The sequence below is a fragment of the Miniopterus natalensis genome, chromosome X (assembly GCF_054644295.1).
Source record: "Miniopterus natalensis isolate mMinNat1 chromosome X, mMinNat1.hap1, whole genome shotgun sequence".
NCBI lineage: Eukaryota > Metazoa > Chordata > Mammalia > Chiroptera > Miniopteridae > Miniopterus > Miniopterus natalensis.
The window spans coordinates 16,142,024-16,193,955 of NC_142103.1; the positions used below are offsets into that span (position 1 = coordinate 16,142,024).

Below are 51,932 nucleotides of genomic sequence, written 5' to 3' on the forward strand. Positions count from 1 at the left end.
TGCCTCCTTTGTCAAATATTAACTGACCATAATGGCGTGGGTGTATTTCTGGGGACTCTGTTCTGTTCCATTGATCTATAAGCCTGTTGTTGTACCAATACCAGGCCGTTTTGATTACAGTGGCTTTGTAATACAGTTTGAAATCCCGTAATGTGATCCCTCCCACTCCGTCCTTTTTTCTCAAGATGGCTGCAGCTATTCGGGGTCTTTTTTAGTTCCATATAAATTTTTGAAACGTTTGTTCTAGGTCTGTGAAATATGCTGTTGGTATTTTCATAGGAATTGCATTAAATTTATAAATTGCTTTGGGTAGTATAGACTTTTTTTTTTCTTTAAACACACATATCTTTATTGATTTCAGAGAGAGGAAAGGAGAGGGAGAGGAAGAGATAGAAACATCAATGATGAGAGAGTCATTGATCGGTTGCCTCCTGCACGCCCCCGACTGGGGATGGAGCCCACAACCCGGGCATGTGTCCTGACCGGGAATCGAACCCTGATTGCCTAGATCCTAGGTTGACGCTCAACCACTGAGCCACGCCCAGCCGGGCGGATAGTATAGACATTTTAATGATATTAATTCTTCCAATCCATGAGCATGGTATCTTCTTCCACTTGTTTAAATCTTCCTGTATTTTACATCCTTGGTTAAGTTTATTCCTAGGTATCTTATTTTTTTAGTTGCAGTGGTAAATGGTATTGCTTTTTTAGTTTCTCTGAAATTCATTGTTGGTGTATAAGAATGCACTGCTGGTGGGAATGCAGGCTGGTGCAACCACTATGGAAAACAGTATGCAGGTTCCTCAAAAAATTAAAAATGGAGCTGCCGTTTGACCCAGTGATTCCACTCCTAGGAATGTATCCTAAGAATCCTGAAACATTCATCAGAAAGGATATATGTACCCCGATGTTCATAGCAGCACAGTTTACAATAGCTAAGACCTGGAAACAGACCAAGTGCCCATCAGTAGATGAGTGGATTAAAAAGCTGTGGGACATTTACATCATGGAATACTACGCAGCTGTAAAGAAGAAGAATCTCGTACCCTTTGGGACAGTATGGATGGTCCTGGAGAATATTATGCTAAGTGAAATAAGCCAGGCAGCGAAAGAAAAATATCACATGATCTCACTTATAAATGGAATCTAAAGAACTTAATAAACTGCCCGGCCGGGCGTGGCTCAGCGGTTAAGCGTCGACCTAGGATCCAGGTGATCAGGGTTCGATTCCCGGTCAGGGCACAGGCCCGGGTTGCAAGCTGCAGCCGATCAATGACTCTCTCATCATTGATGTTTCTATCTCTCTCTCTCGCTCCTTTCCTCTCTCTAAAATCAATAAAGATATATTTAAAAAAAAAAAAAGAACTTAATAAGCTGATGAGCAGAATAGATTCAATGACATGGAAGCATAGTTGAGACTGACGAAAGTCAGAGGGATGGAGGGGGGTGGGGGCCTGGAGGGGGAGAGAGTAACCAAAGAATTTATATGCAGATATGCACAGCCCAAGGACACGGACAGTGGTGGGGAGAGTGACCGGGGGGGGGGGGGGACAGGTCTTTGGGGAGAAAAAGGGACATCTGTAATACTTTAAACAAAAATAAAAATTTAAAAAAAAAAATAAAAATAAAAAAATATCTCAGAGGGAAAGAGGGTTGGGGGTGGGGTGGAGGATGGTAGGAAGAGATTAACCAAAGAACTTAGATGCATATATGCATAACCAGTGGACACAGACAAGGGGGTGATGAAGGCCTGGGAGGTGGGTGGGGCAGGATGGAGAGGGTCAATGGGGAGAAAAAGGGGAATATCTGTCACACTTTCAACAATAAAGATAAATTTTAAAAAAAAATTTAAATAAATAAAATCAATTTTAAAAATAAGTATATCCTTTGGTGAAGATTTTTTAAAAAAGAATAAACTCTGCCACCATTTAACAAAAATAAATAAATAAAAGGAAGCTTCAGGAAAGACTGTCCATTCTCCATTTCAGTGTGGTCCAGTAGAAATATAATGTGAGCCATGTGTGTAGTCTGAAATTTTCTGGTAGCCACATTAGAAGAGTGAAAAGGCAATTGGCCAGTGCTGCTCAGTGGTTAGAGCGTTGGCCCTCACACTGAAGGGTCGTGGGTTCAATTCTGGTCAAGGGCACATACCTGGGTTACAGGTTCATCCCCGCCCCGGTCTGGGCACATGTGGAAGACAACCAATGGATGTGTCTCTCTCACATCGATGATTCTCTCTCCTCTGTTTGTCTCTCCCTCCTTCCTTCCCTCCCACTCTCTGAAAAAGCAATGAAAAAAGTATCCTCGGGTGAGGATTAACAACAAAATAGTAAAAAGGCAGTGGTGAAATTACTTTTAGCATTATATTTTATTTAACCCAATACATCCAAAATATTGTCGTTTCAACATGTAATCAACGGGGGAAAAATATAGTTTACATTCTTTTATTGTTTTTGAAATCCAGTATGTATTTTACAGTTACAGCACAGGTCCAAACAATGCCATAAGCCCTGGGCGGGTAGCTCAGTTGGTTAGGGTGTTGTCCCGATACACCAAGGTTGCAGGTTCGATCCCCAGTCAGGGCACATATAATAAGCAACCAATGAATCCTCTCTCTCCTCTCCTCTCTCTCTATAAAGAAATCAATGAAAAAAAAAAAATCCATAATTGCAAGGACCCTACCCCCACCCCCAGGGGATGATATGTGAGTGGAGAAAACTTGGTTTCTTCCCTTTTTTTTTAACTGAATTTATTGGGAAACTTGGTTTCTTCTAAAAGTCCTGTTTATTTTTCTGGCTGTCTTAAATGCTATGGAATTTACAATGTGACTTTTAGTAGGCCCCAGGCCATCTCCTTGCATGAGTACAATCGCTGGATCTTCTTTATCAAAATTAAATCATTGGATCCTTTTTCTCAAAATTAAATCATTGGATCTGGAGCAAAATATAGATTAGACCCTTCAGCTTTTTTCCTTAAACTATAACTGAACCAAACTGCTCCTGTCATTAATTTTAATACTCACCAATCCTTCTCCCCATCTGTCTTTTGGACATATTGACTGTCACAAAGCAGCTGCTAGTCCTGCCTTTGCATATTACACTCTACACTGTAATCTTCTCCACTTCTTCACTAACCCTTCCCCTTGTATCCTTGTCTAAAAAGATCCGGCCATAGCTTCTGAATGGCATAACCTTTAAAAAGTCACAGATCACCTGGCATGAAGGTGACTAATAACAAAAAAGGTTCAGACCTCAGGACTGAGTCCCATTTCAAAAGTTATACCCTGCTGATGTAGAGGAAAACAGACAATCCCCCAAAAGCACAAAGACACTGTATAAGCAACCCACACTCATGCAATCACATCCCACCCATATTTCCCACATTGGAACAGAGGTTTGGCGACTTATCTCTCTCTCCGGTAACCCATAAACAAAAATGGTGATGCAACTGGGCCAAGGTTAACATTTTATGAAAAATGAGGGGAGACTGTCTGCAAAACAGGCGTTGCAGTCAGGCAGACCTAGGTTCAGATCCTAACTCTGCCATTTATTAGCTGTGTATCGTTATCTAAAGTTATATAACCTCTCTGGTGCCTTAGTTTCTTCTTCTTCTTTTTTTTTTTTTTTTTTAGTGTCTTTATTGATTTCAGAGACAGGAAGGGAGAAACATCAATGATGAGAGAGTCATTGATCGGCTGCCTCCTGCTCGCCCCCCAATGGGGATCGAGCCCACAACCCAGGCATGTGCCCAGAGCAGGAATTGACCTGTGATCTCCTGGATCATAGGTTGATGCTCAACTGCTGAGCCATGCTGGCCAGGCTCTGCCTTAGTTTCTTCATTTGTAAAATGAGAATTAAAAATCTACCTCATGGAATCATTATAAAAATTAAGCAAGACCTGGAAGTAGAACTTGTGCACATAGTGGGCACGCAGGGAATGTTACTTCCCATTCCCTCTTACAAGTTTAACTAGCACTTTACAAAGTTAAATATGTACCAATCCTTTTTATTAAATATCTTGATGGTAAAATATTAAAATATTGATGTTAATAACAGCTGGTATTGAATATTCAATACCTTAATAGTTTAAGATAACATCTGTACATTTAATCTGTGCCATGTAATCAAATAGCTCTTCCTCAAATATCTATTTTAGTAAAGTAAATATTTTTAAGCAGAAATTCAGAAGTTGCTTTTAAGAATATTAACTTAGAACATGTTCCCCTTTCACAACAAATTAGACATCATTGAAGCCAAAACTGCCCAGATAGGTATGGTTTCTATCTCCTCACACTTTAATCAAGATGTTTCTCTTTATATTGGCAAAAAACAAAACAAAACAAAACCCTGGTTAAGTGAGACTCCTGAATCCCTAGTAAATATATCTGGGCATTTAGTACTTGAGATAGCATTGGGTTTGACAACACCGAGAAGCTAACGAGGCCATGTGCCTTCTCTCAGACCTCTGCACTTGAAAGCCAGAAAGTGGAATTACTTTTTGGACTCCTTTTAAAACATCTTACAAAACAAAATTTTACCTTGTAAAACACAACATAAGTACAGTATAAGTGTCCATGTTTTTACTACATTTTAGCCCCGACTATTTTTAAAACAGAACAAAGCATTGCCGGGAAAAATATTTTCTAGTCGTGTGCTGTTTGAAAGCTATTTAAGAGATAGGTGATATTAAATTGATGTGTTTGAGATTGCTGTTATCCCACTAAATGAAGTTGTTTCTACCTACCTCTATATTCGAATACATTTTAGGTTGAATTTTCTTAAATATAAAATGCTTACACAAGCAAACCTTAGAATGATCTTAGTCATACAAAACATACTTTTTCCTAATCTTGGACAACTGAACTCTAAGAAAGCTGCCCAGCGCCTACAGGGCAGATAGGACTCCCACTCCCAACCCCATCCTCCTCACCTTGCCCAATCCACTTCATATGTTTAAGTGAATTTTGTTTTTAAAACTGAATTTTGAATGGGGCAACATTAGAACTGATGAAAACAGTATCTAGACTAAGAAGCATATATGAAATCAACTCAGAAAAAATTGTTAAAATGTCAATATGCAGAAATAAAAGTTTCAAGCACTGTTGATAGGGAAGCAAAACTAGAAGAAAGTGTATGCTGCTGCTTTTAGAAGTTGTCTCAAGCCCGGCCAGCATGGCTCAGGAGGTCACGGTTTGATTCCTGGTCAGGGCACATGCTCAAGTTGGGGGCTCAATCCCTAGTAGGGGGTGTGCGGGAGGCAGCTGATCAATGACTCTCATCACTGACATTTCTAGCTCTCTCTCCCTCTCCCTCTCTCTGAAATCAATAAAAACATATTTTTAAAAAGTCTCAAATTTAAGCTCATTCAAGGACTACTAATAGTGTAAATCTAACATGCAGTTTCATCACAATATCATCTTATTGGTTTGCAAGTTTCCAAGCCTCAGGGCTTCATCATGCATCAGCATGGAAGGACAATACCAGCATTTAGGAACAAAGACAGAAAGTGTCCCCTTTTGAAACAGAAGTTGGTAAGAATAAAAATAGATTGCCCAACCTTGAAAGTTTCCCCAATATGGTTTCCCCAAGGGAACTGAATTTGATTTATTTTCAAGGCGGATGTTTGGAGAAATGGCACTTTCTCCAAGCAAGTGCTTAGTTAAAAACAAATGTTTATTGCTTAAAATCCAGTCTTTTGCTTTTATGCTTGTGAAAATCAGAAATTACTTATTTCACCACAGGTTAAAGTTAATAGCTATAATTGATAATCAAGTCTTGAGATAAAAAAATAAAATAAAATTAGAAGGAAAGAAAAGTAAATCTTTGTATCTTTTAAATGTATGGGTATGGTAGAGTTCTGAGATCACTTACAATGAACTTGAAAGGAGTAGGGTAAATGATTATGCCTTAAAAGTCACATATTTGGGGAATGAAACAAGAAAAGCAATAAAATTATGATGTGGAAATCATAATTTGTTTTACTTTTAAAATATAATTTTTTCCCTGGCCGGTTTGGCTCAGTGGTTAGAGCATCAGCCCTTGGACCAAAGGGTTATGGGTTCAATTCCCAGTCAAGGGCATGTACTTCAGTTGGTTTTTTGGGGTTTTTTGGTTTTGTTTTTATATCTTTATTGATTTCAGAGAGAGAAAGGGAGAGGGAGAGAGAGATATAGAAACATTAATGATGAGTCATTGATCGGCTGCCTCCTGTATGCCCCCAACCAGGAATCGAGCCCACAACCTCGGGCACATGCCCTCACCAGGAATTGAACTGCAACCTCCTGGATCCTAGGTCGATGCTCAACTGCTGAGACACGCCCAGCCAGGCTCGGTTGCAGTTTTGATCCCTTACCCCAGTGTGGGAGGCAACCATTCAATGTGTCTCTCTCACATCAATGTTTCTCTCCCCCTCTCTTCCCCTCCTCCCTTCCACTCTCTCTAAAAATCAATGGAAAAAATATCCTTGGGTGAGGATTAAAAAAAGAAAAAAGAACCCAGCCAGGCATGGCTCAGTGGTTGAGCATCGACCTAGGATCCAGGTGATCCAGGTTCGATTCCTAGTCAGGGCACGTGCCCAGGTTGCAGGCTCGATCCCCAGTCGGGGGCGTGCAGGAGGCAGCCAATCAACGACTCTCTCATCATTGATATTTCTCTCTCTCTCTCTCCCTCTCCTTTCCTCTTTCTGAAATCAATAAAGATATATTTTAAACAAATAAAATGTGATTTTTTTAAGTGTATAAGACAACCCACTTAATTAACATTGCACAATGGTGAGGCATGTCATTTTCTGTAACAACTAAAGTTTTAAGTAGAAATTATTTCACTAATTGATCTTTTATTTTCAAAGTGTTTAAAGATAAAATGTGATGTGCTTTAATTTTTCACTAACTTAAATTGAACTAATTTAATAGTACTAATTAGTTTATATGTTTTTATCAATTTTTCCTCCCTGTTCTAATGAACATATTAGGAGAAATTCTAGTCAGTCATCTCCTATATCTTTTTCCATACATAAATTATATTCCAAGAGGCCAGCCTTTACAACCAGCAACCTGCCAAGTAGTCTCAACAGATTTAAACGCTGGTTCTCAATCACTACTGTTCTCGTAGAGTTATAGTCCTTCACAAGTACTTAATTACTTTAAATACAAAAGCAAACAAAACAGTGTTATAGTTCATTGTATCTATTCACTCTTTTACCTGCTATAAAAAGTATAATATACATACAAAGGGTAAAAACATAATACAAAATATACATTTACATGAGTCAGTCTCCATGTTGACAGGCATGATTTCATAAGGAACTATTGCTGAGAGACTCTATTAAGAATACAATTTATTTAGACTAATTTTTACAGCCTTAATACAATTAATAACAAACTAAACATGTGTTCTGAAGGACTTTCAAAATATATTTTAATGGCCTAATTCTTACAAGTTACTGAATAACTTGAATAAGTTTCTGAATGCTTGAGACCTCAGAAGTGATGGTTATATTAATATAGGATGCATATATTTTTATTATTTTCTTTTCATTATAAATCAGTTTTAGTGGATACTCCTTTAGGAGTTGGAACATTTAATCCTCAATCCTTAGCAAACCAGATCCAACAATACATTTAAAAGATCATACACCATGATCAAGTGAGATTTATTCTGGGGATGAAAGGTTGATACAATACCCACAAATCAATTAATGTAATACACCACAGAAACAAAATGAAAATTTAAAACTACATGATCATATCAATATATGCAGAAACAGCATTTGAAAAAATCCAGCAACCATTTATGATAAAAACTCTCAGCAAAGTGGGAATAGAGGGAACATACCTCAATGCAATAAAGGCCATATATGACAAACTCACAGCCAGCATCACACTCAATGGGCAAAAACTAAAAATGTTTCCCTTAAGATCAGGAACAAGAAAGGGATATCTGCTTTCACCACGCTTATTCAACATACTAATGGAAGTCCTAGCCACAGCAATCAGACAGGAAGAAATAAAAGGCATCCAAATTGGAAAGGAGGAAGTAAAACTGTCATTATTTGCAGATGACATGACATTGTATATAGAGAACCCTAAAGATTCCACTAAAAGTACTAGAACTGATCAATGAATTCAGTAAAGGAGCAGGATACAAAATAAATGTCCAGAAATCAGTTGCATTTTTTAAAATATTTATTGGTTTTGGAGAGAGGAAGGGAGAGGGAAAGAAAGAGAGAAACATCAATGATGAGAGAGTCATTGATCAGCTGCCTCCTGCATGCCCCCTGCTGGGGATCAAGCCTGCAACCCAAAATGGAACCAAGATCTCCTGGATCATAGGTTGATGATCAACCACTGGGCCACACCGGCCAGGCAATCAGTTGCATTTTTATACACCCATAAGGAACTATCAGAAAGGGAAACTAAGAAAACAATCCCATTCACAACTGCTTCAAAAAGAATAAAATATGTAGGAATAAATTTTTTAAAAATATATCTTTATTGATTTCAGAGAGAGGAAGGGAGAGGGGGAGAGAGAGAGAGAAACATCAATGATGAGATAGTCATTGATTGGCTGCCTCCTACTGGGGATTGAGCCCGCAACCCGGGCATGTGCCCTGACCAGGAAATCGAACCATGACCTCCTGGATCATAGTTCAAAGCTCAACCACTGAGCCACACTGGCTGGGCCATAGGAATAAATTTAATCAGGGATGTAAAAGACCTGTAGTTGAAAAATTATAAGACATTGAAGAAAGAAACTGAAGAAGATACAAATAAGTGGAAGCATATACCGTGTTCATGAATAGCAAGAATTAACATCATTAAAATGTCCATACTACCCAAAACAATCTATGGAGTCAACACAGTTCCTACAAAGATACCAATGGTTGCCCTGGCTGGTATTGCTCAGTGGTTAGAGCATTGGCCCAAGCACCAAGGGTTGCCGGTTCAATTCCCGGTCAAGGGAACATACCTGGGTTGCAGGTTCAATGCTGGTCAGGGTGCGCGTGGGAGGTAACCAATTGATGTGTCTCTCGTATCGATGTTTCTCTCTCTCTTTCTCTCTCTCACTCCCTCCCTCACTTCCACTCTCTCTAAAAATCAATGGAAAAAGTATCCTCAGTATGCTTCATAGAACTAGAACAGATATTCCAAAACTTTATATGGAACCACAAAAGACCCCGAGTAGCCACAGCAATCTTGAGAAAAAATAACAAAGTTGGAGGAATCACACTACTTGATATCAAACTATACAGTAAGGCTATAGTAATCAAAACAGCATGGTACTGGCATAAAAACAGACATATAGATCAATGCAACACAATAGAGAGCCCAAAAATCAACCCATGCCATTACAGTCAATTAATATCTGACAAAGGAGGCAAGAACATACAAGGGGGAAAGACAGTCTATTCAATAAATGATGTTGGGAAAATTGGACAGATAAATGCAAGAAAATAAAATAAAATTAGACCACCTTTTTACACCATACACAAGAATAAACTCAAAATGGACTAAAGACTTAAGTGTTAGACTCTAAACCATAAAAGTCCTAGAAGAGAACACGGGCAGTAAAATCTTGGACATTTCTCATAGCAAATTTTTTTTTTCCTGATATATCACTCAGGTAAGGGAAATAAAAGAAAAAATAAACAAATGGGACTACATCAAACAAAAAAGTTTTTGCACAGCAAAGGAAACCATAAACAAAATAAAAAAACAACCCACTGAATGGGAGAACATATTTACCAATGACACATCTGATAAGGGGTTAATATCCAAAATTTATAAAGAACTTAAACTCAACACCCCCAAAAATTGAATTAAAAAATGAACAGAAGACCTAAATACTGTAGACACTTCTCCAAAGATGGCCAATAGATATATGAAAAGATGCTCATTATCAGATAATCATCAAAGAAATACAAATTAAAAGCACAATGAGATATCACCTCACACCTGTCAGAATGTTTATCATCAGTAAATCAATAAATAGCACATGCTGGCAAGAATGTAGAGAAAAGGGAATCCTAGTACACTACTGGTGGGAATGTAGATTGATGCAACCACTATGGAAAACAGTATGGAGTTACCTCAAAAAATTAAAAATGAAACTGCCTTATGGCCCAGCAATTCCATTTCTGGAAATTTATCCTAAGAAACCTGAAACACTAATTTGAAAGAATATATGCACCCCTGTGTTCTATGCAGCATTATTTGCAATAATTCAGATTTGGAAGCAGCCCAAGTGCCCATCAGTAGATGACTGGATAAAGAAGCAGTGGTACATTTACACAATGGAATACTATTCAGCCGTAAAAAAAAAAAAGAAAGAAAATCTTACCCTTTGAGACAGCATGGATGGACCTGGAGAGTATTATGCTAAGTGAAATAAGCCAGTCAGAGAAAGACAAGTACCATATGATTTCACTCATATGTGCAATGTAATAAACAAAATGAACTAACAAGCAAAATAAAAACACTCATAGAGAGCAGGCTGACAGCTGTTGGGGGTGGGGGGCACCCAGGCTGGGGGCTGTGGGGTAGAGGGATTAAGCAAAAAAGATAAAAAGAAGAGAAAAAACTCATGAACACAGACAACAGTGTGGTGATTACCGGAAGAGGGACGTTGAGGGAAGTGGAAGAGGGTAAAGGGGGGATAAATGGTGATGGAAGGAGATTTGACTTGAGGTGGTAAACACAAAATAGTGTACAGATGATGTGTTATGGAATCGTGTACCTGAAACCTGTATAATTTTGTTAATTAGCATCACCCTAATAAATTCAATATAAAGGCAAAAATAGAAATTGCTATATTTTGAGTTTCCTGAAAAGCCTTGAGAGAGATATTCTCAAAATTAAAGAACCTAGATAAAGTTAATTTACATTTTGTTTGCACATACATTCATTTCCTATTCCATTAATATTTTCATGAACAACAAAAAAGTAAAATATTTATTATAATTAAATACCTCTGCAAATTTAGTTATTTGACAGTCTTATATAGTTTTCTAAAGTACTATGCTTAGAAATACTGTACCCTCAGTATACAGAGAGGGAACTTGGCTGGATAGTATTTTTATTTGACAAATGCCATATGACCTCCTGTTTGGAGACTATCAAATACGTTGAACTGAAATGTTCATGACTACCCCTGGGATAAATCCAGCTGCTTGTTTTGGATCCAGAACATTTAAAAAAAAAAAAAAAAGGAAAAATGTAGCTGCCAACAGAATACCACCAAACCACTATAATAGTCCACTAGAAAAGGGTTGATCAGGCCCTTATATTACTGCACAATGGGACAATCATCTGAGTTGCAATGCAGAACTGTTGAACCTCCAACAGTTCTGCAACAGTTAAAAACATCTGGATTTTTTTAACCTTCTCACACTGGATACAATCCAGGGAATATTTTCACATTTGGTTCATGTATAATTTGCAAATTTTGATGGCTAAAACTGGAAAAGTATTAGTAACTTCCTACTGGCTTTATAAATTGATATTGGGCTGCCATCATTAGTCAACTTTTTTAAAATGTAAATTTACTCACTAGACTGGAAGCCCCTTAAGGGCAAGGGCTACTTTTATATCATTCCACTTTGTGCCACATCACCTACAACCTAGGAGATATTCAATATGTCCATTGAGCTGAACTGACCTTGCCTGAGTAAATGTGTGTCAGATATACAGAAATGACGAGATTGTAGGCTGACTGGACACAAAATTAGTTTTGAAACTAAAAATGAACTGAAGACACATTGCCTGAGAGAAAACAGGCTCTCCCTGTATTCATACTCTCAGGAATGTGGGTAAACTAGGTTACCTTTAAGCATAGTGCCTAAAGAGGCTGATATGTCTGTTAGTTTAACCTCTGTGAGTTGGGTTCCCTGCATGACCTAATGTTTAGAAACTGATAAGGCTCCCCTGATTAACACCAATGACCTGAGGCCTCAGACCCAGGAGAAGCAGGAAACAATACATATTTAGTGCACATCACCAAGGCAACGCAGTCAATGTACCTCAGCATAGTAGAAAAACAAGCACAGATGCTGATGTTGAATATTTAAAAAGTGTTCTCTACACCCACCGTAACAGTGGTTAGAAACAAGGGTAAATTATTTCAGAAACCAAGGCAATAAAAGGTTTTAATTTCTCTAATATATGTGTGTGCTTTGCTTTTCATTACTCATACTCCATAGTCAATCTTGGTCAATTAACATCATCTTAGCACCAAAAATAAAGGTTCAAAGTTTAGCATTGTTTTTTGTTTGTTTACTGCTTTCCAAAAAGAAGGAAAAAAGTATGCGTACTTTTCCATTTCAAAGTTTAGTTTTGACTAATGACTCAGATATTCTCTATTTAATAATACTATAAGGAGCTATAGGCCTCAAATAGGGTCCCTCCTCCCCCAAATGGGGAGATATCTGAATTTGAAACTGGTAAATTAGCATAAAATGAGACTATCTTTTGAAGAAACTACCCTGAAAGATGATTTATAAATGTGTTACTAATGACATTATTTACACTTTTACACAAAGAATAAAATATAACAATATGGTAGGCTGTAGAATATAGCTGTCATAAGGAAAATATTCTACATAGAACTTAAAAAGGATACAGGAAATAAAATATCAAGGTGCCTCTAAGGCCAGAAAACAAAGATTATGGCAGACATAAGAATTCTAATTAATGATGAGCTGGAAAACCTCTCCAAGCCTTGCCCCAGCCCAGATGAAATATTCCCCCAAATTATCAACCTTCCTTTGCTCTTAGCCATTTTCACCAAGAAACTTCCAGTTTACTAATTAATTTACCCTAAGCAGACTTACCACTATAAATTAATACATCTACATTCTAACATGGGAATCTCCAAGTCTTGCAAGTTTCATTAGTGGGAAATTGTTTCTCAATCTGAGGGTCAAACCCTGGATCTATTACCTTCACCTATGTTATATTCTGAGAGGCCCAGCTGCAACAGCCAGCCAAATGGTCTCTCTCTTTTTACTGTCCCTCACCTTTCTCACCAACTTCTAACTGTAACACAGGCCACCACAATCTTATAAATATCTGTATCCATCTGAAAAGTAAAACACGTCACATATTTGTAAACAACCAAATAAAGATGGCTGAGACATTAGAATAACAGCAAGGTTATTAGGAAGAAAGGCCTATTATTACTATATAAGTTTGTAACAGCTTATGTAACTCCCAAAACTGCTTACAAATCTTACTTAAGTAGGTCCACAGTTTTTATATGCCACTTATGATAGGAGATGCACATTCTTTGAGGAATATAGTAGGGACCCAAATCTGGAAGTTCTGGGCATCTATGTAGTTTCAGGAGAGCGGACTAAGTAAATGGAACCTGAATCAAATTAAGCTTATCTGTTTATAGGCTAGACAGGAGGCATAAAAACAAATTAAATTACTTTACAGCAATATAATCAACAAAATCCAGAATGTGGGAGGAAACTCTATAAGACAAAGCAACTAAATTTCTTAAATAAAGAAGAAAAGGAGGGGGAACTTATAGATTAAAAGAGATTTCAATAAAAAAACAACCAAATGCAATAAATGAACCTTGTCTGGTATCTCTTTCAAGCAAACCAATAATCAAAGAAATTAAAAAGAGACAGTCAAGTCCATTTGTCACATATTTGGACACTGTCAAGTTAAATTTTTTAGGTGTGATAATGATATCGGGGTTATGCTTTTTAAAAGAAAACCACTTATCTTTTAAAGATACATATTAAAGTAATTATGGATAAAATGATATATCTGAAATTTGCTTCAAAATAATCAGGGAGCAGGGTGGGAAGGAATAAGTGAGATATAGATGAAATAAGACTGGTCATGAATTGAAGCTAGGTGACGGATATAGAAAAGGTCCATTACATTATACTATTCTCCCCATACTTTTGTGTATGTCTGGAATTTTCCATAGTGAAAAGTTTAAAAACAACAACAAACAACGCACAAAAAGAGAAGGGGCACTTCTAGGTGCCTGGGATAACGGGATAAAATTACCAATCTAGCTTCCAGCCCCATGAAGTTTGCAGATTCTCTGGGGGGTCAGCCGTATACTGGCAAGTTCATTTACCAAGTCCTGCCCTGCATCTTACATCATTAGCCTAAGAAAGGACATGAAGTAGTCTGAGTTTGGTTCCTTACCAGATACCTTTTAATATCCAAGTTTATTAGTACCCAATTTTAACTTGAGTTTAAGAAAAACGAAAATAATTTTTGAAGCTAACAGAATTTTAGCATCTGTTGAATTTATTCAGCATAACCACAGAGGTATTGTCTTCATGCTGTCACACACAGACACAAACACAGATACAGCACAATATCCATATTTAGCCTAAGTGCATTCCTTCTGAGGCTCATTTATATGTCTTCATATGCCACAGCCCATCATTTAAATAATGGATATTTTCAATGCCAATTCCTTTGTTGACTTTCTCACTGTAGAAGGAAAAAAACACATAAACATACTGTTAGCAATTTTTATAGGCTTAGTCATGGTAAATGTAATTCAAAGTCCATTGCTATTTTGCAATTATTGAGCTACATGTAGGAATTTATTTGTATTATACCCACATTACTGTCTACATTAAACTACATTACTCTGGGGAAGTTCATGTCTTCAAGTGATTCTAGTGATCTAACTAGTGGGTCTATAGAAACAGAGTAATGTGTTATCATATCAGGAGAAAATCAAAGTGTTACAATTAACCCTGAAACAAAATTCATAGGAATATTGTGGTCTTCAAATGTGTTGCAAAGTTCTTAAATATCTTGACTACAGTTTGATAATATATCTTTAATATTTCCTTCATATTCTATACCACCAGGTCAAAATATAAGATAAATACTGTATGGTGCCCAACTACGGCAGAGTTTTTTAAAATTAGTAGCAAAACATCTTTCCTTCCACTGAGTTTAAATCATACTAAATGAAAAATTCCTAAAATACACACACACACATATATACATACATACATACATACATATAAAACAGCTATACTGGCACATGGGTTCTTTTCAGTGTTTAAAAAAGAATGCAATCCTGGAGACAAAACAGGTTTCACTGGCTTTCTAAGTGTTAGGAAAAATCAGAAATGAGGCTTCTGTGCTTACATGTTTGCAAGATGTGGTATGAATGAGAGCAAAGTTCACCTGTAATTCTGATGCTTCCTGTATAGATTACCCATATCTCAAAAACTAAAGGGGCCTAAGGTGAGACTTACATATCTTCTGCAGACATCTTCATGACTCCAACACACAGGGCATGCTGTTTTCCTTCTGCCATGATGGCCTGAAAACACACAGCTAAGAACTATTTATCAAAATGCCTTGGAGAAGGAGTGTCAAATGATCACATTACTAGGTAAGCCACTTTGAACCCATCTTTTTCTTATATTGATTTGAATACTTTTTAAAAAAATATGTTTTTATTTCTTTTTTTAGAGAGAGAGGAAGGGAGAGGGATAGAGAGATAGAAACATTGATGAGAGAGAAACATTGAATGGCTGCCTCTTGCATGCCCCCTACTGAGGATGAGCCCATAACCCGGGCATGTGCCCTGACCTGGAAATGAACCAGTGACCTCTTGGTTCATAGGTCAACACTCAACCACTGAGCCACACCAGCTGGGTTGAACCCATCTTATATCCTTGCCTACACCATTAACTCCTTGAGGGCAAGGACCTATCAGAGTCTATGGGCACGCTGTTAATGAATACTCAATAAATGCTAAATTAATGGATCTAATAATCATTCTTGGTTTTTAAGTCGAATGTTAATACTATAACCCAATGCCAACAAAACCAGAATAAGAGATGCAAAAAAGGAAATAAAATCTCTTGCAAATAAATATTAAAAATTGTGACATAAATAAATATCAATTGTTCTAGTGTTTTAATCACTGAATGGTGGTCTTATATAAAGGACACATCAAAACAATAATTATATCTCACATCTGTCTTTAAGAGCTCAATATAAGTGTCAACCTTTCTAGAACAGAACATTCTTGGTTATCACTTGAAAGCATCTAGAATGTTAAACGCTGCAGTACATATTTTTAAAAGTAAAGGTTCAAGGATGCACAGTACCCTTCTGTACTAGCTTTGCAACTTTCTAAAAGTCTACAATTATTTCAAAATAAAACTTATTTTAAAAATAAAGTCTAGGCACTAGGAAAATTTTCCATTTAAAGGAACTCTAGAACTATAAACTTATAACACTTAGAAAAATCATAAACACAAAAAGGTAACCTATCCTTACAGAATAAGAAATGATTTTCCATTCCGTCAACATCCCACAAATATTTAAGCACCTATTGTGTGACCAGTATCTATGTCAATACAAACTGTTCCTAAGATATAAACATACAACTTATACTACCCCTTAGATACAACTGCCACAACAAGAAAACTGCCTCCTTTTGAGCACAGGACACATTCTTAAACCCATTCCAATGGCCTTCCCACTCCACAGTGACTTCCCCATTCCCACCAAGTATGGTTCTTTTTCTCAACTTGAAGCAAATGGCCACTTTATCTATGACAAAGAAAATGCTCTATCCAGACTTGTTGGCAAAAACCTATTTAATCTAGAATATAGCTGAAACAGCACCATTAGAAATGGAAATAATGCAGAATTGTTCAGCTGTATATCATGAGTTGAACAGATCCTTAAGGACTATCTGGGACTTTAACATTTCTCTTTGAGAAATCATGTTCTGAGGCCCAAACAACCAACTTAAAATGAAATTTAAAATAAAAGTTGGGAATTGCCAATATTTTCCACTACCCACTTCTAACATTCTACCTGGTACCTAAGTTCTTTTCCCTTTTGAGTGTTTTTACTTCAATGTCAAACATAAAAGTAGCAAGCTGATGTCCAAAGAAGTGATCCAATCATATCAGATATATCCTCTCTGTTAATACTCAAAAGTTTTATACTGTGTCCTGAATCTGATAACATTTGGGCCCTAATTGGGCTGAAATGCAGCTGGGATTCTTTACTACTTGTTCTCATTTAATTTCTAAAGTGGGTCACAATTTAATCTAAAGAAATAATGTTACTGCCCACATTTTCAAATGTACCAGAAAGGCATGAGATAATAACAGTGACCTCCAAAACTGTACATCTGTTCCCTTGGAAGATAGATCTTTCAGTAATGACATTTTTTCAACAGGTACAGCCTGAGAAGGATACAACAATCGTATCTACTGCAGCAGGGTAAAGTTTAGCTCCAGGAGAAGTTAAGCCTGGACACATGATATTTGCTCCACTGAGTACAAATTTGATGGCTCCTTTATCAACCTGCTGGTGTGGCAGGATAAAAGGATCTAGAAGAAAAGAAATACATTACATAAATTAATAAGACTAATGACTCATCTGAAAAAAAGGCAAAAGGACATGAACAAGTATTTCCCAAAATTACAGTACTCTGACAGATGCAAAATAAAACTCAAATACCACCCTTCACTTATCAAATTAGTAAATATTTTTAAGAAAACTAATTTCCAATGCTAGCAAGTGTAGGAAAACTAGCATTCCCATATACTGCTAGAAGGCTTAAAAATGGATATAACCTTTCTTTAGGACTGCTTGGCAACGTGTATCAACAGCCTTGAAAAGGTTCAAACTCTCTGACTCAGTAATTCTATTTCTAAGACTTTATCCTAAGAAAATATGAGAGATTTAAAATATATTTAGTTAGAAAGATATTCAGTGCAGCACTAATATTTATAATAGAAATAAGCTGGAATCAGCTTAAATGTCCAACAATAAACTAAGAGATAAATGACTTAAGGTGTATCCACAAAGTCTATATAATAGAGCCATGTTTTTGAAAAATACATAATTCCCTGGGAAGTGTTCATAATATAATGTTAAGAGGGAAAAGCAGAATGAAAAACTACCAAAAATATCAGTGGTTGCTAGGTGTTAGTGGGGAGAGGGAGGAGGGAGGGATGAATAGGTGGAGCGTAGAGGATGTTTAGGGAAGTGAAACTATTCCGTACACTTTAACAGTGACCATATACATTTGACAAAACCCACAGAATGTACAACACAAAAAATGAACCCTAATGTAAACTGTGGATTTTGGTTATTAATAATGTATCAATATTGGTTCAGCAATTGTAACAAATGTATCACATCAATGCACGATATTAATAACAAGAGAAGGGTGAGGAGGAAGTACATGGGAACTCCCTACTTTCTGCTTAGGTTTTCTGTAAACCTAAAACTTCTCTAAAACATGTCTATTAATTTTTAAAAACTATATATCAGAGAGCCCAATTTAAAAAGGAAAAATATAGCCCGGCCGGGCGTGGCTCAGTGGTTGAGCATCGACCTAGGATCCAGGCGATGGGGGTTCGCTTCCTGGTCAGGGCACATGCCCGGGTTGTGGGCTCGATCCCCAGTAGGGGGCGTGCAGGAGGCAGCGATCAACGATGGCTCTCTCATCATTGATGTTTCTATCTCTCTCTCTCCCTCTCCCTTCCTCTTTCTGAAATCAATAAAGATATATTTTTTTTTAAATAAAGAAAAATATATACATTTACACATACACACAAACACATATACGATATAGGAAATAACTGGATAGATGTACACCGATATATTAACAATGGTTATCTCTAGGTTATGGGAATACAGGTGATTTTACTTCTGTATTTTCAAAATCTCTAAAATGAACACATACTCGTTTTATAATCTTAAAAAAATATTTCTGTATGTGTATGTGTGTCTACAAATAATTCATAACCCAACAATTAAAGGATCCCTGGAGGATTTAAAACAATGCCTGGGGGGAAACCTTTTAGGCCTCTCAAGGATCTGTAGGAGTAATACCAACAATAATTGGTAAAATGTATTCACTTTAATGTTTTACTACTAGCCATCCCACTTACAAGATGACAAATAAGTCTTTTTCCTACCAAGACTCCAAATTACTTTAAACAACTTACTGATAAAAAGGAACCTGAATGAATACATTTACTATTCACAAGCCATAACTTGCTTTCTAGATCTCCATTCTCATTAATAGATGCCTTTTAATGATAATGATGGTGATGATTAGTACTAGTGGACACTGTTTAAACAATTACTACATAACTATAAATGCTATCATATATTTAGCATTTACTATGTTCTAGATATTGTGTTAGGAATATTACATGCATTATCTCATTTAATACTCACAACCCTTGGAGATGTAACATGCAACTATGTCCATTTTAAAAGACAAAGAAACAAGGGTTAACCAGGTTGAGTGAACTGACAAAACTGACATGCACTGGGAATTGAACCCAGGTCTGCCTAACTCCGAGCTCATGCTTTTAACCACCATATTATCCTGCTTCTTGCACAAGAATAACTTTAAAATGCTCTAAAAGGTTGGTTCCCTGAAAAAAAACTTCTAAATAGGAACATCTTTTTCTTCCAACTTATTAAGAAAATGCTTAACATATGGAAAAACTGGAAGAACAGTTCAATGATCACCTGGACACTATCCACTTAGATTCAACAATTGTTCATTTACACTTTGCTGTATTTGCTTTATCTCTTTCTATTTAAACACACATATTTTTTCCTCTACTATTTTAAATTTCAGACATTCTCCACCATAATGAGCACACACCACCTAAGAATAAAGTCATTCTCCTACATAACCATAACACTATTATCATACCTAAAAATTTAACAACAGTTCTGCAGTATCATCTTATAAACAAACCATATGCAAATTTCCCCCAATAGTCCCAAGAAAGTCTTTTATATCTTTTTGAGAGGGAGGAGAAGGACTTGAATTTACTTTGTTTTTCAAACCAGGATCCAATCTAGATTCATGTAATATATTTGATTATTTTCTCTGTTCTCTTTTAGTCAAGTAGGAATGTCATTAAAATGTCTTAATGTCACCAAAATATTTTTATTAAACTTTTTCCCATTGCATCAGGACTCAAATTCTGTCAATCATAGTTTTTTAACTCGATGCAATCAATACTTAATCAAATAATTGTAAATATTCCTTTATAAATATTAAAAGGCTTCACCTCCAACCAATGAATGCATGGATGCGTGGAACAACAAATCATTGTTTCTCCCCCCTCTTTCAATAAAAATAAATAAGTAAATAAATAAAATGCTTCACCTCTTTTAAAGACTTGCCTAACAACTTTACGGCTCTGGACCTCTGCTTCACCAAGTAATTAAAAAACTTATCTCCTAAAGGGGAACCCCGGTACACTGCTGGTGGGAATGCAGACTGGTGCAGCCACTATGGAAAACAGTATGGAGGTTCCTCAAAAAATAAAAAATGGAACTGCCATTTGACCCAGAGATCCCACTACTAGGAATATATCCTAAGAATCCTGAAACACTAATCAGAAAGGATATATGCACCCCTATGTTCATAGCAGCACAATTTACAATAGCTAAGATCTGGAAACAGCCCAAGTGCCCATCAGTAGATGAGTGGATAAAAAAAGCTGTGGGGCACTTAGACCATGGAATACTATGCAGCTGTAAAAAAGAAGAATATCTTACCCTTTGGGACAGCATTGATGGACCTGTAGAATATTATGCTAAGTGAAATAAGACAGTCAGAGAAAGACAAATATCACATGATCTCACTTATATGTGGAATCTAAAGAACAAAATAAATTGACATACAAGATAGGACCACAGACATGGAAACATGAAACAGACTGACAGATCTCAGAGGGAAGGCGGGAAGGAGGGCAGGAAGAGATTAACCCAAGAACTTATAAGAATATATTAACAGCCCATGGACACAGACAATAGACAGGTGAAGGCCTGGGGAGGGGTGGGAGATAGGTGGAGGGGAGCAAAGGGGGGGAAATGGGGGACATCTGTAATACTCTCAACAATAAAATAAAATTTTAAAAAATTATCTCCTCTTACAAAAAATCAAACTCATTCATTAAGTCACCAATACCACCTACAGAATCCTCCAGTCGCTCCCTTCCTTTCTGCTTCTTGGCTAGAAGCCCAGGTGTGCATACTGGTTTGAAAAGCAGAAATTTTACTTCACAGTTAAACTTCCAGGGCACTGGGATTGTAGCTTCCTTTTGATTTTCTTTTTTTGTGTGTGTGTGTGTGGGGGGGGTAATGTACTCAATCTAAGAATGTGCAAAAGTGGGTACATAAACATTATTTTGTTTCATAACACCTGAACTTGGCACTCAACTAACAATAACTGAGTCCAACAATTAGACAATGTTTTCCCTTATATAGAATTCTCTATGAGGCAAATCTAGCTATAAATTTAAAATAAAATGCTCACAGCACTTATCAAGTTTGTGAATATATACTTGTGTAATTATGTAATTGTTGTCTATTCTCCCAACTAGACTGTTAGTCTCATAGGCACAGGGACCATGTCTGTCTTTGCTTCCCATCATATTCTCAGTACCTAGCTCAGTGCTTGGCACATAGTAACTTCAATAAATATTTGTTGAATGAATGAATGTTCTTTCTTGGGTCTTCTAGAATGCACGAGAGAATTGCATTTTTCAGATTTACCAAAAGATGGGAATTCATTGTACTTTTATATTCCATATTACCTTGTACTAATAAATAAGTTAACAACCAGAAGTCACTTTCAGCTTCTTTTGTGTCTTTCCATTATCAACAAATACGTATTTTCTAAGAAGACTTACACTTGTGAAGTAATCTTAGGGTTGGATAAAAAGGCCCTTCTCTTTGTCTAAAAAACAGTAACTCTCCATTTACTGTAAGGATTTCTATATGTTCATGGCTGTAAGACAAATGTCACAAAGTACCACGTTAGATATTTTCTTTCAAAACCGAATATGCCAAATAGTCTCTAAATAATGTATAATATGAACCATGCATATATGGAGATACAGTAAGCTCTTTTAAAATTTCAATAAAGATGCCCATAGAGGCCAAAAAAAACTTATTTAAACTGTTTTACCTATCACACCAGTCCAGTAGAGGAAAAAAGAAAACATATGAGCTGCTACACTCAGTTTTGTTTCACATATTATTATTTTAATTTCATCCTTAAATAATTCAATAAAACAAATTTCTAAAGTACAAACTGAAGTAAATACAACTGTAAATCAAAACATTTAACTCTGATAAAACAATCAGTACATAAAGCTACATTTTTCATGTAAAAAAAACACTTGAAAATGTAAATATTGCTTAGAGTTCTTCTATTTATCTATTCCCATAATCTATCAATAATGTGAAAATAACTCCATTTATTATGAGTGCAATCTAATTATACAATATTCAGCTACTTACTGAGTTTTACATAGAGAAAAATAGACTTACCATCGCACAATTTTGACAGGATCTTTCTTAGGCATGATTTGATTAAGCCATGGTTCAATGCCTGGAAATTGCTCTATCAATTGGTTCTTAATACCCTTTATAACTGAGGTTTTCAACTGGATGCAATTGGACACATTTTCTTTTTCATCAAATCTGCCAAATGATTTTTGAAAGGAGAAAAAAAAGGCATTTCTAAGTAGACATCAGGATATCTAAAGGTAGTGTTTTAATTAGTCATCTATTCCCAAGCAAGTATTTAGATGCCTAAAATCATAATGAAATAAGTTGTTTTTAAAAATACAATTTACCTTTTATTCTATCCAGCACAACCAACGTCTTATTACAATACTAAAATAAACTGTCGTACATACACAATTAGCTTGGGGTGGGGGAGGCTCTGAGGCATATTTCACATTATAATCTGTAATCAGCTACACAAAAGCCCTTTATGGAAAATCTTATTCGTCTCTACCCAGGAAGAAACACAGATTTTCACCTATAACAAACCTGTGTGAAAAAGCAAAAGCAAACCAAACCAAAAGAGCCCTTAAGCATTGAGATACAGAAGACCAACCCAAATATAACATAGAAAAGCGGTCCCTGCTAGGCTATGTTATGTACTGAGATTTTGTTTTAAAAGGATGATGATGATTTCTAAGAACCCTGTTTATTTTTCTTAAAATGTCATGAACAAAACCCACCTTCCTTTGCCCATGTTTCCCCTTTGCTTTTTGCGTCTATCAAATCTGGAAGGCAAACCCACTAGGTAGGTTCCCAAGGAATTTTTGTCTTCCTTACAGTCAATAGCCTATGGGGCAATCACGCTGTTTCAAGACAAGGTTAATCTGGCAGCTGAGCAATAGGCATGACAGCCCGCTTGCTTCCTGTCACCCAGACTCCTTCGCTCCCATGACCCAGGAAGTCAAGCCTCCCCCTATTCAGTTCATAACTAATAAAACATATGGCAGTGAGTGCAGGGCTCTCTTCTTAGCCAAAGACGGTATACCCTTAAATTACAGTGCAAGGATGTGATTGGTAGAATCCTAGAAATGAAGATAGTATTGGGAGAGGGGGCAAAAGAGAAAGAGGAGTAAGGATCAGGAAAATAAAGGTGGGAGAGCCGAAACCCAACTGAGTATTAGGGATGGAAAGCTTAAAGAAGTGTTGTAAGTTGCGAGTGAGAGCATAGTACTATAGAAAACCTTAGGGAGTAAGGATGGCAGGGGCGGGGAAGAGAGAAAGAGGATCTTCGCTCTCGCCCTCTTCCCCACCCCCACCCCCACCACCTTTGTGAGCAGCGAATCGAGGCCACAGCATGTCCTTACTTCTTGAACATGATCCAAGGTGAAGGGGGCGACGGTAGGGAAGGGCCCGGAATGGGGGATAAAATTGAATTAGCAAAGGTCCGGCAGATCCCCTTCCACGAGGAAGGCCGGCACTGACAGGCGGAGCCGTCGTCGGTCTCCGGAAAGGGAGACAGGCAGCAGCACTTTCCGGTTCTGGGCGAAATTTGACTACTTCCGCTGCTCCGAACACGTCGGCGCTTTTGCCGGCCCTTTTTGGGCGACCGAACTCTCTCCAGAGCTGGTTGCTGAAAGGGCGGGACTTGAGAAGGAAGAAAAAATAGAGCAGTCATTCTACTTGCAGGAAGAGAAGAATGGAGGGGGCGGGGAGATCAATCAAAGCTGCATTTATAGCATTCGCATTCTTACGGGTTCCTCAAAGGGTCAAGATTCTTCCGTGTTTCGGTGCGACCTACTGTTAACCTAGTAAAAGATTTCCCTGAGAACCGGAGTGGATTGGTGCTCACCCACCAGTTTAGCAAATAAAAATACAGGACACCCAGTTAAATTTCTATTTCACATAACAATGAATATTGATTAAAGTATAGCTATACCTAGTGTAACATTTGGGACATACTTAGGCTAAAAAATGTGTTATCTGAATTGAATTTGGCATCCTGTATTTCAATCTGGCAACCATATTCACTGGCCAAAATAAAGTGCTTCCATAAAATTATTCACAAGGTTGCCATCCCCTGCCTCACACCCATACCTATGAGTTGAGCAATAAATCAATAAAGGCAATATCCTTGAGTGGTAAAATGGCCTGTAGGCGAGCAATAGAAGATTAATCTGATGGAAGAGATAACAGCTAAAGAAACACTTTTTACTTATGTAATTTTTAAAAGTGGAGCGAATCAAGGGTTTTGATCAGCAAAGAAAGCATAGAAAAATCCAAAATCTAAACAGGCACTACCCCCAGGTGTTGGGGTAGATGTGCCCTAACCTGTAAAGCAAATACACCAGTCCCTCCAGGGAGCAAATACTCTAGTCTCTACTGGGGAGATGGGTGCTTGGAGAAACCATATATATTTGAATTGTGCAACTAACTCCCTTTGCCTTGATTCTATGGTAGCAACAATTTTCTGATTATAATTTAGCTTCCCATAAAGATCTGCCTGGAAACAACTGTCTATTTTCAAATCAAATCCCATGAACAATTGTTTGTCTTTGTAAATTAATAAATTGGCATTCTGGTTTACACATCGGACTCTTGTGAACATCCTTATCGTGACTTCACATTCTCAGCATCAATCAACTCCCAGACCTTTAGACAATTGAGTTTATGAACATGCAAAACTGAAGACCAGACCCCAAGCTGTGGTTAGTGCTACAGTGTCAGGCTTGTTGCCAAACAGCTTCCCTCCCCTGGCAATTCTCACATCACCCTGGGAGCCTGCCATGTAACAATAAATGCATTATAACAGCAATAAACCGTTACTATTAAGCAGTTTAAGATGAGTGAAAATAGATCATTTGTATTCAAGCTATACATAACACAATGCAATAACTATATATTCCACTGAAACAAAATTTAACTTGGTGGACCCCAAAATTAATAACACCTAGATGGACTTCCTAATCTCTTGAACTTTTGGTTTGAGAAACCTACTAATTTTAGACCTATTAGAAAGTATAACGCTGAATATCTGCAGTGTTAGAAATGATAACTAACTTTTAATTCTATAAAAATTAGACACCTAAATTATGATAAATCCCACATGCATGGGAACAGATATACAGCTACATGTACATACATATTTATAATTTTTTTTCAATTACAGTTGACATTCAATAATATATTAATTTCAGGTGGTGTACATACATATTTTAATCCATTTTAATACAGTCTTATCATTACAGAAACTGAACCTGAGTTATGAAAAATGCCAAGTTGGGTCATTAGTATTAATGAGGTATTGAGTTCTGTATGTGTGCATCAATACCTTCATTCATAACCCACTTACACAGACACATAAGCAGGGCCCACTTGTCACCACATTGTGTTTCTGGTTTTTTTGTGTTGTAAATGTTATCATCATAAAGTGATTCTGTTTTTCCAAGGCTATAACTGGGGGGGTTGCTCCTGCCAAAGAACTCATCTCCAAATAAATCATCGCTACAACAAACAATATGTCATAAAAGAAGAAAGACCTCAAAATGAACCTCTTCAAAAATTAAAATAATGAAGTTCTTTTATTCATGCAATAAATAGTTATAAAGGAACTTTATGATTTATACATACATGCTCTGTGCTATAATGTGTGCATAAGTGTTCTGTACACATTTTATTTAATTTACTTTACAAGGGTACTCAATGTACACACAGCACAGAACACAGGAAACCCAAGTCTATCATATATTTTACTAAGATAAGTAACAGCTATAGCAAGCATTAAATATTTAATGATTGTATTTGCCTTCTTAGAATTTTGAAATGATTTTGCAAGATCATCTTGATGTGGGGCTATAAAATGTTGCCCAAAGGAGTTTGCAGTAAGGCCTCCTTTTCTTCTCCATAAGCTTCCTTGAGCAATAAGCATGGCACCAAAACCCGTCAGGGTGCCCAGTAAAGAATAGTTTCTTTAGGAGCTGGGCCACAGATTTAAACACTGGAAAAGCTGCTTTCACTGCAAGAAAGAATTGGGCCACTGCCAGACTCCTGCGGGGCCTCCCATCTCTAAGAATCTACAGCCTGTGAAGTCTTCCATTAGGGTCACATTTCCCACAAACTGCCTCTCAGCCTCACACCTTACAGCCCCCTACAGCTGGCTTTATATCCCCCACAAGGGCAAAACATACCTAAGAATTATAGCACTATCCCCACCACCAATTAACTCTGGTGAGAAAATACATTGACCCAGCCCCTGCCTGGAAACTTCCATACTGAGCAATATAAGGAACACCAACAAAACAGCAGCTCTGGCCTCCAGTCCCAAATACATCTGCATTTGGAGAGATCTGAGAGGCCCCTATTTATCAGAAGATTGGACTAACCATCTTGCCAAACTTCAGATAAGCCAAACCCAGTATGCCTTACTCACATCCCTGCTTTCCTTTGTCATCACCCAATGTGTAAGCACCCAGTTCAACTTATTTGCTATGTGACCTTGGGCAAGTCAGTTAATTCTGTGACTGTTTTCCTTCTGTAAAATAAAGGCTCTATTTTATGAGGGTATGAGAATTAAATGAGATAATACATGCAAATATTGCTGAGTTATTATTGTTATTATTAAGTTACTATTATTGTTGTTATTACTGCTGTCCTCTAATCTCATTCCCATATTTCTCTGTACTTCTTCTCCACCTCACCTGACCTCTCATTTCTTTATTTTAAATTTTTTTATTGATTTTTAGAGAGAGAGGAAGGGAGAGGGATAGAGAGATAGAAACTTCCACCACCCTTCCCTGCTTCATCACATACTACTTTATACATAAAATAGAAGAGATGGGATTGCCCTTATCTGCCTGCTACCAAACATACAATTAAAACTGTCTAGGGCTCTCTGTGCTTCTTGGACTTGTAAGTCTATTTCTTTCACCAGGTAGGCAAAGTTTTCTATCATTATTTTTTCAATAGGTTAGAAGCCCACATCAAGACACATCAAAATTAAAATGCCAAATGTTAAAGACAGAGAGAGAATCTTAAAAGCAGAGAGAGAAAAGCAGTTCCTTACCTACAAGGGAGCACCCATACGACTGTCAGCTGAGTTCTCAACAGAAACTTTGCAGGCCAGAAGGGAGTGGCAAGAAATATTCAAAGTGATGAAAAGCAAGAATCTACAACCAAAATTAGTCTACCCAGCAAAGCTATCATTTAGAACTGAAGGTCAGATAAAGAGCTTCACAGATAAGAAAAAGCTAAAGGAGTTCACCACCACCAGACCAGCACTACAGGAAACGTTGAAGGGTCTCCTTTAAGAAGAAGCTAATGAACAAAAGAAACTGACAAACAAATTAGACCCAGAGACACTGACACATGCAACAGACGGTCGTATCTCAGAGGGAAGAGGGAAGGGGGGTGGGGGGTGGGAAGAGATTAACCAAAGAAGTTATATGCATATATGCATAACCCATGAACACAGACAATAATGGGGTAAAGGCCTGGGGAAGGGGTGGGAGCGGGGTGGAGGGCACCAATGGGGGGTAAAATGGAATACCTGTAATACTTTCAACAATAAAGATAAATTTTTTAAAAACTGTCTACCCCATCTCATTCCATTTAATTTTTCTCATTTGTATAGCTCTCTCTCTTTCTGAGAACAATCTCTCCAGCTGATCTTTGAATTGAATTCCATAACTTTCTGCTTTCTCAGAAACATGCCTTTATCAATTTTCCCTTTTCTCTTTTAATTTCTCTCTCTCTCTCCCTCCCTCACCATCTCTATATGTCTCTCTCTCTCAAGAGGTGAAGTTTAATTCTCCTCTCCTTGAAACTGGGCTGCAACACTCACTCTTGGACTCTTGAGGTGCCATGTAACAAGTCTGCCTACCCAGAGTCTATCTTTCTGTTAGAAGACCCAAGCTAACCATGTGGAGAGGCTATCTGGAGAGAGAGATGCTCAACCTGCTCCCAACTATTCTAGTTTCTAGCCATTCAGATCACCCCAACTGAGGGCCCAGATGTCATGAAGCATACATGAGCTATCTTTGATGTTCCTTATCTGAACTTCTGACCCAAATTATCATGAGACATGATGATAATGATGATGATGATGATGATGGTGGTGGTGGTGGTGATGATGATGGTGATGATGATGGTGATGATAACTGTTTTAAGTCACTAAATTTTGAGATGATGTGTTACACAGAAATAAATAACTGCAAGTTAAAATGGCCTTCATGTTGCTAAATGCAATAGACATGTTTTCATCCCTATTTTATCTGACCTGTTAGCAGCTCTTGTCACAATTAATCATTCCCTCTTTTTGAAACACTCTTTCCTTGGTTTATCTGACACATTACTCATCTGACTCTCCTCAGACCTCTACAAATATTCAGTTATAACCTCTCCTCTAGAGATTTCATAATCTCTCTTTAGGTGATTTCATCTGTATATGGGTCTTCAATTACCACCTCTTCATATAGCTCACAAATTTATATCTCCAGCTTTTCTCTGAGCTCCAAACATTTCTTTCCGAATGCCTACTATACATCTCTTGGATGTCTCAAAAGCACTTCAAATTCAACATATTCAAAACCAAAGTCTTCTTTTCCTCCTGCCCCTAAAACCCAAAACAATGAATTGATCCTATTGCAGTATTCCCTCTCTCAGTGAATGGCATCATAACCCATCTATTTACAAAAGCCAGAAACCAGGGAGACATCCTTGCTATGTCTTCTCATCTTCATGTGCAAGCCATCCTGAAACCCTGTCAATTTTGCCTACTAGATCTCTCTCTCTCTTTTTTAATTCCTCACCTGAGGATATTTTTCCATTGTTTTTCAGAGAGAGTGGAAGGGAGAGAGAGAGAGTGGGACATTGATGCAAGAGATACATCGATTTGTTGCCTCCCACAGGCCCTGACCAGGGCTGGGGATTGAGCCTGCAACTGAGGTACGTGCCCTTGTCCAGAATCAAACCTGGGACCTTTCAGTCCACAGGCCCACACTCTAACCACTGAGCCAAAACAGCCAGGGCTAGATCTTTGTTAAAGCTTTCTTCTTCTGTGTTTATGTCCACCACTCACCACCTCTAAGTTATCTTCTTTTCTCACCAGGCATATAGTTACAGCCTTCTAATTGAACTCTTTGCTTTCACTTTTGCCTGTCATCTAATTCCTTTTACAAACAGAATAGTCTTTTTCACTTTTAATGTTTTCAATAATTGCTATTGTGCTTAGGATAGGTACACAAATCATTAATATAGCCTCTGAGGCCTTGCATAACCTGGCCAGTATCTACATCAGCTTCACCTTATAAAATTCTCCACTTGCCCTGGCTGGGTAGCTCAGTTGGTTAGAGTGTCATCCTGATACACCAAGGTTGCAGGTTTGATCCCCAGTCAGGGCACATACATGAAGCAACCAATGGACCTGGCCACTGTTGCTCAGTGGTTGGGGCGCCAGCCTGTGCACCAGAGGGTCGCAGGTTCAATTCCTGGTTAAGGGCACATACCTGGATTGCAGGTTCAATCCCAAGCCCTGATAGGGGTGCATTTGGAAGGCATCCAATTGATGTGTCTCTCTCATATCAATGTTTCTCTCTCTCCCCCTCTCTCCATCTCCCTCTCCCCTTCCCTCCCTCTCTCCCACCCACTCTCTCTAAAAATCAATGGAAAAAATATCCTCGGGTAAGGATTAACAACAACAAAAAAGAATCAACCAATGAATGTATAAAGAAGTGGAATAACAAATCTCTCTCCCTCCCCCAAAATCAATCAATCAATCAATCAATCAATTTTTTTTAATATATCCACTTGATGACTGAGCTACAGCTGTACCAGCTTTCTTTTGTCCCTTATATGCACTGGGCTTCCTCCTGCCACAGAACCTTTGTGCATGCAATTGTACATGCTTTCCCCTCTGCCTGGAATGTCTTTTTTCCCTCTTTACCCAGTTAACTCCAGTGCATTCTTCAGATCTCTGGGGAGGTTTCATTTGCTCAGGGGAACTTCCTTGACCTCTCATACTTTTGTGTACCACTCACTCCTACAGAACACTCATTACAGTTGTAATTTTTCATGTATTTGAATAAATATTTGAATGTTTGTCTCCCTGGCTAGACTATAAGCTTCAGGCAGCAGGCATCAAGGTTGGTTTGCTTGCTACTGTACTCACAGTACTAACACAATGCCTGGCACATATTAGGTGCTAAACATATATTTTTGGAAGAAAGTAGGGGAGAAGGAAGGAAAGAGAGAAGTAGAGGATGGAGGAAGGAGAAAAGGGAGAGCAGGAGAAGGGAATCTCCCTCTCCTGTGATTGTTTATTTGTAAATTTTTATTCTACTTGTATTCCTAACAGACTTTGCTTCATTTATCTCTAATTCACGTTATGTACATAAAGGTCCATAATTGTCATATGTTCTTAATGGAGTGCACCTTTTATGAATATTAAATATCTCTTTGTCTCTTTTAATATTTTTAGCTCTGAATTCTATCTTTGTCTGATTCAAATAGTCCTTTTTTTTTTTTTTTTTTTTGCTAGTATTTGGACAAATCAAAGTTTTACTGTTCCTTTGCTCACCACTATTTCTTATATTCCACATGATCTTCTTTTTAAGGTTCATTTTTTTAATTTTGCTATAATACCTACTTGAGTAATTCATAAAGGCTCTGAATATGTCTGCAATGTGTTCTGAATAGATAGGAAAATTAGAATCTAAGAATCAGAGTTTTGTTCTGTGTATTGTTTCACTCACCCCCTTCCCCACTCAAGGTCAATTTTTCTCTTTATTCATTTTTGTTCTTTTCTTGTATGTTGTAGGTATTCTCAACATATTAGTGAATAATGGACAAGTACATCAGCAAAGATAGCATATTCACTAATATGCATAGACATCAAAGGATCAACAGAAATATTGTGAGAAAACCTACAACATAAAAGAGAAGAACCAAAATGAGTGGGAGGGCTTTGTGTAAGTGGGTTGCATGTGTTGACCTGCCAGCCTTCACTTTAAAGTGGGTGGGTATGCAGGAGACAAGAAGGCTGTTCCCTTATTCCCCACAAATTGCCAAAACAATTTTACTGTTCCAGTGGAGGACTCCGGTGTATTTCTCTCCTGGACAAAGCTGCTTCTCTTTTGTTTTTCCATATATTCTGTGGAAGTCCAAATTACACCAAGGTCTGCTCTGTTTTTGTTTTTTGTTTCTAGGATCCTACACTCAGATTAGCAAACTTTTGGAAGCAATAGCTCACTCTCTTTATGATGAAATTTTTGTCTTTAACCTTAGGATGGATTGGGGGAAGGATGGAGAGGACTAATCATAGTGGGGCCCAACTGGTTCTTCTTTTCTGAATACATTTCTTCAATTGACCAGAGTGGGGCCCCACCACCCCTGCTCTTTGTATTTATGCATTTTGGGATTTTTCTCTTGCAGGTTTTGTATTGGATGACTCCTCCTCTCTTATCAATATGATCATATCTAATTTCTATCCTTAAGAAATTCATCTCAATTTCTGAATTACTGATGGTACATTTTCCTTTAATTATACCACTCTTGGGTTTTCTTTTCCGCTACTCTGATATTTTAAGGGATTTGAGGAGGGGAGGATGGGAACAAAGTTGCAAGTATTTAGGCTGCCATCTTGATCTAATCTGACCAAAGTCATTTTCTTATGTCAATTTTCCTGAGGCAAGGAGAGTGGCCAGGGCTCACTCTGAGAGGCAAGGAGAAAGGGCCTCTTCTAGTGATGGCTTCTGATTACTCAGGACTTGCAGTAGAGGCCCATTAGGATTTAGAAATCTAGTACTGTATCTGCATATCAGTGCTTCTGAGAGAGCCAAGGCACCAGCTAGCAGGCACCGCCCTTGAACAGAAAAGTGAAAGAAAAAGTACCCCCTTGGGGTGAATTAATTAGAACAAAGCACCCCTTTGGGTAGTCCAAGTATAAAAATGTTCACCTTTCTCTGCTTATAGGGGCATCCCTGCATTAGGGCACAAGGCTTGTTGACTAGCAGAATATAGGCTAGATTTAATCCCTCCTTCAACACACACACACATACCTCTTCAGTCACGGACCTTTGTGCAGGGCATACCCTGCAGAACCAAATATGGTAAACAACTGCCCAGAGATAAGGCTTCCACACTCTGGGGTTTCTCCCAATTCCATGCACAGGCCTGAAAGGTCAGGTTCAAACTCAGAGAAATTTTCCTTAAGTGAGCATCTTATAAAAGCAGCTTTTGCTCCCTGCCATCCACCACCCCAAGACATAGGCCTCTGACCTTCCTGAGCCCTTGCAGAGCCAACATTACAAAGCAGCCCTGAGCTCTTGCCTTCAACAACTGGTGAACTCTGCTTTTAAAAACTAGGCCTTCCTTGCTTCTCATAGAGCCACTCTCAGCACCTAGAGGAGAAGTCTTTAATGCAAATGCCCAGGAACTATGGACAAGGACTCTACTGACCTCCCTCTCCTGCCCCCACAATCTATCCCCACTCATTCAACCTGGACTATCAGCATATATACCAGAAGTAATTCTCTTGGCAACCCTACAGGAGATGATAGATATAGATAGATATAGATATAGATATAGATATAGATATAGATATAGATATAGATATAGATATAGATATAGATGATATAGATATAGATATAGATATAGATATAGATATAGATATAGATATAGATATAGATATAGATATAGATATAGATATAGATACAGATACAGATACAGATACAGATAGATATAGATATAGATATAGATATAGATATAGATATAGATATAGATATAGATATAGATATAGATATAGATATAGATAGATAGATGATAGATAGATAGATAGATAGATAGATAGATAGATAGATAGATAGATAGATAGATAGATAGATAGATAGATAGATAGAGATGATAGATAGATAGATAGATGATAGATAGATAGATAGATAGATAGATAGATAGATAGATAGATAGATAGATATGATAGATAGATAGATAGATAGATAGATAGATAGATAGATAGATAGATAGATAGATAGATAGATAGATATGATAGATAGATAGATAGATAGATAGATAGATAGATAGATAGATAGATAGATAGATAGATGATAGATAGATAGATAGATAGATAGATAGATAGATGTAGATGTAGTAATATATGTGCCCTTCTCTAATACCATCTCCCAGAAATTATCTATATCAATAGTTTGTTGCATTGCCTTCTTGACTTATTACTATGTTTACATGAATATATAAGGCAAATATATCTATTTACATTTTTAAAACAAAAATAGTATTAGTCAATACTCATTGGGCTACAACTTTCTTTTATTTCACACATAATGCATCATAGACACCTTTCAGATGGATACATACAATTCCATAACTTTGTTTTTAGTGGCTGCATAGTGTTCCAATGCCCAGTACCATGATATATTTAGCCCAACCCTGCTTAGCTTCCAAGATCAGACAAAAGTTGGCTTGTTCAGACTGGTATGGCTGTATGGCTAAAAGCCCTCTTACATTTTCCCTTATGCCATCCTCACATTCTCAATAGAGTTATAGCAGCTTATGGATAAACTATTATGTTTACATTATTATGATTATGGTTATTGGTGTGTGTGTTCACCACCCCAAGCCAACTTTCCTTCCATCAATATTATTATGATTATGTATAAATATTTACTGATGAGCCAGGTAGTGTATTATGATTACATTTCCTTTCTTAAACAACTTTTTATTTTCCTGGATTTAATAATTATCTCTCCTTTTCACTTGTTTAGTTTTCTATGGTGCTCCATGGAGTTGTGCAGTGCACAGTCTGAGCAGTTAAACATATCAACCCTGTTTGCCTATGGCTAAGTCTTACCAAACTATCCAGCAAACTTTCAATATAACTTTCCCTACAGTTAAATTAGTAGATAACCTATCAGTTTCTTTTTTTTTTTTTTTTTCCCTTAAGCCTCCTATCTTCATACAATCTCTTGTGTCAGATATCATTTCCTGGATGCCAGGTCTTCTTTTTTGGTTTACTCTCTAGGTTTAGTGAAGCATGTCCTCCAATTGCTTCTTGAAAGAGTGTGCCTGGAAGGAAATTTTGAGAAAAAATACATTTATTCTATTCTAATTGAATATTCTACTCAATTGGTAGTTTAGCTGAATATAGAATTCTATGTTGGAAATGATAGTCAGTAAGAACATAGAAGGCATGGCTCCATTGCCTTTCAGCTTTGCCTATTTCTGTTGAGAAGCCCAATGTCATTCTAATACCTAATCCTTTGTATAGGGCCTTTTAATTTTTCTTAATTCCAGAAGCTTTAAAAAAAATTTTTTTTAATATGTTTTTATTGATTTCAGAGAGAAGAAGGGAGAGGGAGAGAAAGATAGAAACAGCAATGAGTCATTGATCGGCTGCCTCCTGCACACCCCCTACTGGGGATCGAGCCCACAACCTGGGCATGTGCCCTGACCAGAATTGAACCATGACCTCCTGGTTCATGGGTTGACACTCAACCACTGAGTCACACTGGCCAGGCCTCTCAGAAGCTTTTAAAGTCTGTTCTTAAGTATAGGATTCTGAAATTTCACAGTGGTATGCTTCTATGTGGCCTTTTCTACTCACTCCTGTTTCATTTTATGAGTATAATATTGTCTTTTATTTCTCTGAGTAAATTAATTGGAGTAGAAGCACACCAGTTATCTTTATTTTTTTGTCTGCTCCTTGCGTTGTCTCTGTTTTTTCCAAGTTCCCCCCACCCACCTTTTTTTTTTTTTTTTTAATCCTCTGGCTTTCATGTTGGAACTTTCCCTGAACTGTCTGAAATCATTGATTATTTGTTCATATTGAATAATAGGGCACTAAAAAGCTGAATAGAAGTTCTGTGTGCCTGGGGTGGGGGCTGGGGGGATTTTGTTGTATGGTGATTGCATGTCAAGATGCTTTTTTGGTTGAGATATCAGTAGTTTTTCCCTGGGGTTTCAGTTTAAATTTCCTACTTAGGATATAAGCCTAGTTGCCTATATTTGAGAAACTGGATGTGGGAAGAACCCCTGACTTTCCTCTATTCTCTCTCTTTCAGTCTAGTACACTCTATTACCTTTATTTGTCTACAAGTCTATAACCACTCATGGTCATTATCATTTGTTTTTCATCTATTTTTAAAACTTCTTATTGTAAATACAGAAATGTACAAAGAATAAGTGTATAGTTCAATGAATTTTGACTAGTAGAACCAGCTGGATCATGAACATCCAGATGTCTCTGGTTAAGATTCTACAAATAAGAAACCTCTTTGCTGGTGTAACATATGTGAATCACTTCAAACAGTCCATAGTATATTGTGAGTGCTTCTATGAGTGTTAGCTATCACCATCATTCAGGCACCTGATCACCTGCTTTTCATCTTCATAAATGTGCTTTCATGTAACATTTATCTCCTAGTTACATGGAAGGTGGAGTCTACATTCCAGTTTTTCCTTTCCTTCTTGTTTTCAGGTAGTTTCTGTACTTCACTTCTGTACTCTTTACAAAATTTTTAATTTTTATGTAGCCTTATTTGTCAATAGATGGCCAAAGGCCACTGGATAAAAATCAGCAGCTATGAAATAAGTCAGACAGAAAAGGACAAAAAACATAAGACTTCACTCATACCTGGAATATAAAACAAAAGAGTAGTAAATGAACAAATGTAACAAAACAAAAACAAACTCATTGATACAAACAGAATGGGGTTATCAGAAAGGAATGGGGTGGGGAAAGGTGAAATGGGTAAAGGGGGTTAAATACATATTAATGGATGGAAACTAGATTTTTGGTGGTGAGCAGGCAATAGAGTATACTGATATTGAATTATATAATGTGGCCCACCCGAAATTTATGTTATTAACCAATGTTACCTCAAAAAAATTAATTAATAAAAATCAGCAGCCATTCCTTAGAAAAACTCAATGGGATAGAACAGAACTTTTTGTAAAGAGTATCAAAAAGCCATGAGCAAGCATCAGAATCAAGTAATTTCCTATGAAATTCAGAAATAAAACACGGATGTTCTCCATGGTATTCTGAAGGTTCTGAAATGTAATAAACCAAGAAATTGAAATATGCTGTATAAATCTAAAAGAGAGAAAGAAAGAAAAACAAAAAGATGGGAAAAAGTATAATTGTTTGCAGATGATATGATTATATGCATTGAGAAGCCAACAAATGCAATTTTAAAACCATTAAAACCGAGAAGTATATGCAGTGGACATCTGCTGTTTTGGTTTGCCCAGCATTCCTTTCTTCCTGCTTCTGGTAATAGCATTCTTCTTCCCTTGGAGGTCTGCTCCTCCTTCACTGTCCTGTCAATATAGTCATGGTAGGATGGGCTATGAGACTGCCCTTCCCCATTCCCTGTACACACACACACACACACACACACACACACACACACGCGAGCACCTAACCCCGGATGAGCTACGCATAATATCAAACTCTGCTGGACACGGTGGCAACTCCAAGGGGAAGGCATGTGACCCAGGCCAGAGATATAAGTCCTTTTTTAGAATATTCCAAATCAGAGAATAGCACTCTCTGCTCTTTCTAGAGAATAGTACTCTCTAAAAAGAAGTAGCTTTCTCGCCCAGCCGGCATGGCTAAGTGGTTGAGCATCAACCTATGATCCAGGAGGTCATGGTTTGATTCCCAGTCAGGGCACAGGCCCAGGTTGCAGGCTAGATCCTCAGTAGGGGCATGCAGGAGGCAGCCCATCGATCAATGACTGTTTCTCATCATTGTTATTTCTCTCTCTCCCTCTCCCTTCCTCTCTGAAATGAATAAAAACATTTAAAAATAATTTTAAAAATAAAAAGAAGTAGCTTTCTCTTTCCTTTGGTTCTTGAACTATATGGATGTGACCGTAGAGCAGTTTGTAGCCCTGTCTATATCATGTGGAAGAATCTTAGAGAATGAGGCAATGCAGAAAAGAGAGAAGCTGAGAAAAGAGATGAGGAGATGACTGAGAGCCTAATAGTATTTGAGTCTTTAGATCCTGGCCTGTCTGAGATCTGCCCTGCCCTTCCCAGTTATATAAACGAATAAACTGCATTTTCTTCTTAAGCTTATGCAAGTTGGGTTTCTATCATCTGCAAAGAAGAGTCTTAACTGATATAAGCCAGATGCAAGATAAATATACCAAATCCCATAGCTTTGTTTTTATTTTATTTTATTTTATTTTATTTTATTTTATTTTATTTTATTTTATTTTAAATATATCTTTATTGATTTCAGAGAGAGGAAGGGAGAGGGAGAGAGAGAGATAGAAACATCAATGATGAGAGAGTCATTGATCGGCTACCTCCTGCACACCCCCTGCTGGGAATCAAGCCCACAACCCCGGCATGTGCCCAGACTGGGAACCACACCGTGATCTCCTGGATCCTACGTCGATGCTCAACTGCTGAGCTACGCCCACCCAGGCCCATAGCTTTGTTTTTAAAAAAGTAATATAAAGTAGTTCCCTTTTGTTTTATTTTCCAATTTTTATTATAATAATTTTCAGACATAAAAGTTTAAAGAATTCTACAGTGAACACCAATATACTCACCACTTAGATTTTACAATTAACATTCTATTATTATATTCCAATAACTTTCTTTTATTCTAGCAATAACAGAAATAGAAACAGGAAAAAATGTATACCGTTCACAATAGTGGAGAAAGATATGTGTGAAACACTTAACCAGCACAGAGGTCTAAAGCTCCCACAAAATTCTGCTCTTGCTAGACAAATGATCAGGAAAGGAGCAACTTAGCAAGGCAGAAGATTTTAGATAACTGACTTACTATAGTCACTCGCCATGGGAAAAATGGGACTCCACCCCCACCCACTCCAGGAATAGCCAATTGGGGAGCCTAGGCTTCCAACCATGGCAGACACCCATCTTCTCCCCCATTCCCCAGTTTCCTCTCCCCTCCCCCCTCTTTGGGGAGTCTGAAATCCCGCCCCCTCCCCACTGGTGTGTTGTCACAAAGGAAGATGGGAGTCCCCAGTGCTGTCAGGAGGAATTGGGCCAGAATCACCTTGGCTGACCTTCCAATATCCTGTAGATAGTATTATTTAAGCTAGAATAACCCAGAGTTTGGGAACTGTATCTATTTCAGATTGTTTGTTTTTTTTTTTTGCTTTTGGTGCCAACTAGGCCCCTGCTAGGCTAGTGGGGTTTTCCCTGAAGGGATTGGTCAGATCTGTTGTCAATCATCCTTGAAATGATTAAATATACGGAAAATCCTGGGTAGAACTTCATGTGATAAAAGGGAACAAATGTTGCCATGGTGATTAATGTTTACTAAAACGCTTCTTCTGAGCCCTCAGGTTTCAGATTTGACTAGATATAGAAGAGCAGGACAATAAATCGTATTGGTCCTCCTGCGACGGTGAGTTAGCCCCCTATTGGAGATGGTAAAACACAGGGAGGGTATCCTTTAGGAACTTACTCATCTGCTTTCAGCCAAAACTCCAAGCAATGTCACATCTTTGGGCAATTTTTAATTATTCTTTATGTTGTACTTCTTTTCGTTATGCCCAAATATTTAGAAAAGGCATATTAGAAGTAACAGCCTTTACTCACCTGTGATATGGAGAATTTAGAGAAGAACTTGTTAGAGTCATAGTTCTCTGTCCACAAAACCCTCCCAAGCAAAGTGGTGACCACAGGAGGACCCTCAACAACCACAGCACTATAGCCTGATGAAAAGACCAAAATAGAAGATAATGAGAGATTTGGTTCAGATCACAAGTAAGATTATACTTTGGAGAATCCTCCAAATTAGCTGGAGGACACTTTAAAGGGAGACTATTTCTTAGCATTCAAGCCAACAGGGGCTTAGGCCATCATAATATTTAAAAGGGTATGCTATACTTCCAGTTTAAGATGTCAGTCTGAACAAATGTGTTTTTCTCCCCAAATTAGCTTTAAATGAAAGAAGAAAAAATATAAGAATAGAGCCATAACCACAAGAGATAACAGGAAAGGAAGGGTATGATTAACAGGCCAAAATTGTGAGGATTATTTTTAAAATATGAAATAGGATAAAATTGAGCAACCAGAGTCAATGAATCTGTGACACCATACCTACATGGGAGAGGGCTGCTGTAAAAGTGATTTCTCTGTTTTCTAACATAGCACCCCAAAGATAGACAATGTCACAGCCACCTGGATCAGGGGATGAGAATGACGATGAGGCCATCACAGAAGAAAATGGTGAGTCAGTGAACTAATAAAACTTAGAACTAAGTCCAAAAAATGTAAGAATATGTCTAGGAAGCTTGAGTAAATTATTAAAAGATTATTCCTAAGAAGATAAAGCATAATTAAAGCATTAATAGAAAATTAGTAGCAAGGTGGAAATAAATTTGTCCAGAGAATTGTTATTAGGTGATGGTGGTGAAGATGGCACTTCTGCTTTTGCATTGCTGTGGTTGTTTTATAGTGAGAATGAATTTGTGTAATATTTTGGCAAAAAAACTTTAAAGTTTGATAATATTCAGTGTTGCTAGTGGTGTGGGCAATCAGTGGTCATTCTGAAAATGGGAGTGTAGGCACAACATTTCTGAAGAGTAATATGGCAATCTATCAAAATTTTAAATATACTTTCCCCTTGACCCATACTACTTCTCCAAATAAATCCTCTAAAATACTTTTCCACATTCATTAAGATCTATGTTATAGGATGTTCATTGCTACATGATTGTAGTAGTAAAAAAAAAAATTAGAAATAACCAAATATCCAAAAATAGGAAAATTGTTAAACAAATTGTAGTATATCTTTACTACAAACTAGTATGCAGCCCTTAAACAGAATGAGATAGGTCTCTATGTATTGTCATAGAAAGACCTCCAAAGTATATTAAGGTGTTGTGTTTTTTTAAGTATATTAAGTTTAAAAAGCAAACTGTGAGCCCAGAGTAAGAAAAAAATAAGGAAATAATAAAGATCAAGTGGAAATAAATGACATAGAAACTAAAAAAAAAATACAAAAGATCAATGAAACCAAGAGCTAGTTCTTAGAAAAGACAAACAAGATTGATAAACTTTTAGCCAGACTCATTAAGAAACAAAGACAGAAGACCCAAATAAATAAATCAGAAATGAAAGAGGCAAAGTAATAACTGACATCACAGAAATACAAAGGATTGTAAGAAAATACCATGAAAAACTATATGCCAACAAATTGGACAACCTGGGCAAAATGGACAAATTCCTAGAAACATACAGTCTTCCAAAACTCAATTAGGAAGAGTCAGAAAACCTGAAGAGACCAATAACAACTAATGAAATTGAAGCAGGAAAAAAAAAATAATAATAAAACTCCCAGCAGCCCAGCTGGCACGGCTCAGGGGTTGAGCATAAACCTATGATCTGCAGATCGCGGTTCAATTCCCAGTCAGGGCACATGCCTGGGTTGCAGTCTTGATCCCCAGCAGGGGAAATTCAGGAGGCAGCCAATCAATGACTCTCTCTCATCATTGATGTTTCTATCTCTCTCCTCTCTTCCTTCCTCTCTCTGAAATCAATAAAATATATTTTAAAAAACAAAAAACCTCTCAGCAAACAAAATTCTTGGACCAGGTGACTTCACAGTTCTAAGAACTACAGCCTATCTTCCTCAAACTATCCAAAAAAATTTCAAGAGGAAGGAAGACTTACAAGCTCCTTTTATGAGCCCAGCACTATCCCAATTTCAAAACCAGATAAAGAAACTACAAAGAAAGAAAATTATAGGCCAATATCCCTGATGAACATAAATACTAAAACACTCAACAAAATATTAGGAAACCATATCCAACAATATATTAAAACGATCATACACTATGACCAAATGGGATTTATTCCAGGGATATAAGGCTGGTATAATATTTGGAAGTCAATAAATGTGACACATAACATAAACAAAATGAAGAATAAAAATCACATGACCATATCAATAGATGCAGAAAATGCATTTGATAAAATCCATTACCCATTTATGATAAGAAGTCTCAGCAAAGTGGGAATAGAGGGATCATACCTCAACATAATCAAGGTCATATATGACAAACCTACAGCTGGTATCATACTCAATGAGCAAAATCTAAAAGTGTTTCCTTTAAGATCAGGACCGAGACAGGGATGTGCGCTTTCACCACCCTTATTCAACATATTACTGGAAGTCCTAGCCACAGCAATCAGACAAGGAGAAAAAATAAAAGGCATCCAAATTGGAAAGAAAGAAGTAAAACTGTAATTATTTGCAGATGAGGTGATATTGTTTATAGAAAACCCTCAGGACTCCACCAAAAAGGTACCAGATCTAATAAACAAATTCAGCAAAGTAACAGGATACAAAATTAATATTCAGAAATCAGTGGCATTTCTATGCACTAATAATGAACTTTCAGAAAAAGAAATTAAGAAAGCCACTTTATTTACATTGCAACAACAACAACAACAAAATAAGATAGCTAGGAATAAACATAATCAAGGAGGTAAAAGATCTATACTCTGAAAACTATAGGACATTGAAAAAAGAAATACAGTGGTACCTTGGTTTTCAAAAGTCTCCATTGATGAACATTTTGGTTTTCAAACGCCATAAACCCGGAAGTAAATGCTTTGGTTTTTGAACATGCCTCGGAAGTCGAACATGCCACATGGCTTCCCCTGAATGCAAGATCCTGAGGTCTAGCTGTCAGCTGTTGATCCCTCGATTTTCAAATGTTTCAGAACTCGAACTGTCTTCCGGAATGGATTACATTCAAAAACCAAGGTACCACTGTAGAGGAAGAGACAGACAAGTGGAAGCATATACCATGTTCATGGATAGGAAGAATTAACATCATTAAAATGTCCATACCACCCAAAGAAAATTATAAATTCAACGTAATCCCTACTAAAATACTGACAGCATATTTCACAGATCTAGATCACAATAACAGATATCAAACTATACTACAAAGACACTGTAATTAAAACAGCCTGGGACTGGCATAAGAACAAGTGTATAGATCAATGGAGCTGAACAGAGAGCCCCCAAATCAACCCATGAAATGATGGCCAATTAATATTTGACAAATGAGGCAAGAGCATAGAACAGAGTTAAGACAGTCTCTTCAATAAAGTGTCTTGGGAAAATTGGATAGGAACATGCAAAAAAATAAATGGAACTAGAATATCAACTTACACCATACACAAGAATAAACTCAAAATGGTTAATAGACTTATTAAATGTAAGTAACAAGACCACAAAAGTCCTAGCAGTAAAATCTCAGACATTTCACATAGCAGTATTCTATTTTTCTTTATTTGGTTAATTCTCATCTGAGGATATTTTTTCCATTGCTTTTTAGAGAGAGTGGAAGAGAGGGAGGGGAGGGGAGAGAGCAAGAGAGCAAGAGAAAGAAACATCAATGTGAGAGAAATACATCGACTGGTTGCCTCTTGCATGAACCACCACCACCACTGGAGAGAGGGAGAGAACCCAAAACCCAGGCACATGCCCTTGACTGGGAATCGAACCTGCAACTCTTTGATGCTCTAACCACTGAGCTACACTGGCCAGGGTGAGTAGCATTATTTTCACCAATACATCTCCTACGGCAAGAGAAACAAGGGAAAAAAATAAACCAATGGGACCACATCAAACTAAAAAGCTTCTGCACAGCATAAGAAACCATCAACAAAATGAAAAGGGAAACCACTGTATGGGGAGGACATATTTGCAAATGATACATGTGATAAGGGGTTAATTTCCAAAATATATAAAGAACTTATACAACTCAACACCAGGAAAACAAACAATCCAAATAAAAAATGGGCAAAGGACCTTAATAGACACTTCTTCAAAGAGGACATACAGATGGCCAATAGACTCATGAAAAAGTGCTCAGCGTCACTAATCATTAGAGAGATGCAGTTGGTTTAGCATCATCCTGTGCACTGAAAGATTGCTGGTTTGATTTCTGGTCAGGGCACATGCCCAGGTTGTGGGTTCAGTCTGGGTCAGGGTACATATGGGAGGCAACCAATCAACGTTTCTCTCTTTCCCTCTCTCTTCCTCTCTCTCTAAAATCAATTTAAAAACATAAAAAATATTTTAAAAATAAAACTACAATGAGGTATCACTTCACATCTGCCAGAATGGCTACCATCAATAAATCAACAAAAAACAAGTGCTGTCAAGGATGCGGAAAAAAGGGAGCCCTAGTACATTGCTGGTGGGAATGCATACTGGTGCAGCCACTATGGAAAACAGTATGGAGTTTCCTCAAAAAATTAAAAATGAAACTGCTGTGTGACCCAGCGATCCCACTTCTGGGCTTATATCCTAAGAATCCCGAAATACCAATCAGAAAGAATATATGGCCCTAGCCAATTTGGTTCAGTGGTTACAGCATCAGCCTGTGGACTGATGGGTCCTGTGTCCAATTCCAGCTGAAGGCACGTACCTCGGTTGTAGGCTCAATCCCTGGACACAGTCAGCTCCTGAGGGGGAGTCAACCAATCGATGTGTCTCTCTCACATGGATGTTTCTCTCCCCCCCCCTTTCCACTCTCTCTGAAAAAGCAATGGAAAAATATCCTTGGGTGAGGATTAAAAAAAAGAAAGAAAGAATATATGCACCTCTATGTTCACAGCAGCACTATTGACAATAGCTAAGATCTGGAAACAGCCCCAAGTGCCCATCAGTAGAAGAGTGGATAAAAAAGCTGTGGCACATTTACCCAAAGTAATCCTATGCAGCTGTGCAAAAGACGGATCTCTTACCCCTTGAGACAGCATGGAGGGACTTGAAGAGTATTATGCTAAGGGAAATAAACCAGAGAAAGACAAGTATCACATGATCTCAGTTATATGTAGAATCTAATGATCAAAATAAACAAATGAACAAAATAGGCCCAGAGACATGGAAGCATGACACAGACTGAAGGATCTCAGAGGGAAGGGGGTTGGGGGGTAGGCAGAAAATAACCAAAGAACTTATATGCATATATGCATAACCCATGGACACAGACAATAGTGTGGTGAAGGCCTGGGGTGAGGCGGGAACCATGTAGAGGGAGGCAATGGGGGGAAAAAGGAGGACATCTGTAATTCCCTCAACAATAAAGATAATTTTTTTTAAAAGCTGTGTAACACTGAAAAAACAAATACTATGTACCTTTTTTTTTTTTAATCTTTATTGGTTTCAGAGAGAGGAAGGGCGAGAGAGATAGAAACATCAATGATGAGAGAGAGTCATTGATCAGCTGCCTCCTGCACGCCCCCCAACTGGGGATCAAGCCCGCAACACGGCATTTGCCCTGAACGGGAATCAAACCATGATGTCCTGGATCCTAGCTGAAGCTCAACCGCTAAGCCACCCCCGGCGGGGCAAATACTATGCACCTTTAAAAAAGAAGGATCTCTTACCCTTTGCAATAGCATGGATGAACCTGGAGATTATTATGCTAAGGGAAACAAGCCAGTCGGAAAAAGACAAATATCACATGATCTCACTCATATGTAGAATCTAATGAACAAAATTAATTGCCAAATAAAATATGTCAAGACATATTTTGGATGCATGGAACATACTGACAGATCTCAGAGGGGTGGGTGTGGGGGATGGGAAGAGGTTAACCAAAGAACATATATACATATATGCATAGCTCATGGACATATAGTGTGTTGGAGGCCTGGGGTGATGTGGGGGGTTGGGGGAAGAGGGGTAAAAAGGGGGGAATGGGGGACATCAGTAATACCCTCAACAATAAAAGAAAAAGGCCCTGAAGTGGAAAACAAAAAGCAAATTGTAGAGCTATATGTACAGTAATGATACCATTAAAAAATACCAAAGCTTCCTTTAGTATATATACAAATATGTATGTACATAAATACTGAGGAAGACTATGCACCAAACTTAACAGTGAAGGAACACTTCCACATTTTATCCTACATTCTTCTATATTGTTTGTTTTTTTAAAAGAAGAATGTGTATGTATGGCATTTGTATAAGCAAACAAAACTGAAAGATAACCATCAATAGAATGTAAACAGTGTGTAGAGCTTCCATTAATAGTTGAAAAAAAGAAAAAAAGGAAATTCAGTCAGTACAGCAAAAGTAAGGAAAGGGGAAGAAGAAACCACAATCAAGTGTGATTAGAATTTTTTTAAAAGTGACAGGAGGCCTGGGCCAGTGTACTCAGTTGGTTGAGCATTGGTCCATGCACCAAAGAGTCGCTATTTCCATTCCAGGTCAGGGCATATACCCAGGTTTCAGGTTCAATCCCCCAGTCCAGGTGTGTGCAGGAGGCAACTGATCAATGTTTCTCACTCACATTAATGATTCTCTCTCTCTCTCTCTCCTTCTCCTTTTCTCTTTCTCTAAAAAATCAATAAAAATAGTTTAAATTTTTTTTTAAGTAACAGGAGCATGTACACCTATATACAGTATACTATGCTGCATGTAAAAATGGTGAGTTAGATCTGTGTATACAGACATGGAAAGCTGTGGTACATTTACATAATGGAATACTACTCTGCTGTAAAAAGGAAGAAAAATTTACCTTTTTCAACAGCATGGATGTATCTGGAGAACATTATGCTAAGTGAACTAAGCCAGTCAGAGAAACACAAGTACCACATGATCTCACTCACATGTGGAATTTAATGAACACATTGAACTACCAGGCAAAATAGAGACAGATTCATAGATAGAGAGCAGGCAGACAGCTGGGGGTGGGGGCGGGGTGACGGTGGGGGATTGAGAGAAAAAGAAAATGAGAAACTCATGGACAAGGACAACAGTGTGGTGATTGTGGGGGTAGAGAGAGAGAGGTGGAGGTGGAAGAGGGCATAGAGGGGATAAAAGGTGATGAAAAAATAATAAAAAGTCACTTCGGAGCAAAAAGGGTAATTACTACTATTTTTTTTGGTATATCAATCAAAATGATACCTATTTTTTGTCAGATTGGCAAAAAATATATTTTTTGGTGTGCCCCAGAATTTTAGTAATTAGTTTATATGTGCAATGAGATGGAGAAGGTTGAAAATTACTGCTTTATAGCTCTGTCTGTTGTGGCTCAGTTGGTTGAGTGCCATCCTGTGCACCAAAAGGTTGAGGTTTCAATTCCTGGTCAGGGCACAGGCCCAGATTAGGAGTTCGATCCTGGTCGGGGTGCGTGTGGGAGGCAACTGATTCATCTTTCTCTCGCTCTCTTTCTCTCCTCTCTCTCTAAAATCAATAGAAACATATTTATTTTTTTAAAAAGGAAAAGAAAATCACTGCTTGAGGGATTTGAGACTGGGATGCTGCCTTGATTGCCCTCCTTAGCACTCCAGAGTTTCTGGTTAAGAATGAAACTATTCCCTGAGATCTAGTCTCCTTGCACCATCCCTAGTGCGCCTTATTGTCCCTCACCTTAGGGATTTAAGCACGCTCCCCGTGTTCCTTCTTTGTGCCCCCTGCTCCCTCCTACTCCCCTCGCCTGGCTAATCCCACTTACCCTCTGGAAGCTCTTCTCCTGACCCCTACCCTGTCTGTGTTCCTCTAGCAGCTTTTATCTCTCAGTTCTGTAACTGTCCTCACCCACTGGGCCAATTGAGAACTGTTTGAGGTCAAGGGTTGTCTTTGTATACTCCGTGACTAGATCCTAACGGGTCCTCAGACTACATTTATTCAGTGTTTGCCTGGCAGAAGGAGCTGGTTTCTGCTTCCAGTAAAGATCAGCCACTGACTGAGGGTCCAGCCAGAGAGCCCATTGATTTTCTAGAGTCAAATTCCCACTGTCTCCTGTTTGTTAATCCTCATCCGAGGTTATTTTTCCCATTGATTTTTCAAGAGAGTGAATTTTTAGAGAGAGTGGGTGGGAAGCCAGGAGAGACCAGCTCCGAATGAGTCGGGATTGAACCTGCAACCTAGGTACTTGCGCTGGACTGGGAATTGAACCTGTGACCCTTCTGGGTGGGGGGCTGACACTCTAACCACTGAGCCAAACAGGCCAGGACACCACTGTCTCCTTGAATGTACACTGCTTGCTGCTGTGTCCTGCCAGCTTGAGAATGGCCTGGACCGAATCCAAGCTTGGCCTCCTTTGAGCACTGTGATTTGGCTCATCTTTATAAAGGAGTTATTTTACTATTCTTTTTTTTTCTCCTGGTGAGTGGGGCTCTGAACATCTTTTCCTAACTTGTCTATTATTGGAGACAATTTTATGGCCTGTCTGCTTACGAAATTGTAAAGTATGAGAAGTACTGTATTTGGAATTGGGGGGAAAAACTAGGTTTGCTTTAAGTCTGTGGGATTTGTGACTTTGACAAGTCATTTTAACCTTGTTCCCTAAGCCTGTTTCTCATCTGTAAAATGGGGATGGCCTTGACCTATCTCATCCTGTGACTATGAGGACAAAATAAGATTGACTGTGAAAGTGCCTTGAAAACTTGTAAAATCAATTGCAAATGGAATTTTGTATTAGTTCTGTGTTCCCTTATGACATCCAGCACCATGCCTTGCCCGGAGTAGTTAGTTGCTCAAAACATTTTTGTTGAATGACCAAATGAATTGGCAAGAGAAATAATGCTATTGGTGGGAATAAAGAACATTTAATAGAATCAGGAAAAACGGATCACTTGGCAATGGAAACATCCATACAGTAAGTAATAGTTCAGAAGTTGGGCATTTATGGATAGTTCCAAGCCTACATTCCTAATGTCTGCTCTTTGTTTTACTTATTTAAAATATTTAAATTTTCTTTTAAGATGATTTTGTCAGGTAAAATGATCTGTCAAATTTGACTAGGTCTTAAATATTTAGTTCACAAAGCTGTTTTTCCCCCAGGCAATACTGTGAGGTCAGCAAAAATGTACTCTCTGAAATCTGTCCTCCCTTGGTAACTTTACACCCCCACCCCCAATGCAATGCCTACCCCCTGTTCTGTCTACCTCCAGGCACTTAGGACTTTAACATTATCCTTACTTCCCTGAGAAGCAATCACCTTAAAGTCCCCCTGGTTAATTTGCACTCAAAAAAAGGATTCCTAGAGAAGGAGGCTATTTTTTTTTTTTTTTTATCTAAAAGAATGAATAAATGGTTGAAATTTTAGGCATTAAAGGGAGTACAAAGGCTTATCAGCCCCATTCAAATCACAATGGTACTTTCTTCACCTTCGGTTGTAGTCTCTACCCTGGAAGTATATAGAAACACCCAGAGAGCCTCTTAAGAATACTGAAAGTTGAGCCCCTACTCACAGAGATTCTAATTCAGTTGGACTAGGTTCAGACCTGAGCAAAGGCGTTTTTTTAAAAGCTCCCCAGGCAATTCTGTTGTGCAGTCAGAGTTGGGAACCACTGATTTAAACCTAAATTGGCCCTGCTCTGGAGAAAAAGAAAAACTGAATGCCATTTGAAGATCAAACCTTAAAGTTGGGCGAGGGTGGAGGGACTGTGACAGTCATTGATAAAGTAAACATAAGGTTAAAAATAGACCCAGCAACTCCATCCTAAGCAAGTGCTTCCCTGCACCAAAGGAAGAAGTAATCTATGGCTGATTCAGTCCCCCACTCCCAAACCTCCAGGACAAACGGCCTGGCCCCATCAGTCCTGAAATCTGCTTTCCAGATGGCTCATGGGTATGACCATAGATAAAATCTCTGAGCTAAGGAGCTAAGTCCTCAAATGGTTTGTTGATGTACATGAGACAGTTAATTCTTCAGTAGATGAAATAATTTTACATGGAAGATAATGATTTTGTTAAAAGAGATGTTTTGCTTATTTACATTTTACTGAGCACTGAGGGTTCAGCATTTGTTATTGTGTTTTTTATAAAGCAACTCCACGGTGGATAAAGGGTGAGTTCACATTGTGTGGTTGGATCATCTTTGCCTAAGCTTTGGCCTCCTCAGTCATTCCAGAGCAGCGCCTTGCTGTTGATAGCATAACAAAGCCCTTATTATGATATAGTGTTTCTCACCACTGCTTGGTTGGCCTTTGCCATATTTCCCTGCTTCAAAGGTGGTCCTTCAAAAAAGTGAATAGAGAACATGGGCCACCTTTTACCCAGAAGTTGTTTTTTCCTGGACACATTCTTAAAGAAAGCATGCTGCAGAAACATCTTTGGTATTCTGAGCAAGCAGTATCTCCTATTTTTAGCGAAAATTGCACTTACAGATAACAAGGCTTCCAGGAGTGTCCACCCATTGACGAGCCCCTGCTCTGAGATGTCTGGAGAAGAATCCAGCACTCAAGGAAATCCCCTTGATGGAAAAAGGGAAACAGTTTACACTTATCTTTTTAGAGAGATGCCTACAGAAATAGGGAAATGGAATTTAGAAAAACTAGTCCTCATTGTTTGTATTTCTTCCTTTATGCAAATATTAATACCCTTATAAATACCTACAAATTTATTTATTTAACTAAAAGAAGGCCAATCATAACTATACCTCATTTGGCAGCATTACAAAGTTTAATTAATGTTTCTAATGTATGAATTGAACTCATAAGATGAAATATTCTAATATATAGAGTATGTGTTAAGTGCCCAATCTGGTTTAGTCTGAAAATGACCACAAATGTATGGTGTCCTACACTGCATGTCTCCATTATTGTGGTTTCAGTGACTTCAACCTTGCAAAATGTATATTTTTCTTTCTTTTTTAAAGACAGATTGTTTTTAAAATGTTTTTTATTGATTTTTAGAGAGAGGAAGGGAGAGGGCCCTGGCCGGTTTGGCTCAGTCACCTGCACACTGAAGGGTCCTAGGTTCGATTCCAGCCAAGGGCATTGTACACTCAATCCCCAGCCCTGGCTGGGGGCGCATACGAGAGGCAACCAATTGATGTGTCTCTCTCACATCAATGTTTCTGTCTGTCTCTCCACCCCTTCTACTCTCTCTCAAAAGCAATGGAAAAAATATCCTCTGGTGAGGATTAAAAAAAGAGAGAGAGAGAGGAAGGGAGAGGGATAGATAGAAACATCGATGAGAGAGAAACATCCATAGGCTGCCTTCTGCATATTCCCTACTGGGGATCAGGATCACAACCTAGGCATGGGGAATGTGCCCTGACTGAGAATCAACTGGGGACCTCTTGGTTCATGGGTCAATGCTCAACCACTGAACCACACTGGCCAGGCTAAAAAAAATATTTTTATGTTGAGAATGTGTTTAACGTTGGTTGGCAAATGTTTGGGTGTATAGAATATACACTTACATATTAGCTAGCCCCAGTTAGTTGATTCTTGAAGTAAATGATGTTTTACAAAGCAATGTAGGAAGTTTTTCTTCTTTTAGATTGGTCCAAGGGGCCAAGAAGACACACAGTTCTGGTTCTCACACATCATATAATAATAACTAAGTTAGTTTGTGCCATAAAATGTAAATGCTGAATTTTTTAAAATGAAGATTAAAATCACATATACATATTAAGATGTGCTATTTAGCGAGGACTGACCTGGCACAAAGTAAAATGAGGTCATAAAGTGTCAAAAGGAAGATTATTATTAATCAGTAAGAAAAAAAAGAAAAAATATTTTTCCCCACAAAACTCACTTGAGGATATTTCATAGAAAACTTAAATAGTAGGTTGGACTACTGGACCACTGAAAGTAAACTAGAGCTTAAGAGCCAAGGATCTGTGCTTTTAGAACTAACACATAACTCCGGAGAGTGAAGGGCTGAGATAACCATGTTAGATTAGGAGCTATTACTACTAGACTGTAGTTCAATATTAACGGGACTCAGCTATCCTTTGTTACTTATAAAAGTTTATCTTTGTGTGGCAAAGCAGTTTTCTTCTATCTTTATGTCCATCGCCTTTCAGTTGCACTAATATTTGTAATTTTTTTAAAAAAGTTAGCACCCCCATACATCATTCTAAGGAATATAATTCATTAGAACAGGGCCAATTTGTTTGTTTGTTTGTTTTGCAAAGCCCTTGGTTAAAATGCAAATCCTCCTAGAAGAGGTACTTTTGGACCATTATCAGCTGGCCCATCCATACACCCTTCTTAGGATATAACCTCATGAATTAGAACAATCTTGTTCATAATTCCGAAAACTAGTCAGTTAATCCTCCCTTATAAGGGTATGGCATTATTTTATTCTCATTCAATGAAATATTCCATTCAGTAAGTATTTACTCTGCATTTACACAGTTGTTCAGCATCCGGTGAAATGTGAGACACAATAAAGGAGGGGTTAACGTTTTAGGATACCTTCCCTGGTGTTGAGTGTTTACAGTCTCATATTAGGCACCAAGAACAATATGGTACATTAGAAACAGATGGAAATCCATCTTTCCCCTTTCAGGCCTCTATCTCCCTTTTCTGTGGCTGGGGAGCCTAAGTTCCACTAGAGCCTTGCTCTCAGCTGGCTCATCAAACAGCACAAAGCTGATAATGGCCCAAGGTGGTACCTTTTCTAGGAGGATTTGCATTTTAACTAAGGAGTTGTCAAGACAAAAGGAAAGTGAAAACAAAAAACAAACAAAAAAACCCCACAAAGTGAGCCTGTATAAACAAAGTTAGAAAACTGATTTATTCTTAGGGTTAGGATTGGCCTATCTCAAATTATAGGATACAAACTCCTTAAAAAAAATTTTTTTTTGTTAATCCTTATCCAAGGATATTTTTTCCAATGAGTGTGAAAGCAGGG

The 51,932-nt window shown here is 37.8% G+C and overlaps 1 protein-coding gene and 1 long non-coding RNA gene across 2 annotated transcripts; both read right to left on the reverse strand.

The window, feature by feature from the left end:
• Nucleotides 1–14,254: 14,254 nt before the first annotated feature.
• Nucleotides 14,255–23,990, reverse strand: MCTS1 (MCTS1 re-initiation and release factor). The gene is made up of 6 exons (XM_016214062.2): nucleotides 23,668–23,990; nucleotides 22,343–22,495; nucleotides 21,700–21,797; nucleotides 17,219–17,352; nucleotides 15,247–15,314; nucleotides 14,255–14,461 (listed from the first exon to the last, which is right to left on the reverse strand). The coding sequence occupies exons 1-6, from the start codon at nucleotides 23,976–23,978 to the stop codon at nucleotides 14,380–14,382; spliced, it is 846 nt and encodes a 281-aa protein (XP_016069548.1). The 5' UTR covers nucleotides 23,979–23,990; the 3' UTR covers nucleotides 14,255–14,379.
• Nucleotides 23,991–36,420: 12,430 nt separating this feature from the next.
• Nucleotides 36,421–42,069, reverse strand: LOC148090413 (uncharacterized). Its single transcript, XR_015716487.1, has 3 exons — nucleotides 41,851–42,069; nucleotides 38,897–39,012; nucleotides 36,421–36,628 (listed from the first exon to the last, which is right to left on the reverse strand). It is a non-coding gene; the product is annotated as an uncharacterized LOC148090413 (long non-coding RNA).
• Between the last annotated feature and the right edge of the window lie 9,863 nt (nucleotides 42,070–51,932).

Coding starts and splice junctions, on each gene's coding strand:
- MCTS1 (XM_016214062.2), bottom strand. CDS start 23,978: ATGACTGCTCTATTTTTTCTTCCTTCTCAAGTCCCGCCCTTTCAGCAA. Junction 21,798..22,342: donor CCTGTCAAAATTGTGCGATG/GTAAGTCTATTT, acceptor TTTGTCTTACAG/CCATGAACATATAGAAATCC. Junction 15,315..17,218: donor CTGCAGTAGATACGATTGTT/GTATCCTTCTCA, acceptor GTGTGTTTTCAG/GCCATCATGGCAGAAGGAAA.